Genomic DNA, 63,515 nt, shown 5'->3' on the forward strand with positions numbered 1-63,515 from the left:
GTTTTTGTAGGAGAATTATTCCTACGATATGAGACAAGAGAAAAAGAAAAGGAAAAATTAACTAGTTATTCAAAGAATTGTGTGGACCATTTCAAATTAATGAAAAATTCAACGAATAGATTCCATGCTGCCGTGCGTCTGTTCAGTAACAGATCACACAAGACGTCAAGCGGGAAGTTGACGTCAAAATGTCAGTGGTAAGAACAAAAAAGAGACACACGAGCCTTTAGGCTGAGTGTGTCAATTAGCTACTATTGTTACTGATGCGATCTATTAAGGGACAGACGAACGGTAACTTGGAATCTATTTGTTTTATATATAAAACAAAAAAAATCTTAATGACTTCATTTATAATTCTGTCTTGCAATAGATCATAAGTAAGAACCAGTCAAAGTTCGCGAAAAACTTGGTTTATGAAATGTTCATTCAGATTAAAGTTTTAAAACTGTAACCAAATCTTTGTAAGTCCTTTTTCTTAGCAGTCAGTGTGAATCTTAGATGTAATCCTTCTATTCATCGAGTCTAGCTGTCTGGAGTCTTCTAGGTTAACGATTATGTGACAGAACCAACTCTGCTTATACTTACCGCAATACCTGAGGGGTCCCAATCAAGAGGTAGCTATAGCTTTTACGGCTACCAGTTAATAATTTGGCTTCTTTAATTCACGGCTAACGGTTCATTTATTTATCTTATGGTTAACAGAAATCTTGGAAATTAATTAATCATTGTTTCAAAAAATTAAAATTTATTTTGATTACTGTAAAAATAATATTCAAGGCCTTAGGACCATTCCGGCATGGGAAAAGGTATTAAAAGTATTATTAAAATTCTTAAGTACTACTTTTTCTTATTTTCTAGTATTTTTAATTTTTTAATTTGCTATATTTGTCTTAGTGTTATTCATTTGTCATTTAGATTGAGGGCAACTGGTTTATCAGTTTTTACTGTCATGTGCTACCCTCGAAAACTAAAGTTGTTACTTACTTACTCAGCTTGCTATTATAAGAATTTTAGACTAATATAGTAAGCTACAACACCAAACCACAGGATGAGACAAAAAATTCTTGACAAGATCTAGAGATGTGGAGAAAGTTTTTCGGCTAATTTTTTTTTTTTTTTTTACGGTTAACATTTGTTACAGTTAACCGATAAAATTTCCCATGTTTTACGTCTAACGGCTAAATTTTTTATCCGTTTTACATGTAACGGTTAATCCCATTGAGATTTGAGATCCTCATACCTTAATCTTGTTTCCAGACTCCCACGCGTTTTTGGTCAGCAGTGACCGAACGAGCGACGGAGGTGCGTCTCGATCAGGTCTCGATTTTTGACCATAAGAATGGAGAGCTCTAAGATCAAGATTGCCAATTAATAACTGTGAAGCTCTTTACGTTACCTGCTTACGGCTTCAGGTAGTAAAATAATGAGACAAGACAGGCTTTCTCGGCTTTCGTTTCTTTCCTATCATCAACAAAGCTCCTCCCTCTTACATATTTTGGCCTAGAACATTTTAAAAAGTTTGGACTGATCACCGATGAAAAAAATTTATTCCGCACTAACAACAATTAATCTCAATAATTTTCAAGTTGGCATTCACCAATTCCCGTTTTCATTTTAGTAACATCTTTCGAGCTTGTTCATTGAATCGTAATATGAATTTTAGTCGCTTGGCCGGTGCGCTGATGCGATTTAAAGACGACCCGTTCATTTCATTGTCGGTAGTACAGCCCTCGATGTCAGCTCCATTGGCTCACCTGTTTTACTATGAATCCTAATGCAGGTGAAATGAAATGTAAATGAAACTATGGTGAAATGTAGATGACAAATTAATTGTCTCACAAGGCTTAAAGCATAGTACAGCCAAGGGGAAACGTACTGTAAGGTGAGGCGATGAAATCTCGCATAGTTTACTTGATAAGACTGTTAGGTGTTAGACAAGAATCGTTGATACTTTTATTTCTTAATCTTTTTCAATTCCGCGTCTATTAAATTGGTCAGAATCCCAAAATGAAGTAAGTAAGTAAGTTACACATTCTATGCAATGATATTAATGCAAGAACTCGAGACTAAAATCGTTTACCTTCTTATTGGAGCTAAGCAACAGAATACATGGACACTGAAGTAAACTGGGCAGATATTCCGGATCTAAAATTCTTCCAACCTTCCAGAACGACAGATCTCCACCGCGAATTATGGCAAATGAACGAGTTCGTTTGCCAAAAGTGATCGGCAAGTGTCATTAGGAAAGTTATCATTTTATCGGGTTGCTGATGTTTCCTTAACTGCAATTGTTACTAGTACTACTTTTCCAACGCAACCGTCGACTTCTTGGGTTAATATTGCAAATGAATATATGAAATATCATATATTGACTGCAGTGAAAGATGTGAAGACACTAATGATCATCTCAGTGTTGTACAAAACGTTAACGTAAGCACCTGTGGAAATAAAGCCTGACAGCCGCCTGAAAAAATTCTGGCTTGAACGGAACGGAATGTTCAAGCCCGCTTGATTGATTGATTGATTGATTGATTGATTGATTGATTGATTGACTGATTGATTTGTTTTTTCAAGCTTTGTTTTCACAGCTCCTTAAGTTGTGTACAACACTGTAAAGATTACTCATGTCGAGGATGCTCGTCGTTTCATTTAGGGGTGTTCTAGACGAACCGCCTCTACTTTTATCCATCAAGGTGTCTTTTAGGGTTGCACTAGAAGAAATAATAAATAGTGCTGACAGTCCGCGGTACTTTTAAAGAAACAACACCCTGGTTGGTATTTAAGGGATTTAATTAGGTGCTTGATTCACATTTTCCGACTTGTATCTCCGACTTTTCTCTCGGGAGAAACTTTCTGCTTCCCGCCCCCGCCCCCCGCGGGATATTTCAACATTACGGCTACCGCACCAAAGACACCAAACTAAGCTGCGCTCTTCAAGCTAGTTCAACTGGTCGGTAGCCCTAACTCAACCTCCAATTATATTTCCTCATATTTTTCTTCTTAACTCATTTAGTCATTTTGAGTTTCTATTGTTCTGTGACTGAAGGGTGGTTATTTTTGCTTGGTAATCGGTATTAAGGTGAGGTGGCTCAGAACACTTTCCATCACTTTCCATTACGGACTTTTAGAACTTCGAAAATCTCCTGGAAATCAACTTTGCATAAGGCTCTTCAGTGTTTTTGGTTTTGGTAAACGCAGCCAATGGTACAATGCTTATCTTAACAAACTCTCTCCTTCTTTTCAGGAATGAATTTTCTACAACTTTCTTTGCTTATAAGCTTTCTTCTTTTTTTCAATGTTACATACAGTCAGGTAAGAGTTAATTTAAATAATTAGTATAATAGAAATTGTGGAGGCGCGGTGGCCTCATGGTTAGTGCGATCGTTTCCAGATCGAGCGGTCCGGGTTCGAGCCTTCAGTGGCCGAGGACATTGTGTTGTGTTCTTGGGCAAGACACTTTACTCTCACAATCCCTCTCTCCACCTGGATGTATATGTGGGTACCGGGCGAATTTAATGCTGGGGGTAACCCTGCGATGGACTAGGATCCCATCAAGGGAGGAGTATAAATATTCCTAGTGGCTCCATGCTACAGAAACCGGATATATCCGCCGGCCTGATGAGCCACTGGCTCATATGCAGACTTCACCATCATAGATGTTAACTGCGACTGATATTTAATTGCGTCATAGTTAGTAGAGGGGACTATGATTGTATACACAAAGAGATAATGGTAGCAGTTCTTCACATAAACATTTCTTAGTTGAAATCTTCTTTGGAGATATCTTTTGCAACGAGCAAAAGAAGCCTTAAGCCTAGTGGTGAAGTTTTTGCCATCATTTGGTACCATGCTGAGATGGAAGATCCTTTATTGCCTTCAGTTATTTTATTCTTGGTCATTTTATCTTCAGTTGCTTTAAACCATTCACTAGCTGCAGTTGTTTCTTTATTAGGCAGAAACAAGCATGGAGAATGTAAAAGCGATATGGAATCGATATTCCCAAGTGACGAAAGGAGATGTAAGAACTCTTTGGTTGAATTAGGGAGAAATGTGATTATTAACTAGAGATACAATAAAGGGAAAAAAAGTCATGAGGAGAATCATGGGGGGGGGGGGGGGTAGGGGGTGAGGGGAGCAGGGATGGTGCAGTGGTGAGAGTGCTCGCTTCCCATGAATGTAGCCCGGGTTCGATTCCGGCCCGGGGCCATGTGTGGGCTGAGTTTGTTGTGGTTCTCGCCTTGCTCCGAGGGTCTTTCTCTGAGTGCTCTGGTTTTTCTCCTTCCACTTAAACCAACATCTCCAAATTCCAATTTGACCAGGATGGAGGACCAGCATGAAAACCAGCTAAGGCTGATGTGGCTTCCTCTCTAAATATTGTAATTTATTTGACAAAAAAAAAAATCCCCAGGCAGCCACATTGTTGAAGAACTTCGAATTACGATAGTTAGTAAATGGGGAACTCTTCCTCGTCCTTGGCAATTAATATTCTCTTTCTACATATTTTATACTGCACACATAAGGTAAAGTTTCTTTTCCTAAAACTCTGAACATCAAAAAAAAAAAAAAAAGATGAAAATAAGATCTCTGTTGATGTGCCATGTAACGTCTTAAGGATCTAACTTGAATTTCCCTGCAATTGAAGATATAAATAAATGAAAAATCATTCCCTCTTTCAATTAGAGCACCTACTACGGAGATTATCCAGGAGGTGGAGCATGCGCATTAGATCCACCGTCACCACTGAACAAACAGCCTGATTGGATCATGGTTGCAGCTGGAAAGGATGACTACCAGAAGTCACTTGGGTGTGGCATGTGCATTGAAATCACGGCAAATGGAGAACAAACGAGCCCCTCTACTGGGGGGCCCACCCCCATGAAAGGCACCTACAAGGCCTATGTTGGTGACTTGTGTGGAGGATGTAAACAGGGTGGGTTGACTGTGGTAATGGTTGCAAACTAGTGAAAGGCATACCAGTTTATTACCACCATATGCACGACTTTACAGCAGTTGATAAGACATTGCTGGTCTCTATAACTTTAAATGCAAATGGGCAATAACATTAGCATATCTATAAGAGTACATGCCAAACTTGAATTTATGATGGCCTTTGTTGAAAAATACTGCACTAGTATAGAGCACAATTATTTTCTCGTGAGTACAAAATTTAACTGAGTGCATGGTATCTTTTTAAATAGGAGGTTATAATCTTAAGTTGAAAACGTCGATATTACTAACGTTTTTCAAATAATGACCTTTTGTCAGTTGAGAAATAACAACCAAGAAACGTATTGCAGTTATTCCATTATAACAATACACTTACTATTCACATCATCTTATGTAACAATTGGCGTGCTTGACTTTTTATATTTGTTGTCATCTTGTATCAATCCTCGCAGCCGGTTTTGATCTTTACATCGAAGGCTATGGTAAGTACAAGACCTCATTCAAAGCAGTCGAGTGTCCTACCGTACCTGGCAAAGATGGGAAAATCCAGTTCCGTTTTACAGGAAGTAACCCCTGGTCAATGAAATTACAAGCTAGGAACTCCAAGTGAGTACCACATTCCTTTCTATTAAAAACACTGGCACACACTTTCGGGAACAGTGTACAAAAGGCGTGCTAAATATGACGAGAGTTAAGTTTTACACTAGATATTTTTTAAAAGCAGAATCGAACAAGGAATTCAAAATGGACATTTCTTAGATCTGTTGGCCTCATACTTTGATTTCGCAATGAATGACTTTCTTTTCATAACCTAATAGGAAGTGCAAAAACTTTAGCTAACTTTTTCTATATTTTCTTACGTGAAACGAAGATAGCCAATTTCGATATATTAAAATTCTAACTTGACTCCGAGGCTTAGGGAAATAATACAAAAGAGATTGCATCAAGAATTAGGAATGAATAATTAACTTCTTTTGTTTTATTCCCGTAAGCCTTGGAGGTTAGAATGCTAATATATTGAAATTGCCCTGCTATCGAGGTTTAAATTTTCAAATAAAAATGCATAAAATTCAAGAGTAGAAGATGACGATGAAGTTGTTTCTGTTGCTTGTTTAACAGCGTGGTAACAGTGGGTATGGAGATCGAACACAATAACAAGTGGGTTTGTATGAAAAGAACAGATGACAACTATTTTAACATCGATGGATTGGGAGAGATAAAATTCCCAAAGAAATTCAGGATCACAAGCATAAGCGGCGAGCAACTGCAGGCCACCCTACCGGGGATAAAGAATGATGAGAACATTCCCACTGATATACAGTACTCCGGATTTAAACCAGGTAGATCTTTGGGGGAAGAGAATTATCCCATGGGAAGAAGAAACTTTCAATCTTTGTTACAATACAGGCTCCGGTAAGATGAAGGGCAGCTCCTGGCTTTGTCGAGAAGTGGCAGTAATGGGGTTGTGGAATTAAGAACGCATTAGATGCTTCAAGAAAACAATAAATGCATGTTTTCATTTTTCAAAGATTAAGTTTTAAGTGAAATGCCTTGACTTAAAGAGGCGCATAAGCATTGGTTTGTGAAGCTGAATAGTAGGGTTGTACTTATTAAGCGGCCTCTTCCGTTGGGTTGGTGAAATCCTAAATTTGTAATTTGTGATACGTGTAATTTGTTTAAGATGTGTCACTTTCAATAAATAAATAAATAAATAAATAAACAAATAAATAAACAAATAAATAAATAAATAAAAAATGTATAACTTTAATTTCATACAGTTCGTCGTTAGTAATTCGCGTCAATCTTTTAACTTCGTTAATTTTTGCGCTATTCTTTGCTCATTTGCCATCATTTTGAGATCTATTTGGTGTTTTGGTACCTTAATAAACTTTCAGAATCAGTTCCCTTCTATTTGAAGGTAATTTCGGGCAGAAACTACAAAAATGCCCGCCGCGGGCGAAATTGCCCCTTATACTGATTTTGCATTATATTGTCATACAAATGAGAACAGTTTAACTGTGCAAAGTACTTTTCGATCTAGGTACACCTTCAGGAGGTGCACCTTTAAACATTCTAGTGAACTCTTGTGGGTTCTTGCGTATAACGCGCATGGGTACGTAAAATTGCTCACTGATGAGAGAGGTAATAAGCATTTAATGAAACTGTTGTTTTGCGTGAGAGGGCAAGTGGAGCCTCTAGCTCCTGAGCTAGTTGACTGATAAAGGTTAATTGGCAGCCGTATCTACGTCGGTTAATTTTAACACCTTTACCTGCCTCAAGTATCATTACTTTTTAACGCTTAGTATTTTTATCGTTTTCTCTGTTGCAGACAGTAATCCAGAGAGCCTCAAATGCTATGGACAAGCAGGAAAATCCGAGCAACGTGAGTGACAGAGGCAATGCCGTTAATATAAGCTGTCAGTCAATAAGGGTCAAGTCTGCGTCGCGCCTTCCTCCTCCCCTCCTCCTCCCCTCCTCCTTCCTTCCTACTCCCCCCTTCAGCAATAAATTCGCTGGTACTCATTTATGTACCTGGGCCGAGAGAGGCACAGTGAGGTAAAGTGTCTTGCACAAGAGTACAACATCATGACTTAGGCCAGGACTCAAGCAACGGACCACTCGATACGGAGTCCGGCGCATCAACCATTACACCATCGCAACTCCACACGTTAAACAAATGTCATAGCAACACAAGGTCTGACACTGATGGAAAGGGTTTTGAGGACTAGCTGGGTGGACATTCCAAAAAACCCGATCCATTTCAATCCTTTCTAACTCCGGGAGAAACAACCAGCAAGGCGTAACAGTGTTTATTTGCGACTCTAGAACTGCAGTTTGCACGCTTTTACATCATGCTCTTGGTATCAGAAAAAGAGAAAAAGAAATCTGAAAAGTAAAAGACCGTACAAGAGGTCTTAGACGTCCCTCAGATTTTGAAAGCTTTTGTTTTCATCCGTGAGGAAACTTAGACTTAATTAAGGTGGTATGATACCTTAGGCTTACCTTTAAGGGCCCATTAACCGATCTTTTCGAGCCGTTGCTAAGGAAAATTTAGTCTCATCTGACCTCCTCATTTTTAGTTAGTTCAGAGTTATTTCATGTGTTTCAACTTTTTCATGACCAGTAACACTAGTGATGACGTCATCAGGCCACGCCCATGGTCATGTGACTAATACAGAAAAAATGCAAAGGCTCTCAGGCAAATTGCTTTCTCGGTATTTTTTTCATTGATTTAATATTTTAGTTTAAATCTTCATTACGCTATGCATCGATTTTGTTTCATTTCTAAAAGGTCAGATTTTGAGAGCGTTTCAAAATATTGAAAAATTCGTAATTTTCTGAAAAAAGTATGATTTCGAAAAAGGAATGCATAGCTATGTTGCCAACGTTGGCTTTAATCGAAATTCGTCAAAAAAGGCTGGATTTAATGAAAAACCGCGTTTCCTTTAGCATTTAAAGAAACCGTAAGTGCGCCCGATATCTATTGGAAGTTACCCTATCAGCGCGTGCGCAATTTACACTACCAGCGCACTTCGGTAAGATCAAACAAAGCCACACGGAGTTAGTTTTTCTCTTTCTATTGCTCTTGTTTTTCCGTCTTTCTCTTATTTTGTCTTTGCTTATACTTTTTTTACTTTGCAATTTGCGAAACACAACGAAAAACATCTAAAATGTATGCGAATTTGCAAGTTTTTGAGTTGTTTTTATTTTCCGTGCTCAGGCTGACGTAAGTGACCGGAAGTTAAATTTCACCTCCTTAGCAACGTGAGCGAGCGCGCGCATGAATCGGTTAATGGGCCCTTAAAACTGGAAAGTTTAAACATTATTTGAAACATTTTCATTAGTCCCTCCAGTAATAATTAACACTCACTGAGAGAAATTGTTTGGCACTGTTGTTGACACCATCTGTTACCATAGCAACAGGAGCACGCCCACTAGACCCTCATTTTACAGGCATCACGCCAACAGCAATAACTTTATAACGAAAACTCCTGTGGTCCTGAAATTTTCAGGATATCTTATGCATAGATAGATCTGGGCAATGAACCTAAAACATTCTATATAGCATGATTTTAACCATGCCAAATAAATAAAAAAACTTTCACGTAAACAAATAATGGGCCCTTTCTAGAAAAAAATATGCCTGCCATGGAATGGTCAATTTACCTTTGTACTTTGTTTTAGGTTTATTGCACAGAAGCACCATTCAAGATTTTCTACAGAAAATTGCATGAAATTATCTTGAATAGTTTTTGAACTACACATGTTGAGCTTCTTGGAATTCTATCAAAATGCAGTTTGACGGGAAAATGCATCTAAAAGTTGCACTTGGGTTTCAAAAGCCTCTGTTCAATCTCTGAGCAAAGCAGGTGTCTTAAAATGCTCCAGCAGCATAGGTAACACCCTCTGCTTGCTGGTTCTTGTCTTCTTTCTTCTTTCTTTGTCCCGTTAGGACCTTTCTCCTCTTCTTCCTTTCGTTGCTCTCTTTTTACTCAGCCCCGCGAATACGATCTAGGTTAAGGCGCCTACACCCCTCTTCTGTGTATTTTCCTGAGGAAAGTTTGAGTGCCTTTAGAAGCAGCAGAACAGTCCTAGCCCCAATATTGAGGAAACTAGATACGATGGGATTCACCACTAGCTTGTTGTGAAGAGGTGCTTCATTTCTTTCTCTCTTTCTTTTTATATATTTTATTTTCACTTGTTTCAATTTTCAAACGATAAATTTATAGCTGTTGGTCCAACTAGTGCGCCAGCTCCAAGCTCAACAGGGGCTTCCCAGACAACACCAACTCCAAGCTCAACGGGAAGTGCCCAGACAACATCACCTACAGACAGCAGCACTCCATCAGGGAGCACAGTCCCACCAACAACCCAGCCTACCTCAGGAGGCAGCACATCCACAGGTGGCAGTACGCCCCCAACAAGCCCTGTACCCTCTACAACACTGAGCAGCACAAGTCCCGCTTCTTCTTCGACAGCTCCCTCTTCCAAGCCTCCTGGAGGTAAGCCCAGTAATAAGACCGGTTGTAAAGGAATAAAAAAGCTTGCATAAACTCCGTGTGCCACTTCTAAATTAGTACAACATGTTCATGTTCATTCAAAATTTTGCATTTATTGTTTAACATCTTGTTTTTCAAACATAATTGATTCAGTTTCGAAACGGGCAAACAATGTTTGACCTAATATCGATTAAACGTAATGTCTCTATTACGTGCAACCACAAGAAAAACAAAACAATCATGATAAGTTGTTACACGAAATCCGATCCGTTTTGTTTTGCTAGCAAATTCTTAACTCTTAAGTCCTTCCTCTTTGTGATGGAAGTTCAAAACCGGCTCTATGTCTGTCATGAATCCGTTTTTGTGATTGGCTTTTTTTTTTTGGAGAGTACACGTACTAGTAAATTGATGATAATGTGCAAGAGTTGGGGGAAAACGAAAAGAAGATTTTAAATTCGCATAAATCCTTCCAGCAGTAAGTTCAAAGGATACAAAACCACATAAGGTAATCAGCTTTAGTCAGTTATGAAAACTAGCATGTGTTCTGAAGTTTATAGAAACATTACACATGTCAAAATACGTTTTGCTTTCAGAAGGGGACATGACATTCTGCAATGAAAAACCATCTGGATATTACTCTGATCCAAAAGATTGTAACAGCTTCTACCACTGCGCTAATGGTATAACGTACTGGAAACATTGTCCCGAGGGACTCTATTTCAGCCCTGTTAATAAGGTTTGTGACTGGCCCAGAAACGTGGAATGTACAGCCGAGGGTCAGCAAGATAAGCAGATGAGATGCCCGCAGGGTATTCGTAAGATCAGTCAGATTTTAAAGAAGAGCAAGTGTCTGGGACACAAGTCAGAGGAAGGAATTATGAACTAAGATACATTTTACAGCTTTGACTTGATATAATCCTCTGGGTCGTCCACAAAGACAACAAAAACAGCGATAACAGCAACAACAACAACAACAACAACAACGACAACAACAACAGCAACAACAAGCGTTCAACTGTCATGGGGATAAAACCATATTGCAAACTTTATGAAAAAAATCTAGAGGGGCAGGCAAATATTAGCCACCCTTTTCCCGGCCACTAACCTTGTACGTCCGAAGGTTAAATCAAACACCTAATACGAGCAACGGTGTTAAAATAAACAGCCAACAAAAACAGCGGTTAATCAGAGTGATGGTACTTGATAGAACGGCTTCCCACGAAATAAAAGAAAAAAATTATCTTGAAAAGATCACGTGATTTGAAATGGGGAAACAAACTTATATATTTTATGACTAAGGAACTCATTAACTACCAACTCAAACATTCATTGGCAATCATCTTCTCTTGCCCTAAACTTAAATGCAGTCTTCTATTGGACCAGAACGAATCACGTGACGCGCGTCAAAACTGTATAATCCCAATCAATCAATCAATCAATCAATCAATCTTTATTTGTACTCACTCTTGCTAAAAAAAATTACAATGTTGAATGAAAATATCAAAACGAAATTAGAGTACTAGCTGCCTAGAATAATCATAGGGGCTAGCGGAGCCAGCCAGCCAGTTAACATCAGCATTAAATAGAAATAAAATACAGGTCAGCAAGAAAATGTAAATAAAATTAAATTCACACGCAAGAAGAAAAGAAGAAAAGGAAAAACGCTATTTCTATGCTATGAAGGAAGTTTAAAATAGTTAAATTTATATATGAATACAAAACATTAATATAAGAAGAGCACACAATAGCTATGGCAACTAATAACAGCCATATATTAAACTATAAAAGAAAGACTTGGAAAGGTGACAGAAATTAACAAAAGACTAATTGAAAGCGAAGAGCGATCATCTCAGTAAATTTTCCAATTTAAACAATTGGAAAGAAGAAGCCTGAAAAAATCAGGGCTTCAACGGGATTCGAACCCGTGACCTTCGCGATACCGGTGCGATGCTCTACCAACTGAGGTCACGCAGAGGTCACGGGTTCGAATCCCGTTGAAGCCCTGATTTTTTCAGGCTTCTTCTTTCCAATTGCTTAAATTGGAAAATTTACTGCGATGATCATTCTTCATTCTCATCTACAACCGCAGTTCAAATATGAATTATTTCATGTATACTTCAGATCAAAAGACTAATTTACAGGTAAATTCCAAAACAACACAACTGCTGTGAAGAACATAAGTAACTAATAATCTTTGACTAGATCGCTTTTTACTGATTCTTTGAAGTTTGAAATAGAGAGGGTTTTCAAATTTTCACTAATTGAGTTCCATGCTTTGGGGCCCTTAAATCTTACGTTGAATACTCCATAATTTGTTCTTACTTTAGGTAAAGTATAGAACATATTCGAAGCACCTCTTGTATTATGGTTATGCCTTTTACTAACTTGAGTGAAAAAAGCATCAAATACAGATGGTAGACGTCAATTGTGAAATTTATACATAAAGACTGCAATATAAAGAAAGACAAGGTCAGGCAGTTTAACAATATTCAAGTGTTTGAAAATTGGACTAGAATGCTCATGTAATTTAGGGAAAGTCATCACTCTAATTGCACTCTTTTGTAAAACAAACAAAGGATGGGTAGTTGAAGAATAGGTGTTACCCCAAGAAATTAAATCATAGGTTAAGAAGGGATATATTGAGGCATAATATAGTTTAACCAGAATATCTGAATTCACATAATAACGAAGTTTAGAACGAATCCCAATATTTCGCTTTATAGCAACATAGCTTACTTGACTTTTCCATGATAAATTGGAATCTATTATCCCCTTGGGCAAACAAAACTCACTGACTTCCTTGGGGCGACAACAGCTTGAATCTTGGACTTGCACGTGATCAGGACATGTGGCTTACAATGGCGCCATGAATTCCTCGAGCGATGTGCATTTCCATTTCCTTTTCGTCGTTTGTTGTGCTACGTTGGAACCTTCGCAGTTTTCCCCCCCCAGGATTAGTGAAGCTGTGTTGATTTATTCGAGCTATTACAGACGAGCATTCCAACTTTATTCCTACGGAGAAGTTGAATCGCCGAGACAAGCAGCCGACTTGGCAGATCACAAATCGGTAAATTGAGCGTTTGTTTCGGAGAAACACTGGTGGCCGTTATGGAATGCTAAAAACGTGAATGTTTAAGCCACTACCCGCCATCTTAAATGACCGGCGCGTTTTTTTAAATCTTCAGTAAATAAGCAAGAGATTTGTTCCTCAGTTCTGCTGGATGCATACCTAGACAAATACACTGACCACGATAAACCGACTTATGGCTCGTCATGTTAAAGTTGTTGCACATACATAAAGCTGCAATTTTTGTATATATATTGAATTTCAATTTGTTATTTCGCTGAACTAGTACTGAGGAAGCCTTCGCTATAAGCCTGGTGGTCTTTCAAGGTCTCCTCGCCCCCTCTTTGTTTTTTATTGCTATTTTTTTATTTACTGGCAAATAAATAGAGACGACGACGACGACAACGATGATGATCATGATGATGATGATGATGATGATGACGATGATGATGAACTGCAAGAAGGTGGTGAATGTCCAGGACCTTTAATTTTAAAGTTGTCTTGACAATCTTGTTATGTTTGGTAGTCAGGATCTCAAAAGGGACGGGGGTGCTGGTCTGCAATTTTGGAAAAAAAAAAAACCTCAGAGGCACCAAGATCCTGTTTTGTGGGCGTGGCTTGAATTTCTTTTTATACCCCCAAGAGGTACCAATTCTAAAACAACACATTATCTCCTGTCTGTTTTTTTTTTCCGGCTCCATGCCTTGAAAGGTACCGCGAAAGCTCCTGCTGTGGACCTTAAGAGATACCAAAACCGCTTTCTATCCCCTAAAAGGTACGACGAACACCCCCGTCCTTTTTGGGAGCTCGTGGGTTGATACCGTATGCTTAAAACCCTTCAGGGGTTTAGTTCGTCTATTGATCAGGCACGAGGGGCATCGACCAAAGACGTTAACAGAACGGACAGCAGAAGAAAAGAAACCGTGGACTGATGTTTTCCTAATACAATCCCGAACGAGCTTGGTTAATGATGGATTTATCACACGACTTCGTAATTGAAATAAAGCTGTAGGAACCTAACCTGGTCCAATATATACTAAGCAATTAAAAATATTGCACCGACAAATAAAACGATCGGATCGATTGATTCTAATTATCATCTCTGAACTAACTTGGTAATGTGTTTGTCGTAATCTGAACTGTTTGCTTAAAAAAAGTTAATTGCAATTGTAATTAAAAAATACAATTACAATTACTATATTCAATATAAGTTTACATCTTAAGACTAAGAGAAGAACAAACTTTTAACAAAACTTTTCCGGTCAAGATCACCGTACCATTGCCCTCTTGGCAAAATTTGACTAATTTGGACGAATTCGTCTTTTGGACAATTAATTTCTGACCGCTTTCGTTTCAATCAAGTAATTCAGATTTTAAAAACCGTGGGAAGCAGAGATGTCAATTGTCAGAATCTGAGTGTGGGGCTTCACCTGGTGAAAGGAACATAAAGGATTTTCAGTGTTTTATTTAACAGTGGATCTCATTCAACAACCATGCCATCGGCTTCGTTTATTACAAGTTATGGTTTCTTAGAACCTGCAATATCTAATTTCAATTTACACATTGCTTATTCGATATAACTCCTAGGAAAACCGGAACTGACATAAATAATTACTAAACACACACTTGTTATTGCCAGAAGCTGATCATCTTTTTCCAGCTTTAGTATTAATTTAAAAACTGAAAATGTTGACATAAGGTATTGTTACATAGTTAAATTACAAACGGTTAGTTGTGTTGTTCCTAACAAATAGAACTAAATATTAAATAATGTTTTGAGAAACATGCTACTTCCTGTCAAAACTGGTTCCATTTCAGAAAATTGATTGGATTTCTGCCTTTTTTTTGCCTGCATTCAAAGTTCCTCATTAAGGTGTCTCAAAAGCTAACAGAGCAAAGCGTCTTAAGCCGATTACATATTTAGGTGTTTAGTGAAATGATTTTTTTTCTTGCGCTTAAAGAGGTGTTTCTACAGAACTCCGTCCTTTTTCGGGTGGGATGAAAGGCTCCACAAGAGATTGCTTGCAGCAGTAGCTACAGCAAAGAATCTTTCGATATTCCTTTTTAAAGTTCTTATTGAGTACACCGTATATTATAGGATTTAATGCACTGCTTATGGTGGCCAAAAAGCTATATGCCACGTAAACCTCCCTTGGAAAGGTCCAAGTCCCTCGGATTGTGTCCACAATATCTATCACCAATACGGGCGTCCAACACAGATTAAAAGAGACAACAATGACAAACAAAGTGCGTGTTATCTTAATCTCTTCAACGTTTACCGTATGGCTTGCAACACCAGAGGTCTGAAAATTAGTGTTGTGGCTGCTGACGGTTTGGAATATTCTAAGGTAGCAGTAAAAGATAACACAAGTTGGTAACCCAATGTAAACGGTCACCATAAAGGCCGTGAATGGACCGCTGTCGATCTGAAGATAACAGAAAAACTTGGAAGGGTGAAATACCATCTTGTGTCCACTGAGGAGGTAAGGCAAGGGAGCCCAAATACAATAGAACCACAGGACGAGAATCATGATCGTAGTTCTTTTCCTGGTGAAGTAGCGTCGGTACTTCGCCGGACTTACGATTCGAAAATAGCGGTTCACCGCCATCAAGGCTAAAAGTTGAGTGGATGTAAGTGCCAGAGTTACAGCCATATATCCTTGGTATTGGCAGGCTGTGTCGTTGAAAGGCCACTGGGATGCGGCCAACGTGCTGATGCCAACAGGAGAAGCCGAGATAAATCCCAGCAAGAGGTCTGTAAGAGCAAGTGGGGCAACGAACATGTTCGGGACTGTTCGCATTTGACGATTGAACGATATGATAAAGAGAGTTAGAGAGTTGCCCACAAGCAATAACAGCAGAACCAGTGTGTGGAGCCCTGTTTCGAGGACAACTTTCACTTTGCTTCTCGATTCGAACTCTTTTGACATCTCTGCCAGCTGTTTGTCTACGGAATCCATGTTTCTTTTTTCTTCGTCGAGTTTTCACTTCGCGAATTCCGAAGTTACGTAGTGTTGAAAGAAAACTTATGATAACTGCACAATTAAGGCAACAGTGGAATATCCGCGTCAATGCTTGATAGGCTTGATGGTTTTATTTGTCCAATCAGAACAGCCTGACTTATCGAAAACCTCTTTTAACACGGCAGCTTCCAGTGTAAATTCGAGCAACAGATTAAATCGCACGTCATTTTAAGTTATTTAAACAGCATATTTACTGAGAAGCAGCTCAACATTTTAGTTCCTTTTAAATTTAAAGCGAAAAGGGGGCATCTTTAAACTTAGCACTACGAACTGGGAAAGAATAAAACACCAACCCTTCTATTTTACGAAAACCGCACCGTTCCGTTCAGTGTAACCTTAGCTGGTAGAACGCCAACCTTTTTTATATTAATTGTTGATATTTATTTTTTTAAGGAGATGAAGTTGCGTTATGGAAAGGATTTGGCTACCTCAACATTGTACACCATCTAATTTGCATTTTACTCTTATTAAAGCTATCATGTTGCACAAGGAGCAAAATTTCCTTTCCGTTTGAGAACAAGATGCAATCGCATGCGCATTTTTCTCGCAATTCCTAATTCCGAACTATTGCTCGTTGCTTTTCTACTATGTAAGGAACCCAGTGGATGAGAAGTTTGCATTCCAGTTTTCAGGGTTTTTTTTGGCAGTTTCTATGGCTACGTTACTGACTTTTCCGTTTCAAAGAATGAACTTAGGATCAGGCGAGGCCGCACATGTACAGCCTCCACAGCAGGTCTATCCTAAACTGCAGGTCTTGCCAAAACCACTGAAAATCTACACAGCTCTCTATCTTTCCAGTTCTTATCATCAAATTGCAGAAATTATTTTGTTTTTACATTCATTTTGGCTTGTTGCGTTCTAGAGAACGCAGTTCTAATCGGGTAATGCGGAAAAATTCGACTTTTTGTGTATGTTTCTTTCTATGGACACCAATTTGTCCCCTTGTCCCCCCAAAAAATTCCTCAGAGGCGAATAACGTCATCTCCATGCTTTCTTTCGAGTGTTGTGCAATATTGCGGACTTTCGAGGGTCGAGGCAGCTTATTAGAGACTTTTAGATTCACGTTTCCCGCGAACGGCTAACCGCTAGGGATCACGTGACCAGAGCCAGACGTCATGTTTGAGGTTTTCGACTCGCGTTTTGTACGTCAAGAAGTAGGTTTTCACGTAAGTCATTTACCACATGCTTTATTGCCTTGAATTGTATTTTATGCCACGTACAAATGCTGAAATCGAATAAAGTGACCCTTTTTCTACAAATCGGATGAATGTTTCAGGCAAATAAGCAATTACCTAGCCTTTTGTTGTTATTTGAAGAAAGGCACTTATCCTGAGTGGAAATCCAATATGGCGGCGGCTTAAGTCGAATGTGTGTTTTATGATGCTTTAGTTCTTTAGAAAACTACACACGCTAGAAAACTTTTTTTTTTCAAATTCGACGTTATTTTGACAATTTCTACTGTATTGACAGGATGATTTCTATTTGCTCCAATTGACTTCAATCTAAATCTGTTTCCGTCCGAATGGCGAACGGCAAATGTCTAACCTCAAAACCCAGTTTGACGTTTGCGGTAAACGTGGATCTAAAGGTCTCTATTGTGGACAGTAGCGGATACGTTTTTTATTTATTGTTCGAAGTCAGTGTTAATGGCATTTAAAAATCTTGTAGACATGTCTTCACGAAATGTGTACGACGTTTTGTACGAACAGAAAGCTGTAGTTTGGCTGCGTGCTGCATATACCCTCTTTTCTTCGATCAAAACCGACGCTGCTTTCTGCTGAATAAATCAAAGGAGGAAATTAAATGTGTAGTTTCACTTCGCTGGCCTAGAATTCTGTGCGAAAAATATGTAACATAAACCCAACGTAAGTGTTTACATAAGAAAAGAGTTCAACTCCCATAGAATTTCTTTGGTGCACCAACATGTCCTCCGTTTCATTGTTTCGGAAGTGAAAATGCCCTTTAGCTGTTCCCCCAAAGCCAAGGCGATTCAAAGTCGTGTTCGTAAACAGAATAATTGTCCTAGTTTTGGTAATAAAAGCATATCGTTTCGGATACCGACGGAACGCACTCTTTAATCTACGATTACTACCAGTATTAATTTCCGTTATCTTTTGATTTTTTTAACTTAACAACGTGAAGCCTCGTCAGTCGCACGCAATATGGCGTGATAAATGCCTCTATTTGTTTGTTGTTTTCTTACCTTTTGCTCTGGTTGCGAATCACGCCTGGGGCATGCAGCTGTTTCTCGAAAGACCCGGTAAATTATCGGGCCCGGTAAATCACCCGGTAAGTCCCCGTAAACTTTTCGGGTGTTTCTCGAAGCTCCCGTTATTTTCGATCCCGTTAATTTTTCCGGTAACTTGCCCGGTAATTTACGGGAGGGGTCACGACCTCCCGTAAAGTTACCGGGAAGTCGCAAATGTTGCAAAACCAAACAAAATGGCGGCCGCGGGCGGACCTTTTTGTTTCACGGTCTTATCAAAGACGTTCCCTTTCTAGCCGATATGGCTGACTACGAAGTCAATGAACGATTTCGGCTCTCACGAGCAAGAATAGAGTGGCTCGTTGAGGAGCTTAAGGAAGAATTGGAGAGAAACACGGCGAGAAGCTGCCCGCTGGCTCCGGAAACTTAGGTAAATGTAATTGTTGTTGTTTTATTTTTTAGAGTTTGAAGGCGTTTGCATGGAAGCGCTATATAACTGTGAAGTTCTATTTTATTGTTTTTCAAAACCAAAAAACGGCGGGAAAAAAAATTAATGAATAGATAAACACTGTCATGTAAACGCCGATCACTCGCCGCGCGTTTTCGAAATGGCTTCTTTGAATGAACATCAAAATGGGTTCCTTTCACGCAAACCTGATCTTACTGCAAGCCAAACCTGTTTCCTGTGTTTTAATTGCAGATTTTCTTTTTACTTTTTTTGGAGGAGGAAATTAGAAAACAGACATTCTACAAAAAGTAAACATAATAGAGCGATCGCGAAGAGTCGCATTAGGCGCGGTGCACAAATGCTGACAAATGTTGGTTATAGCATTTCTAACTAGATGAAACACAAAGAAGCGTACTGTACCCACCATAGATAAACGAGAATAATGAACTTTAAAATTATTCTCCCCAATCACATAACTGTTTCAGTCGCATTTCTATTGATCTTAGCTTGCTTTATGCTAGAACAGTCGACTTGGGATCAGTGAAAATTACGGTTGATGTTTGCCGGAGAAAACGATTAAATCACGTCTAAAAATTTTAGTAAGATCTTTCCTTATTCCCAATATTCTGTACACTTACTTAAGCGAAATTCGTATCAGTATAAATTACTGAAATAAGCGCTTGTAGCTAAATTTCAAGTTCTCAAGTTCGCACTGTTTCCTCGGCGGTCCGCAGATCTCTTTTGATTGCTCTGTGAACATTCTGAATGAGAATGAATCACGGAAAATGACAAGACTCCTAGAAAAGAGCAAGATTGTCGATCGAAGTCTTCGAATCGAGCTACAAAAGGCAACTGATCATCACTTTCAAATAATATGACCATGCAAAATGACGATCACTCTCAGTCGCTGTCCTTTGACACAACGATAACTTCGAAGTTAAACTTCGCAATGTTCCTCAAAAAGCATCACCGTCGCAACGACAACAGAATCGATCAGAATCGAATGTGTCGAATACGTATAGTCCCAAGTCTTTATCCTACTCTCGCGAACGAGCGTGAAGTGCGCGCTAGAGATTGGTAACAACCCGCTATTTTATCGGGCCCGGTAAGTACGGGGAAAATTTACGGGTGCTTCGAGAAGCGCTATTTCGGGCCCGGTAAAGTTTCCCGTTAACCGGCCCGGTATTTACGGGAGCTTTCGAGAAACAGGTCCCTGCTCCGTCAAATATTGAGAGAAAATCGACAAGATTTTCGTCTATTTCTTTCCAATACCACCGAGGAAATAACGGGAAAAGTGACCAGAGAAAGGTTTTGGTTCGAACCATCTTCACCACAATCCGAGAGGTTGGCAATGATTGGCTGGTTAATGTTAGAGATACGCTAACTTAGTTAAGGGCAAAGCTCAGCTTCATCATTTTCGCAGAAACTCGTGAAATGCAGCAGCAAGCGGAATATTTAAAGGCTGTTTTTCAGTTTCAAACAACACAATATAGTCCTCGATATGTATAAAAATATAATAAATCACATCTAGCTAACTTCCATGTCTCCAGGTTTTCCTAAGTGTCACCAAATCTCCCGGTTTCGAAGGAAAGCGCTCTGCATTTTTTACACTTATGTTGGCCAATTTGTATCATTTTCGGAGACTTTCGGAGTATTTGACGCTTTTTTGTGGTTTAATCGGAAGAATTCTACTCTTCACCAAATTTTTAGGTTCGAGACGGATGGTAAAAGAGGCGATCTTCCGGAATTTAAGGCTTTTTTAGGTTTTTTATGCCGTGTTTAGACTTGAACGGTTTACCGAGGTACCAGAGTTTACTTACCTAGGTAAACATTTTCCGTGTGTAAACGCCAACTGATACTTTGGTAAATGCCACAGAAGACAAAAGAAATTTAACCGAGGTAAAAGTTGTAATTACCCTGTGATCAGGCATGGTTACAGTTGGTAACCAAGGTCAAGATGACAGATATATCCGCTTGTGGCGGCGTAATATTTCACTTCCCGCGGTGAGCAGATTGCGCGATTGTCGACAAAGCGTTTCTATTCCAGTTTTCACCAGGCGATCATGGCAGATAACGTGGAAAGATTGGATCGATCTTCTTACAGCGAACAATCCGTCACGCAAAAGAGAGCACTATTTTTCATTCTCAGTATTATTAACAACCTTCTCTAGACAAACTTCGATCCTATGTTGTGTAATTATTGTCGATATATTTTGCCACCAGGGAGGATGCTGCATATACAACGTATCCATGTATACTCTGGGTATGATCAAGCGGCTGAATTTTCGCCGTAATATTATGGAATGAGGTCCTCGCCTATGAAAATGATTATGGAGTTCCATCCCCGCCAAAAATCTGAGTTGATCACAACATTCAACTTGACAGTCTAACAATTAACTTGGCAAACATCAACATCATATTTCATTCCTCAACTTTGTACTTTATCACAGTCATTGAAACTTTAAACATCAACTTTCAAAGTGACAGTTCAACGTTCAACTTTATCCATCAACATTCATGTTAACATGTCAACAATGATCTTTGACACTTGGGCTGTCAGCAAAAGATGAAGTTTGAATCTCCAAGTCGAATGTTGAGTCACCAAAGGCGCACCAATCCCGCCAAAATTCAACTTGGGAATTCGACTTTCAAGTTGATAATTCAACATGAATTGTTACGTGTCAATATCCGTGTTTAGCAATGAACATTGCTATTGCTGATGACGCAAATATGTTCACCATGACGTAATGCTCTCTCTCTTCCTCCCTCGAGAAAGTACCCTGGTCGTGGCTGGTCACGTGTCTGCTAGATTTTTCCAGATTCCAGAAAAATGATTGGAGGGAGGGGCAGGACAGTTAAAATTTGTCTCCACTGAGCTCACCTCCTGAGCCCAGTATGGAGTGGAATTTGTAACCTCGGCCGAACTCACAGCGAAGGCATTGACACATTCGATATTGGAGTTCAATGCATCAAAGTTCGGCTTAAAGGTTAGCCCTGCATTTGGCTGAATTTTCCCATCGATAGTTGGACGGTCTTTGGAATTTGTGGTGGTGAAAATAATTGACAAAGAACTTGGAAATGACGACCACAACAATAAATGAACCGCGCGGTGAATTTAATTTCATTTTTCATTCGGCAAAATCACAACGTAGGTATTTACTCATTCGCTTAGAGTTAAATACGTTGTTTGTTCGCCCACAAAGGTAGTTTTGAATTTCATTGAATTACTCCCATCGACAGTTTGGCGGTCATTCCATTCTCTTGCAGCGAAAACAAATTACGAAGAACTTGACATCAACAGCATTAACGACTGAGTGCTGAACACCAATAACTTGATTAAGCAGCTTATATTTTTCGATCGAAAAAATCACAACGGAGACGTTGATGCCTTCGTGTAGAGTTTGATATTTCCAGTGTATGGCCAAGAGACTAGCTTTGAATTTGATTGAATTTATCCAATCGACAGTTTGACGGTCATTCGGTTCTCTTGTTGTGAGAAATTTTATGAAGAACTTGACAACAGCGACATCGATCGCGCGTTTGCAAAATCCAGTGGCTTTCGTTTTAAAACTGTTTTAGCGGTAAGTCCAATTTTCGGCCAAGAAACTAGCTTCTCGTTTAGCTGAATGCATCCCGTCGATAATTTGACGGTTACTTAATTCTTTTGCTGTGAAAAACTGATTAAACTGATCCGAAGCAGGTTGTTGACGGTTTTTAAAAAAGCACTGGAAAGTAAGCAAAGTTCCCTCTCAATTAGCATCTCATACTCATAGAAGTTCAGATCATAGCGACGAAGCATTGGTCAGGGAGGATCTCTGACAAACAACTTGCTTCACTTTCAAAATAAATAACGTCTGTATAGCGGCGCAAACATTTACCTCCCTAGACAGTGTTGACTAAATTTAAGTTGAGGACCCACCCTCTGTGCGGCTTTGATTGGCATACTTAGACACGTGACCAACCGCAACCAGGGTACTTTCTCGAGGGAGGAAGAGAGAGAGCATTACGTCATGGTGAACATATTTGCGTCATCAGCAATAGCAATGTTCATTGCTAAACACGGATATTGACACGTAACAATTCATGTTGAATTATCAACTTGAAAGTCGAATTCCCAAGTTGAATTTTGGCGGGATTGGTGCGCCTTTGGTGACTCAACATTCGACTTGGAGATTCAAACTTCATCTTTTGCTGACAGCCCAAGTGTCAAAGATCATTGTTGACATGTTAACATGAATGTTGATGGATAAAGTTGAACGTTGAACTGTCACTTTGAAAGTTGATGTTTAAAGTTTCAATGATTGTGATACAAAGTACAAAGTTAAGGAGTGAAATATGATGTTGATGTTTGCCAAGTTAATTGATAGACTGTCAAGTTGAATGTTGTGATCAACTTTGATTTTTGGCGGGGATGGAACTCCATAAATGATGGCACCTCAATTTGCTCCTGTTCCACTGCGGTGGGATCCTCGTCCAAGTTCGATTTCATGACGTTGATAATGCAGCGCGCGCGAATGTTGAAAGATCAACTTGAGTTATTTGAGCCGGTACAAACACTGGACGAATGTACCAAGGTTAAGTAACTTGACCTTAGTAACTGTTTACCATGGTAAAAGCTCAAATGTAAACACAGCATAAGACTCAGCGAACGGAAGTGGAACTGAGTGGGAGTGGAACTTGAGTGGAAGTGTAAGTAGTAACGGAAGAGCACGAACGTGACTATTTCGTATGAGCGATATTTTGTTATGGAAGAACAAAAGTGCTATTTCAAATGAATGAAATCAACTTTTCGTGAATAAGATAGACTGCCCTTGTTGCCGTGCCGTATTTTGTGTTGTTTGCCCGTTTCTCAGGTGGTTTTGAAGCGATCTTCACGATCCAGAAGTACGTGTTCAGCTTTCACAGTGAGGTCGGAAGGCCAGTGGACGTTGAAATTAATTGAAGGGTCGCGGGCCGCGGGCCGGAAGAAACGCGAGAAGAGCTGAAAGTGATTCCGGTTGCACTCATTCGTGCGTGACTTAAGGCGGTTTATTTATTCATTTTTTTTTAAAGTTTAGTACTCGTTAGTGTTAATTAAGTTAGTTTTGTCTCTAACTGTACCTAATTCGTGGTTTAAATTTTTAAGCCTTAGTGTTATTCAATTGTGTATGCACAACTAAACAATAAAACACCACAGAAATTGTCATCACAAAATACCTGTACATAGCTCGGAGTAAATATACCTCGTGGTGAGAAGTCGAGAATTGATACTGACCTGATGGTGTAACCTGCACGGTGTCTCAAAAGAATCTTAAGCTCTGTTTACATAGTTACCCACGTCGGCGAAGAAATTTTACCATATGCATATTGTCGACAGTTTTAATAACGTTAATTTGGAAACGTCCGAAGTCATGCCCTGTGTACAGGTTCTACTTTAAAGAGATTTAATATTTGATATTGATATACTTCTCTTTTGTTTGGCCAGAAATTGCTATTACAACCTCCTCAAGCACAGTAGTTTGGGAATTGTTATTGTCGCTTTATTCCTCGATCAATTTACCTCAAGCAAAGCAGACGTTAGGATTTTTAAGTTTCTCTCGACTTGACATTAAACGCCGAGATCCTTCCTCACATATTTCGCTTTTGGTCACGGTAGAGGGCACATCTTGCAGCAACACGTTGGACTTTCAGTCCAATCGGTTAAACAAAGCGCTCGGCCGACGATAAAATTAAGATCTTTAAAGCCTGTCAACGTCCTCTGCGAGTGACGGTGAGAGTTGGCCTTTGATATTTATTCTCAGGAGGAAAAGTTAAATGTAACCTTATTATTTCCATAAATTATCCTGTATGTCGGACAGCAAATTAAAATTACTGTAAATTTAAATACTTCCAATCCAAAAAGAAACTTGACAAATATTAAACCATAGTTTATAGAGGGATATGGTTATGAAACTTAACAAAGGTCTTTGTTGTATGTTTTTGTTGGCTATTTTGGGGGTTGACCATGCACAAAACCTGGCAAAATACAAAAGGTGGTTATGTGTGCTCATACAACGAACCAATAGAAGCATTGCGATTATGTAATTCGTGCAAAGTCTATGAGCATAAACTCAAAATATGTTATCTTTTGCACGGTGCGGGGTCAAGGTCCTTCCAACGTAAATCGTCGCCTGTTTGTTTACTTCTTTGATATTTACCTGCTTTCTTAACCATTCCCTCTGTTAGCTACGATTAAACTCATTTACTGTGTGTGATTTATTCAGTTTCATGCAACTCGATTGAGTAGTCTAGACCTGTAAGTAAACTGTGCTTGGATTCCCACTTGGTTTCAGTATATTTTTGCTCAGTGAAAATTGTTGTTTGTTTTTAAATCTGAGAAAGCCAGCGTATCTATTTCACTGAAAATAAATTATTGCATGACGCGAGTGCTTCGCGAGCTTCCCGATGTCCCGGAAGTTCAGCTCGGTCATAAAATTGGATTAAAAGTTTTCTTAATATTATAAACCAAGGTTAAAAGGAAAAGTTGGCAAGACGAAAGAATTCATGCTGGGCAACTGGGACAAAATCCACCCATTTTACGTGGATATGTTGTTTTGACTACGCATCTTAGTGAACTATGTATGAAAAAGCCCAAACTGAATCAAATCCTCAGATTCTATTGAGAGAATCACTAAAATAAAAAAAAAATTACTTTTAAATCTGAGCGATTATTGCATGTGTAGCAATAGTTTTCCATAATGTCCTCTTTGATTCCCACCCACGTATGTCTCCGAGTTTTTCTTTATTTCGTCCGGTGGAGTCACACCATACATGTTTTCTTGGTTCCCCAGCGTCACGGCGCAAGATCCATAGTCTCTCAGGAGTAAACAAAAGATATTTGGACGGCTTTTCCTTCAAAAAAAAAAAAAATCCTGGCTAAAAGCTTTAATTCTCAATAATTGCCTCGTCCGATTGCGTGCATGATCCCCGGAAGAGGTTAGTGGAAGGTCGTATAGTGTTCACGTAAATGTAACAAAACCCAGCCAAACACGAGAATTTTGATGACAAAATTAGGGCGCTTACTTTGCTTACATGAGGACGTGCAAACATTTCAGCCTGGTGTGAGTGTCACTTCCACTGCATCTTATGCTGTCTGGGAATTAATTACAACAGCGTTTGAGTCCCCTATAAAGGCAACTCTAGAGGCATTGCCATCAGTCCAGTGAACAAGTCAAGTAGGTCTCCTATCGCCTAGAATTGGTAAGTTCTCTGTCATTACAGTTTACTTTCACTGACCGTACCGCGTCTGGGTGTTCTATTCCTGAAAGTGGCTTGTGGTTTCTTCCATCCGTGCTCATTCGTAATGTTAGAGCTGGATTAGCTTAGGATAAAAACACGCACATTCAACACCGTTCTTTTTAGGTAACATTTAAATTGCACTTTCTTTCTCGTATTCAGGGTAATGCTTGTTTACTGAACATCCGTTACTTACTGTTCATGGTGTATTAATTTATTTGTTTAAAATTTATTACTCGCTACTTTTTTGGCTCACAATGTTGAACTATATGCTTATTGTGTTTTTCATATGCAAATGTCTTTGACTATACAATTCTGGGAGAAATCGTATCCCCAAATCTTTAAGGTACACTAAGAGGAGACGTGATCGATCGTTCTACAGCTGATAGTGTCGTGTACTGTTGGTCACAAATTCAAAACCCTTTCAGAAAATTGTATCCATATTCGTTTCCATTGCGGCGCCCAAACAAGAGATCCGCCGGATTTGGCACATGAGACCTTATAGCAGTAAGATTTATTCAGGAACGCCAGAGCAATATCCACTGCCGAGGCTAAGAGAGAATTAGAAAAACGTAGGTACGAATATGGCGTTCGACTGATGAGGCTAGTGTTTTACCGAAATATATTTTGTGGTTCCGATCTTACAGTTTTTACATAGTTTTAAAAACCTTTTACAGTGTGTCGCCGGAAGGAACATCGAGGACGGGATGTCTTTCAATAAATATAAATAAAGATTTTATTTAAGGAGGGTTAAGCGTCTTAATAGCCAAAGGCTAATAAACTTGTGGCCCTCGGAAAATAAAATTACAAACCTAATGAAAAATGAACAATACTATGAATACAAACATACAATATAATAAGAGTTAAAAACCTAAAATTATGAGAGACGCGAATAGTTGAATTACAATAATATTAAAAACTTCCATTCAATATAGATATAAATAGATATAAAAGCTAAATCCTAAAACGTTCTAAATGGTCTTCCTATCTACGACTTATTTAGGAACGAAGGACCGGGAGCGGTCTTAAATTGACTAAATACCCAACAGTCTGAAATTTTCAAATAGTTTGGTCGTCCGGAAAGCCTTATTCAAACCTCTTCGGAATATCGCATGTTTCATCTTGTTTTTCTAGTAGACGAATTTCCCGACTTTGAGCATACTACAACGACGCTATGTTCTCGATACAAGTTCACAACCCTGAAAATGTTACCGAATTGCTATCGAAAGTCTCATCCAAACCTCCAAAGAGGAACATATGTATAGTTAGGAATGCTAAGAGATTCCAAAGACTGTTTTGGCCTTGCTGTGGAAGACTGGCCACATACACTAGAAAATCGCGTATCTGCCTCAGAAATTGTTGTAGAATCTCAACCCCCCCCCCCCCCTCCCAAAAATTAATATTTAAACCTCTTGAGAATATTTTAAGGCAGTGAAAAGATAGATGGCTCGGCTTTAAGGTCTGACCTTTCTTTCATAATTTTCTGAGCCAGCGTTGGCCGGATTTAGTGCATTAACCTTTAGAGTCGAAACTGATGCAATTTTACATTTTGCTCAAGCTCGGGAAATTCGCCAACAAGAAAACCTACATGATTTTTAGAGCCGCTAATTGGCAATGATTGCTAGAGAAACATGGAATACAGTCAAGATGTTTGAATAATACTTTCCACTCAAAATCTGCGAAAACTTCAGACTACCGGCATTACGGTACTTTTAGTTTAAGTCGCGTTAATTTATGTTAATGTTAATTTTTGCGTTGTTAATTAAGTTGCGGGTTAATTTCCGCGACGTTAAATTACCATCATTTCCCCCCCAAATCTGTGACACACTCCAGACATTCTTGACACAGCCAAACAATAAATTTTATTTCCGCCCTATATATTTCACATCAATCTTTGACATTTGTAAATCGTTTACTGAACTTCAACTGAATTTTCTTCATGTTCGCTGTCAGCTTTATAGTGTTAAAATTCGTTCATGTCCTCAACAAATTCTGTTTTTTTTTTTTTTGGTCTAGGAGACGCGTTAATTCCCTCATTTTGAAATCTTACCCTCTCTGTCGCCCTAACCTCCTTTATTGGGAAGCAAATTTACCTTCAATTTGCGTTAATTTAAGTCTCGGTAAATATGCGATAATTAACACTAGCGTTTATTTCCTGTAATAAAGTATGTTGTTGTCTTGTTATGAGGTTTTCTTTGCACACGAAATTAGGTACGTTGTGCTCTTTTTTCCGTGATCGGATGGCCTGTGAATCCAGGATTGTGATTTTTTTCTTAAAAAAAAAGAATGACTGTAAAAACTCCTGCTGAAAATGTACGATCGAAGAGTAATGATGTTTGCTGACTTTTGCGCTATTCTTGTCTATGCTTGCAATTTCAAGGCAATCGTCTCCCTCTTCCTAAAGGACCTAAAGTTAATTAGATAACTGGAATTAGGGGATGTTTGCCTTTTTTCATTAATATATATTGTTCGATTCTAAACATGTCGGGACGGAGGCTTAAATGTGGAGGAATTCAACAATATTTGTCATTTCGTTCTGTTCTTTAAACACATTTAACTCTTGACTATCTTAAATATAATAAAACCCGTATTTACGACTTTTGGATAACAAGGCTTCGACATCGAATTGCAAACCTTTAAAAATTGTTGCATGACAAGGTTTAAAATTTCGTTCCTGAAAGAAAGTGGGAAACCTTGGAAGCGTTAACTCGCTAAAATGGCCTCGTTTCGGAAACGTAAGCGGTCAGACAACAAGCGATACACTGTGGAAATAAGATGAGGTATTTTAATTGAGAAGTCGGCAATATTAAATTTTTACTTCCTAATAGGGGTCGTAAATATTCCCGCACGAACTCATATATTTTCGCCATGACTGCAAGGTGTTCATCTTTGGACTAGTATACGAGTTGAATTCTACTAATGTTAAGTGAATTAATGTTAGAATTAGTTCTCTTGTAACGTACGTTGACAACACCAAACATTGGTAGCAAAAAGCAATGGATTACACGAATTACCTATACGAGTTATTCCATCGCCCTTAGCTCAGTATTAGGTCAAATCTAACTTCCTTTTTCTTTTGTAGGTTCTAAAATCCAGTCATTAAATCGCATATAAACAAGAAAATTTAAGGTCCGTGATGTTGAAGAATATGTCTGAGCAGACGGGCAGTGTAGACACAGAAAAGGACGGTTCTAAGACTACAGCCGAAAACGAAAAGGTATGATATTTATCAGGAGCCATGGCCATGGGCTCCTGTCACCTGTACTTAGTTGATATCGATTCCGTAATTATAAAGCGTCACCAGAGAGCTGAAGGGGCCTTAAGCAATGACGACGGCGACGCCGAGGACGACGCCGAGAAAAAAAAAATAAAATGAGTTTATATTTTACCTTCGGAGTCGCAATTGCCTAGATCAGATCTGCTTAGCGGATTTTTTTTGCCTGCATTTCTGCTTCATTCTTTCGATTTTGTTGTACATTTACAGTTGAACCCCGCTATTTCGAACCCTCAGGAGAAACGGAAATTAGTTCGAAATAGTGGGAGTTCGAAATAACCGATAGTAAATGACTCAATGGCAAATACAAAGGAAATTGTTTTGAGTTCTGGATATGTAAAGCTGCAAGTTCTCAGTTTCTTCTTTCGCAACTGAACAAATCTTGACTATGATTTTTATGCTCCAACAAATTGGTAGTACATTGAAGTCATATACATTCTCTATTTTTCTTCTTTTACCAGAATGCAGTGTACGAGGCAGTCAACTCTCTTGGGCAGCTTCCTTGGGAATTTCTGAATGGCTCGTCACTACCCGTGAAAGAGTTCGCTCGGAGAATCTTCGCCCACCCGATTATCAGCGACTTTCTCATCCGCTTATCTCGCTTAGATGTGTTCTCCAAAGAGCTGGCAAGCTCTTTCAGCAGTGATCTGGAGTCGCTCCTGCTCATCAGGAAACTTAAGTATTTCTACAATCAGCCAACCGTCGCGGTACTCCAGCAACTTGCTAGTCTGGTGCCAAGGTAAGTAACACAAATCCTACAAATCACCATGGTAACTTCAGCGACACTTATCTGCACTAATCTCTTGCAGTTCCAAAACTTGTAATTTACGTCATATTACTATTTTCTATGACGCGCTAACATGGGTAAATTCATTGATTTGTGAACGTCCCAAGTACAGTTGATATGTATGAATATAATTTTCACTTTCTTTTAACAATCATGTATGAATACTCCTAAGAAAGTTGGAACGCTTTTTGAACCCGGGCATTTCATCTGTGAACCAGACCAATTACTTTTTTCACTTCTGTTTAATTTTTCTAAGCATGATTATGTACTTTGCATTGATTAACAACCTAGCTTATACGCACACTCCATAAGGCGATTTGATCCTGTTGTTTGTTTCAGAACTGATGCCGATGCTGAAGCAATTTCAAAATGGAACGAAATCGTCGAGTTGTTTGCCGCCGATTCCACAACTGGTACAACGCCAGTGCGACGTTTACTCCAAGAAAGAGGCTGCCCGGAATGCTACTTGGAGAATGAAGAACATCTGTTGATGGTCGATCCGCACGCCGTATACCCTACATCTATTTATCGCAGGTGTGAGGGAGACATTGTGGCCAAACCCGACGCATCTCTGGTGGAGTGCACCATGAGATATACTCTGACGACGACTGCTAAGATTGTTTACGAAGTGTTGAACCCAACCAACCCAGAGTTAAAAAATGTGTATCGGCCACTTGGAAGGTAGGTAAAGTTCGTATACGAGCCAAGTGGCCCATCACAGCTCAGCCCTTAGCTTAGCTCAGCATAAAATAGCTTGGCATAACATTACACAGTACAGCATAGCATAGCATAGGTTAGCATAGCATAACGTAGCATAGCTAGCATAGCCTAGCTGGTTAGCGTAGCTTAGCTCAGCCGTAGTACTCATGACACGGCACGACTTGGCATGGCCATGGTATGGCATGGCATGGCCCCGACGACATGATTCGCTCGACGAACTCTACGAGTGAAAAAGGAAAAACTCAATCCTTTGAGCATAATACGGGAGAGCACGCTCTTCCCGTGGCAAGACTGCGAAGATCCTGCCCGCAAAGACACCGCTCGCAAACGACGTGATCAGTAGAGTATTTTCTGCGGGTTTTAGGATAAAGCTCCCCAAATAGTGGATGTCTCGATGAGCTAGTTCTCCCAATTTTAGAGTCTACTTGTACCCTTCATATAAACTTTTTAAGAGTCTTTTAAAATTTTCTTTTCACCACCAGGTGTGTAGCAGTTATTGACAACAAAGTCGAAAACACCTATGGCGAGGCAATACAGACTTATTTTGACGCGAATTCCGTGAAGCTGCAAAAGGTTGTCATCCCTGCCAGCGAAGTTGACAAAGATATAACCACAGTGCAGAATGTCTTAGTTCAGCTGAGGAAGTTGCGACTCAAGAGAAATGAACCTGTTCTTGTTGTCGGTGGAGGCGTCATACATGACGTTATTGGCTGTGCCACCTCTCTCTACCATCGTAATACACCTTACATCATGCTATCAACAAGCGTTGTGGCTGGCATCGACGCTGGACTGTCCCCTCGCACAGGGTGCGACGGATTCGGTTTCAAAAACCTGTTTGGGTCGTATCATCCCCCTGTTCTGACGTTGACGGACAGAAGCTTCTTTCACACGCTACATCGCGGCTGCCTGCGTCATGGTATCGCTGAAATCGTCAAGATAGCGGTGGTTAAGGACGAGGATCTTTTCTGCCTGTTAGAGCAAAAAGCGACCAATCTTTTGAGTACTAAGTTTGGCATAGAGATGCAAGACTTCCAAGGGGATAAGAAGGCATTTGAAAATGTCTGCGATCTCATTATTGGCAAAGCTCTTGAATAGTATGTAAAATATTTTGACTGGTTTGTTAGGGAGTACAATTTTTTAGGCCACGAATCAACTGTATGGCGCTATAACGTCTATTGCTCATGTCACTATATTCTTTGAAACTGAGCTTCAAGTAGATTATCTTCCACATAAAACACTGTTTCAGTGTTGCAGCGGTTTTTAATTGAGCGTCGCAAAACCAAAACCAAACGTCAGAACCAATCTCTTACCTTTGACTATTCAGCCAATCTCATACCGTAGTAAGACCAAAACCAAAAACAAAGAAACTGCCTGATTACTTTAGACAATAGACTCTTGCTTTCGAGACTCAATTGAAAACCGCTCTATGCAACAGGTTTATCTGTGTAGTTGTTTTTCTTGCAGTTACATGAGATCCGAGTACAGCAATATATGGGAAACCCACCAGTGCCGACCACACGCATATGGTCACACATGGAGTGCTGGTTACGAGCTCGCTTCAGGGATGCTCCACGGTCATGCTGTAGCGACCGGCATGGGCTTTGGTGCGTATCTCTCTTTTTGTAACAGCTGGATCACACAACATGAGCTGAATCGTATTTTGAAGCTGCTAAGCGACCTGGAATTGTCTCTATGGCACCCAATCATGAAGGAGACAGAAACGCTGTACAGGGTCCAGGAAAGCGTGATCGAGAAGAGAGCTGGCAACTTGGTCGCACCTGTTCCTAAAGGCCTGGGAAAGTGTGGCTACATTAACGACATGCCCTACAAGCTCCTTGACAAGAGGCTGGGAGAATATCGGGAGATCTGCCAGCGGTACCCCAGGCAGGGAGTGGGCATTGAAGTCCACTGCAAAGACATTGGTCTTGATGATCCAGCCACTGTGGGAAACGTCAATAAAGACCTTCCCAAGGACGACGTCCAGGATGGTGCTTTGAAAAATTGCTTGCAATATAATGAGAAAATGGAAGAATAAAGAAAGGTATCACTGATCACGGGGTTCCATGGTAAATATAGAATCATTCCCGTCTCTATGTGTACGAACCTCGCAATTGTCGAGCAGCATGTCACATATAATCATTCCGCGGTTTCGTTAGGATAGAAAGACTGTCGCGAAACATGCAATATAGAATCATTCCTGGCCCTAGTACACGATCGAAACTCGCTGTTTCTTACAGGAAAAAAGGTTGCCTAGCAACACGTTGCAAACATATGGCGATAAGCAGATGCGGATGTCTACGTTAAAACCATGGCATTACTTGTGATTTATCTTTAAAGCTCTAAACAGTGGAAGACACTGATGTTATTCAATATCACGTAAGGAAAACACGCGGAAAGGTGCACACGCAATAATTTCACCTACAAGTTACCCTGTTTTAGTTTTGTCTCAAAGATTTTCTATCACTTAGTATTTACTATGAATATCTAAAAACCGCAGTTGTCAACACGTCAGCAAAAATGGTTGAAGTCGACGTAGGAGCATTTAAGTCCATGGAGTAAAGTATATGTTCAACTTTATTTTATCTTGCCCTTCAATGCCGTCTGTAATTATTACAGTGCTATTTTCTTGATACATTACAGGGACTGAGGACACCGTTCAAAGATACAGACATTTAGAAAGAATCCATTTCAGTCTTATACTACAGTATTCAGTGAATATAGTACTTTTTGCATGCTCTGATCATAGTCAGGATCATTATGGAGCCTTTGTCATGAAAATGATTTCGAATGTCAAAACCTAAAAGACATATGCTAATTGCTAGAAACCTAAAAATTATGAACAAGTTTTTTTACAAGTCACTAAATAAGTGCACTGAAGTCGTAAAAATGGCCGCTTTAATGGGTTACGCATGCGCCAGGTTGTGGCAGACTTAGGGTCACGGTGTTCTAGGAGTATTTTGTCTACGATTTAAGGTGCTTTGTGATCATTTCAGCACTGTTACCTTTTGGCAAAACTGAATGCAGCAAAGGATCCAAGAGAGTCAATTTACTGCTAATAAATGACTATGTCGGAGTGGTTATTTTTTTAATTTTCTTAGTTTATAACTGCAGTCTTGTTTTGTTTTCTTGTCCTTGAACGAATTCTTATGAAAAATTTGATTGCCATTCTTGTGAATCCAAAACATAACAAGTAGTAGGAGACTTCGTGTTGATGATATATTTTCTGCTTTATAGATTGTTTTCACATGACATCACAGCCATATTGGCCATATTGGTGTTCCCAAAACAATAAAAAGGCGGCCATTTTGGTGTACAAACCAATCCCGTGGGAGTTGAACTCTTTTCTTTTGTAAAAACTTTTTTTTGTTCTAATAAATTTGCATGGCTGCTGGCGCGTGACACGAGTGAAAACTTTCTGTAGCTTCCATTTGTACAATGCTTTGCTAGAACAATGATTCCACTATCTCTATGTAACAACACAAATAAGGAAGATCGTTCTACACTCAAAAGGATTTTAATGTTAATCAGTCTGCGGACTGACACATATTAATAGCTAACTTCATTTAACAGCAATAAATAAAGTTACTCAGAGCTGATTTGATTGGGTGTTTAACTGCGTTTTTCCGCAGGGAATGTTTTGTAATGTAGAGGGCTAAAATGCAATTCAAATCAACTGAATAACAATGTCAGCAACTTGTTAGCTACTTGTTCCAGAAAAGCATTTTACTCGCCTTAAATCTGAGATCATTCTTCCACGTCAGGTGAGGCCAAACGGCCTTCAATTCTCAAGGCAATTAATATCGGTCTTTTTTACGCCGGCCCACCACTTTCGTACCCAGCTTTTGCACCCCTTGACCAGCAGCTGGGAAGCGGCGATCCTTGAAGAGTGCTTTGATTGAAAGTCTGAAAATATGGGATCGACTTCCGGCTGAAATATATATGTTGATGCCTACCTGTCAAGCCCGTGGCTTCCCTTAACCCTAAGGTACAGGGACCAGATGGGGTGCTGCACTCTCGGTTATCAGCTGGAACTTAAAGATGAGCCTCAGAGACTTTTGCAGGTTATAGTTTGGAAATTTTAATAAATTTGTCAACGATTGCGTGAAAACTCAGAATTATTTCGAAGTGATTGGCGGTGCTTGAACCTTCTCCTCTAGTAACCGCTTGTACCAGCGATCCCTTTACCCCTGTTCTTATGGATAATCATTCTTTGTTTTTCTTTTCTTTTCTTTCTTTTTGTTTGTTTGTTTTTTTTTTTTGACGCTGTTTTCGTTGCCGATTGCATTGAATATGTAAGCGTAAAAAAGAAAAAATAAATAAACACGTGCAATTTGACGGTTCAAATTTGCTCTCGCAGAATAAGCATTATTCATAGCAAGGACCGAGATATATTTATTACAGAGGTTGACTCCTTTTGACTGCAGTATTACTGACCTACTTGTCACGCGATGTAAATAAAATCTCGCAAAATCAGCAAAAATCAAAAGTGTGTTTTTGTTTGCAAAAGCAAATGTAGCGCTCATTTAAACAACTTTTTGTCTTCAAAGTCTTGGTATCAGTCATGTCCAATATACACAAACTGACACAGTTCGAAAATAAAACTTTACAGCTTTACAGATCGTAAAAGACAGTGTACGTTCGGAAAATTGCATCTCATTAAGGGCACTTCGAATATAAATCCCCTCTCACTTGAGCAAGGGGATTCTTGATTCTTGAAAGTTCTACAAATCCTCGACTACGTCTAGCGTTTGCATAACTTTCGAGAATTCTCCAACCCCCTGAGGGTTTAGATGAGGTACGTAAACACGGAAAAAGTGCTGTATTGCTTTTATAAAATTATTCTCAAAAATACGCACGAATCTAGAACGTCACAACCGTGTTTACATACTCTCGCCTAAACACACCTATCGTCCAATGAGAGCGCGCGAAGTAGCTCAGTTATTTCACAATCGCAAAAACATTACAACGATATGTTTTTTTTAAAACTGAACATGTTTAACGAAACCGTATAAAATTCTTCCTTTCTTTAAACAGAAAAACTAGCCAAAAATAACAGCAAAAACAGCTCTAGCCGTATGTTCGACACTATTAGAGAGGTTAAGCATGACGTTTAGGGCACACTGCAAACGGCAAAAATGAAACTTTTGCCGTCTCTCGTCAGCTGTGTGTACAGTAGAGTGAAATTATTTGTATTTGTAATGAATAGTAGGAGACGTTATTTCATTTTTGTGAGCTTTATTTACGGATTAGAAGAAAAGAACTCAAAATCAGAAGTTGTCTTTGCCGTTCGCAAGAAGTTGTGTGTGTCATATCAGGCGTTAGTGCCTGCAGGCTGGCTCCAAAATTACTTCAACGCCACCAAAGTCAATAAAAGGGAAATGTCATACGCTATAATCTAAGAGTATTCATAAAAACATTTTCAACCTAAAATCGGCAGGAAAATTAAGAATATTCAGCCTGGGCCGGAAAAACCAATATTCTTATATGGAAAATAGTGTCATTATAAAAATAGTGTAATTCTATTCCCGGCGTGGGAAATAGGGCGGTTCTTTTGTTTGTAGTCACTTACTCGCATCGGAGTCACGCTCATGTTCTCTGTTTATTAAAGTTAGCCGGCCCCCTCTTTCCTTTTTAAAAAGTGAAAATATCTAGATCTGCGGTGATGTAAATAGGATCGAATGGGGGAAATAGGTAGCAGACCGTGCGGATCGACACGCTGTTTCACCCTTTCGCTCAGGTAACAAGTGTAAATGATCAAAGTCCCCTTAATGAGATGCAATTTGCGGACCGTAAACGGACCGAAAACAGGTCTTTTCCTGCCCGTCAAATTCTACAGATCGTATAGTTGCTTTTTCAAACAGTATCAGATTGCTTATATTGGACAACTGGCTGATAGCAGTCTAGTCTAATAAATGTGTCATCAGTACAGGGCACATTATATGTTTATCGTAGTTTGCAAAATCAAAGTTCCGGTCCATGGAACAAAAGAACTCTTTGTTTCAGCAGTTAATAGAATCGCATATCGCGTATCCGTCAAACAACCAATTCAAAAATGAAAATCAAGCCGAAATTTCACGCTTGATCAAAACGACCCACGATCATAGGTTGTCAGAGCATGGTCAGAGTAATAATACAGGTGGCGCCATTGATATCTTCACTATTATCGCACAGTGAACTATTCATTCATTCATTCATTCAATAGGAGCCCACGACGAGCATTTATTGTCTTCGCCTTTACGGTCCTTTAGCGATGCTTTGTGTTTTATCTATCTGATCTATCAATTGTATTTGCGCCGACACAAAAGGACAGCTAAATTAAACTTGTCTTGTTTAAAATACTACAAGGCTCGAACTGAATGTTTTGTACTGTTCTTCTTTGTCTCTGAATCATAAATGTAGCAATATTAGCACCAAAAACCGTGATATATATTTGTTTCGGACATTCTATTCCGGCACACTGCTCTTGTTTATGCCCTAATGGAGACCAGCTTTCATTCGACAGCACTCCTCCAATCAGATAAACGCATGTGGCGGTTTCGTTTTACTCCCGGAGTCAAATTTCAATCAACTCAACAATTTAGGATACGGTCCGTGTACTGAAACGCAGACTGCAGAACAGTAGTAAAATGCGCATGTTCACTGCGGGTAGACTGCAGAATGCAGATTTTTTAACTGTGTTAAGTTGGCATTTCCATTATCGAGAGGTAACCAACCGTAAACAGGCTAACCAGAGCGTTATTTTGGCTAACCTAAGTGATATTCAGGCTGGCCGCAGCGCTATTCAGGCTACACGAAGTGCAGCCTTTCCCTCCGATTAGCCCAAATAGGTCCCCAATAGGTTTGGCGGGATGCGGGATTTGGCTTATTTCCGCCATGATATTCGGGATTTGAGCTAAACAGGGGCGGGAAGCGGGAATTACAATTACGAGCGGGACCGGGATTTCGTGTTTTTATGGGGTTGGGATGCGGGATTCGCAAGTGGAACAGCGCAGGATACAGGATTTTAATTCTTACTTGACCTCATAATATTGACCAGCGCAAAAACCGCAAGCTGGCAGAAATGAACCTTTTGTGCGTATAGCTGTGTCAGGTTTCAAGTAATGTATAGCAACGGCTCTGTAACCTGTCAGGTTCTGTCAAACGTATCAATTATCGCTTGACTAAGTTAGTATCATGAGGCTGTATGAAGTCTTTGAGTCCGGCTATCTTTAAAACGGGGAACGGGGAATCGGAGAATGGGAATGGGGAATAGGGAACGGGGAACGGGGAATCTTTAAAATGGGGAATCTTTAAAAGCGGGAATCTTTAAAACGGGGAATCTTTAAAAGCGGGAATCTTTAAAATGGGGAATCTTTAAAAGCGGGAATCTTTAAAATGGGGAATCTTTAAAAGCGGGAATCTTTAAAATGGGGAATCTTTAAAAGCGGGAATCTTTAAAAGCGGGAATCTTTAAAATGGGGAATCTTTAAAAGCGGGAATCTTTAAAATGGGGAATCTTTAAAAGCGGGAATCTTTAAAGTGAGGAATCTTTAAAAGCGGGAATCTTTAAAATGGGGAATCTTTAAAAGCGGGAATCTTTAAAATGGGGAATCTTTAAAATGGGGAATCTTTAAAATGGGGAATCTTTAAAATGGGGAATCTTTAAAATGGGGAATCTTTAAAATGGGGAATCTTTAAAATGGGGAATCTTTAAAATGGGGAATCTTTAAAATGGGGAATCTTTAAAATGGGGAATCTTTAAAAGCGGGAAGCTCTAAAATGGGGAATCTTTAAAAGCGAGAATCTCTGGGAATTATTATTCATTGTAATTATATCGCACGCTAAAGCATATATGTTTAGCGGGCTACTTAAGCGGTTCAAATCTCGATTCTTACTCTTTGAGATCCGCTACACCGACCGAAGAATTGATCCGCCTGAAGAAGTGAACTCCGGACTGTGACGTTTTTAAATCGAGTTTCGCAGCGATAGATATTTGTCCTAGCGTTATCAAGAACTACTGGAAAGACATGCTACTTAACGACAAAAATATGGCACGCACAATGGGTTCTTGGTTGTGTGATAGACTACGCTTGAATTGGCGGCCGAGAGAGCTGTAATGTTTGTTAAAAAGGTGATGTACTTCATGGAAATTGGCTATCTGAACAGTATTAGAAAAAGTACTATTGCAATGTTTATGATTTTCTCACGCTTTTGTGGCAAACTCAGTGACAGATGTTTCTGTTGGTTTCCGGCCAGCAGGGCGTCTCCGTACAAATCTCTTTAAATGTGGTAAAAAGTTTGTCCGTATATCTTGCATAAGAAAAATGGCTGTGACCTGAATCCAGGCGGGAGTCTTAGCATATTTACTTTCTTTCTTTTCCCAGATTCTGTACTGCACCTCGTTACTGGGAAGTTTCACGCGTCCCCAGAAACACATAAATAACATATTCTTCATTAAAACAAGTCCGCATTGAATTGTCCTCAAGAAGAAAACTCGTGTTTTCAGCTTTTCCTGTACATAACTGAAATTTACAAATTATTATAATTAACGAACAAGAACGTTGCTGATAACCGAACAGAACACGAAATGTAATTCAACTAAATAACTAGCACCATGCAAACTAAGCGTCTATGTTGTGAGTGCGTGACCAAATGACATCTATGCAATGTGATTGCCTACGCAGGAACGTATTATAGATGGCCATGATAGTGTTATCTTTTTTCTTTGCACGCGGTCTTAAAAAAATCTGGGAAAAGAAAGAAAGTAAATATGCTAAGACTCCCGCCTGGATTCAGGTCACAGCCATTTTTCTTATGCAAGATATACGGACAAACTTTTTACCACATTTATAGAGATTTGTATGGAGACGCCCTGCTGGCCGGAAACCAACAGAAACATCTGTCACTGAGTTTGCCACAAAAGCGTGAGAAAATCATAAACATTGCAATAGTACTTTTTCTAATACTGTTCAGATAGCCAATTTCCATGAAGTACATCACCTTTTTAACAAACATTACAGCTCTCTCGGCCGCCAATTCAAGCGTAGTCTATCACACAACCAAGAACCCATTGTGCGTGCCATATTTTTGTCGTTAAGTAGCATGTCTTTCCAGTAGTTCTTGATAACGCTAGGACAAATATCTATCGCTGCGAAACTCGATTTAAAAACGTCACAGTCCGGAGTTCACTTCTTCAGGCGGATCAATTCTTCGGTCGGTGTAGCGGATCTCAAAGAGTAAGAATCGAGATTTGGACCGCTTAAGTAGCCCGCTAAACATATATGCTTTAGCGTGCGATATAATTACAATGAATAATAATTCCCAGAGATTCTCGCTTTTAAAGATTCCCCATTTTAGAGCTTCCCGCTTTTAAAGATTCCCCATTTTAAAGATTCCCGCTTTTAAAGATTCCTCGTTTTAAAGATTCCCGCTTTTAAAGATTCCCCATTTAAAGATTCCCGCTTTTAAAGATTCCCCGTTTTAAAGATTCCCGCTTTTAAAGATTCCCCATTTTAAAGATTCCCGCTTTTAAAGATTCCCCATTTTAAAGATTCCCGCTTTTAAAGATTCCCCATTTTAAAGATTCCCGCCTTTAAAGATTCCCCCTTTTTAAAGATTCCCGCTTTTAAAGATTCCCCGTTTTAAAGATTCCCGCTTTTAAAGATTCCCCATTTTAAAGATTCCCGCTTTTAAAGATTCCCCATTTTAAAGATTCCCGCTTTTAAAGATTCCCCGTTTTAAAGATTCCCGCTTTTAAAGATTCCCCATTTTAAAGATTCCCGCTTTTAAAGATTCCCCATTTTAAAGATTCCCGCTTTTAAAGATTCCCCATTTTAAAGATTCCCGCCTTTAAAGATTCCCCCTTTTTAAAGATTCCCGCTTTTAAAGATTCCCCGTTTTAAAGATTCCCGCTTTTAAAGATTCCCCATTTTAAAGATTCCCGCTTTTAAAGATTCCCCATTTTAAAGATTCCCGCTTTTAAAGATTCCCCGTTTTAAAGATTCCCGCTTTTAAAGATTCCCCGTTTTAAAGATTCCCGCTTTTAAAGATTCCCCATTTTAAAGATTCCCGCTTTTAAAGATTCCCCATTTTAAAGATTCCCGCCTTTAAAGATTCCCCATTTTAAAGATTCCCGCTTTTAAAGATTCCCCGTTTTAAAGATTCCCGCTTTTAAAGATTCCCCATTTTAAAGATTCCCGCTTTTAAAGATTCCTCGTTTTAAAGATTCCCGCTTTTAAAGATTCCCCATTTTAAAGATTCCCGCTTTTAAAGATTCCCCGTTTTAAAGATTCCCGCTTTTAAAGATTCCCCATTTTAAAGATTCCCGCTTTTAAAGATTCCCCATTTTAAAGATTCCCGCTTTTAAAGATTCCCCATTTTAAAGATTCCCGCCTTTAAAGATTCCCCCTTTTTAAAGATTCCCGCTTTTAAAGATTCCCCATTTTAAAGATTCCCGCTTTTAAAGATTCCCCATTTTAAAGATTCCCGCTTTTAAAGATTCCCCATTTTAAAGATTCCCGCTTTTAAAGATTCCTCGTTTTAAAGATTCCCGCTTTTAAAGATTCCCCGTTTTAAAGATTCCCGCTTTTAAAGATTCCCCATTTTAAAGATTCCCGCTTTTAAAGATTCCCCATTTTAAAGATTCCCGCCTTTAAAGATTCCCCATTTTAAAGATTCCCGCTTTTAAAGATTCCCCGTTTTAAAGATTCCCGCTTTTAAAGATTCTCCATTTTAAAGATTCCCGCTTTTAAAGATTCCCCATTTTAAAGATTCCCGCTTTTAAAGATTCCCCATTTTAAAGATTCCCGCTTTTAAAGATTCCCGCTTTTAAAGATTCCCCGTTTTAAAGATTCCCGCTTTTAAAGATTCCCCATTTTAAAGATTCCCGCTTTTAAAGATTCCCCATTTTAAAGATTCCCGCTTTTAAAGATTCCCCATTTTAAAGATTCCCGCCTTTAAAGATTCCCCCTTTTTAAAGATTCCCGCTTTTAAAGATTCCCCGTTTTAAAGATTCCCGCTTTTAAAGATTCCCCATTTTAAAGATTCCCGCTTTTAAAGATTCCCCATTTTAAAGATTCCCGCTTTTAAAGATTCCCCGTTTTAAAGATTCCCGCTTTTAAAGATTCCCCGTTTTAAAGATTCCCGCTTTTAAAGATTCCCCATTTTAAAGATTCCCGCTTTTAAAGATTCCCCATTTTAAAGATTCCCGCTTTTAAAGATTCCCCATTTTAAAGATTCCCGCTTTTAAAGATTCCCGCTTTTAAAGATTCCCCGTTTTAAAGATTCCCGCTTTTAAAGATTCCCCATTTTAAAGATTCCCGCTTTTAAAGATTCCCCATTTTAAAGATTCCCGCTTTTAAAGATTCCCCATTTTAAAGATTCCCGCCTTTAAAGATTCCCCCTTTTTAAAGATTCCCGCTTTTAAAGATTCCCCGTTTTAAAGATTCCCGCTTTTAAAGATTCCCCATTTTAAAGATTCCCGCCTTTAAAGATTCCCCATTTTAAAGATTCCCGCTTTTAAAGATACCCCATTTTAAAGATTCCCCGTTCCCCGTTCCCCATTCCCCATTCCCCATTCCCATTCTCCGATTCCCCGTTCCCCGTTTTAAAGATAGCCTCGACGCTTGCGTATGCAATCTTGAACCCCCGATCCTTTCTAGTTTTTCTAGTCTTTCGACCTTTTCTAGAGCGCTTGTCCTGTTTTGGCCAGGATGGCCACATTGGATGGCGGTGATAGTGATTCACCAAACGAAGTATGAGGCGTTATAAATTGCGTCGCCATATATTACGAAATGGATGTGCGAGCGGCAATGCCTTCATTCGGAAAGAAAAGCTCTAAGCCCAGATTTCAAGGAAAGTGAATACGCTGACAGCTTTTAAAGAAACTGGCAAGTGTGTTAACGGGCCATATCTTGAATATGGGAAAGAAAAATATTTTTCTTTCATTGATACGCGGACAAAAGAAAACAAAACAGTAAACAGTTTACAGAAAGAAACGCTATAATCATTTGTGCTTACTTATCTTCTACCCATTGAATCCTTTTGTGATCTTTTATGTGATATCTATTTTTAAAAAGTTTCTGTGTTAATTATTAAATTAATTATTAATTCAGCAAACTAATAATTTAACGCAGAAACGTGAAAAGTAGGCGGGATCGGCATTTCCAGGCAACTGAAGGGCGGGATGGCGGGATTAACAGGGAAAAATGGTCGGGAAAGCGTGATCTGAGAACCCTATTGTGGACCCTCTACTACCTAGTGAGTAATCTTTTTAAGGTTATCACTCAGTTGACAATGGAAATAGTGAATATTTGAAACTTGAATGGAATTTTTGATAAATTACAGCGGTTATGACTGTATTATTCAAATGCTGAATTTTGTAATTACGAAACGGACTATGTCCCACAGCCCGTTATAAAGTTGAAATGTCTGTAAATGTTGAAACAGTCTGAACAGTCTGTGAAATAAATTGTTAAATGTGGAGGCTGGATTTTACTCCGATATTTTGTTTCTTTGTTTTTTCGCACGTAAGAAAATCAAGAGTTTTTCTTGCTTCCAACGCGTATAACGACAGATCTATTATTTTCTTGAATAAACCTGAATTGTTTTGTCTAAATATCATCCAATATATGGGCGACATAGGTATGTGGTATGTTTTTTAAGATTCTCGATCCTTATAAATAGGGTATCATTTCGGCCCTTGTTGGCATTGTGCTCCCGGTGCGGTCCTTCCTTGTATCAGCGAAAATTGCAGTGCATAAATGCGCAGCTAAACGAAAAACAAATTTTTCGCTTGATGGTTAATTTCCAATGTTACAGAAACGAAATAAAGCTTACCCGTTCACGTCATTTTTAGTTTATGTTTTACCCTTCAACAGGGTGTCATTTTCGGGTTTGAGCCTTAAATATGGTATCAATTTAGTTTGCTTTCTCCTTGATAGAGTCAGCGTTTAAGACCCTTTGCAGCACACACCTATTCTAAATTGACGGGAGTACCTTCCCCGGCTGTGCGCTGCTCATTAGTATTTACAGTTTTTGTCTGTGAATAACTGTAAATGTTTATTTTGATAAATTTACATATAATATCTGATCTTCGATGATTAAGATATACAGTTTGAAAACTGTTACCGAACCTTCTGACTTCAACTGGGGTATTCACGAGGCGGGCAGTAACCGATATAACTCCCGATAATAATTACAGGATTGCACGATATATTCTTGTATAACCAGTCGTTATGACGTGACACGTTCACTAACAACCCGCTATTGTGTTCCTCGGCAGAGCCGTCAAATGATAGATTTATTGTTTTGTAAAAGAACGACCCGTTTTCGGACCTCTCATCTCGCCATTTATCTTTTGATTTCCACTCTTTCTTCATCTTCTTCTTCAGACCCTGGCTTATCAAATTCATTCAAGAGAGTTAAAGTTACTCAGCTGTAACTCCTTTATCAGCATGCTAGCTAGGCTGATAGACTCCCGGGTAGACCGTTGTTAGGTTCGTTACAGGCGTTCTTCGCTTGGACAAGGAGTTATTTACCAATTAAAACTTCTTGTTGATGCGACTTGTTTCAAGCCTCGTCCTTTGCCGAATCCATGACCATCTACCGCTAGCGTGAGTATATAAGATCTTCAATGAGTTCTAGACCCGTCAGAAGCGATCCGAAGCGCGCATCTTGTGTAATAAATGGCTTTATTTAAATTAAAACGAAGCAAGTACTTAATAGAAGAGTATTTGCCTTAGACCGTGAAAAGACCATTTCGGGTTGTCCTAATATCAAAAAAGAGTCTTGGTGTGAGACCATTCAGATATATACTTTCATGCAAATCAAGCTCTTCTTCATGTGAAGAGTTTTGCAAGAGCACTTATCTCTGAAAATGCAAATGACTATCGTTATGCAATCGATGGCACGCTGTCGGTTAGAAACTCACGTTTTTGAGCCAGTTTACTAGAAAAAACAAGTTTGTACCTTTCAATCCTTTATTCAGCGATCTAAAACTGGATAGCATGGACAGAATCTTGTTTTACATTCTACATGGCTGAACTAAACGACTGCAATGACGAGACCTGACAGCATAAATGTTAGCCTTTTTTTTCGGGAGCAGGCCGCCAGAGAAGAGGACTGAAGTTTCACGTGGACGTTAGCCGGCCGGAACCGGTTAAACAAGTTTGACAAGTGGTCTCTCTGTTCCTCTGTTGCCCCGGTGTAAAGCTCTTCTTATGAAAATGAGTTTGATTTGCATGAGAATCAAATGTTCATTAAAATGCGTCAGTTGCTTCAATGATCCGATGAGAATTAAATTACATATAGCCGTTTCGAGAAATATCGCTTCATTTGCACTCAGCTCGCTGCAGTGAAACACGACCTTCGCAAGTCTTCAGACCTCTGCACAAGCCTAGGTCCTACACGTACACGTCTGTAGGCACCGATCGGAAGAGCAGCTATTTAAGAACGATAATCACCTGGAAGAAGGTAATTACAAACTTTACTTTATGAATTATTTTCCCTTTTTTTATCAGGACAATCAGCGGCAAAAAATATTCAGTATCATTGCATAACACTGCAGTAACATCTCGAAAGCTTTAGACAACACCCAACTAGGACGGCGTAGTTTTCATTAAAATAAAAAATAATAATAATAATAAAACCGACGACTAACGTTTGGTCTATGGGCCATTAGCGTGTAACCATTCAGCTGAATATAATTTTTCAATCTTCTGTCCGCCGTACGATATTGGAACCTAGTTTATGTAACCCTTTCCCTTTCTTACATGGTTTGGGTTGGTTCTTGCGAGGCCCTCCCTAAATAACCATCTATTTCTGTGAGTTTTGGCGTACATTTGTTGTACAGTTGTACAAGAACAATGTTTTCACACCTTTCTCGCGCGATAGCATTGAGTTAGAACCAAAGTTATGCAACTCCTTTCCCTTTTCAAGGCGATTTGGATTAGCTCTTTGCCAGGCCCTCCCTAAATAAGCTTTTTGGTCGTTTTGGCGCTTACTTGTCGTGAAAATCATGTGGCAAAGAAATAATATTTTTCACATCTTTGTCGATCGATAGCTTTGTGTTGGAACGTAGATTATGCAACCCTTTCCGATTTCCGTCAGTATATAAAATTGTGCAGTCATATTGCCGATAGAATAATTTACATATTGCCACGAACAAGTTGTCACTTGACAGCCTTCACGGCGTCTCCGACTTTTTTTTTTTTTTACTTTATTTGTGCAAATTTTCTGGTTCCCAGTTTTCGTTGAGGTGGTTGACTGATTTCGTCGCGTGGTAAAGTGCTAGACCAGGCGTTGCTAGGCGAGAATACTCCCTTCGGGGAACAGGCGTATAGTGACATCGAAAATGGAGCCTTAATCATTGTTTGTACCTATGACTTTGTAGAGAATGGCCTTTCAAATCTCGCACGTAACTCCTTCTCTTCTTACAAATTCGATAAAGTCACTACAAGAGAAGGTGTCTCGCTCAAATTGATTTTTCCGGCTGTTTGATGAATTCACTCCAACGGTGGCATCAAGCCAAGTTGCCTTGCAGCGTAATCGATGTACCATTACGTGAGACGGTTGACTGCTCAACCTGAATTAGCTGTTTTACCATTGTATTAATAAAAGCATAATTTGAATTTAACGTATGACTAGCGTCCTTTGTCTGATCCGGCCTCCTTCCCTTCACAAGCTTTTCCAGGCGACTAAAAGAGAGCCGAACCTGGAGCGCGATCGGCGATAGAAGTGAGCCGAGCCTGGAGCGCGAGCGGTTTTATTAACCGGTTTTATTTTTTCCCGCGGTTTTCTTTTCGCGGTTTAGTGTTTAGTTCGTTCCCTATGGCGCGGACTACTGGGCACGAGGCAGTCTGCTTGTGCGTTTCTATGACAAGATCCGGATTGGGTCCATCAGGGATCACTCGGATCATGGTACCTCAGAGGAACTCATGAATCCTTGCCCTGAGTGGATTTATACTGACTCCTTTGACGCACCATGATCCCACTGATCTTGGATCAAAAATCCTAACCACGGCCGGATCTTTCCAAATATAATGCTCACCTCCCTTAAGTTAGAAATCATTTTGAGGTTATTCGCGGGTCAGATTACACAACAATATCTTTTGAGCAGTTCTTTCAAGTGATGATGTTAATAAGCTGGAACCTCCAAGCATCGCCCTGCATCAGAAGGCCTGCGAAATAATCTTTCATCCAGCCACTGTTGCAGAGAACGACACGAATTATCTCTTGGAGCTAAGATATCTCTGTATTAGAGCTTTATTTTCTGAAAATCTTGCAGAGAAGAGATTTAATTTTGGCTGAAGTTCAGCGATGGCTGGCTCGCGCGCTCTTTTCCTTCGGTTCGTGGCTGGCTCGCGCGCTCTACCCACTGACTGAACCACCAGCTACCCAGGCCACTTCGTGTTCATCTGCAATTAGATGAGTCCGAATTTCAAGGAAAAATTCCTCCGTTTACTGAGGTGTCGTTACTCGTGCAGAATTAGATGCTTCCCATATCAAGATGAACGTCTCAAAGTAACTTCTGTCAGGTTTATGTCCGTAAAAAGTGCTTTATTAGTTTAATCAGTGCTTTAAAAGCAAGTAAAAAAGATGGAATTGACTTTCAAATGTAGTAGTAGATTAGAAGCTCCAACTCGATGAAATCGCTTCAAATCAGGCAGAGATGCGATCAGACAACAAATGACAAACAGAAAGCAACAGTCAAAACATGCCAATTTATACTTTTAGACATGAAACAGTTCGGTCCCATACGAATCGTCTGAATTAGGGGTGCTAAACGTTCTGTTCAAACCAACAATGCGCATAGACAATAATGCCAGTAGAGCATTCCTGATTCGTGTTCGATTTGTACAATTATGCGGTTTACATGTAGAACTCCAGTGGATTTTTCAGTGTCGATTATTGATCACGTAGGGCTGCCCATTCAATTCTTTCCGAGAGTTTTTATTTTGCTCTTATTGAAATAAATAGTTTTCTTAATTATCAGCAAAGATAGCACTTCTTACTAACATGAACCTGACAGACGTTACCTCGAGAAGTTCGACTCGATATTGGAAGCATCTACTTGTATCTACTTAGACTACTTAATTCTGCATGAGCAATGAGAACGAAAATCGATGATTAAATCGAAACAATGTCCTCGGCAACCGAGGGTACTTTTGAAATTCGGTTTCATCTAATCGTAGGTAGCTACAGAGGAATCTGTTTTGCCTTTGTTTCATCTTACAAAATGCGTTTTCGAAATGTACACAGCAACGTGGCTGAGGTCTTAACGGCATAAAACTGTTTGGCCTTTGTTTCGTCTCAAAGAATACATTTTAGAAATGTACACAACAATGCGGCGGATTATCTCTATGTCGAAATATCGCTAAGCTTCAGTTAAAAAAATATCTTTTCTGTTCAAGATTTTTCGAAAATATATCCCTAAATGGATATTTTAACTACAGGTTGGCTTGCAGGACAAATGATTTCTGAGGCTTTCTGGCACAGTTCGAAACGTGTACGGTTTCCCAGTGATGCCAAACAAAAACCCCAGCCTAATAGGTGCGCAAAGCAAACTGGCAGACAGAGGGTTTTTAAGTTTCTTCAAACTTTGAGAGGGTCTAAAATTGGAAAAATTTGTTGAAAATTAAATTTTCAAGTATGAGAGAGACAACACAGAAAATGCAATTGAAGTTTTTAACAAAAAGCCTTTGTACACTATTACAGCGATTGATTAATCCAAGGAGTTAACTGATACAAACTTTACAGTGGATAGAAGAAGTTCCGAGACGTGTAAACTGAAAACGAATGTAATGTAGTACATAGACGCGGTACGGCATGTTTGTGTAGCAATAAGGGTTGTGGTTGACTCGACGCGGTAGCATTTGCATACGGGATTTTGTGATCAAAAGAGTTAGGTCAATTTATGCTAAGTCTTTCTCTGCACTTAACAATCAGCACTTGAAAGGCCAATTGACATCACCAAATGAAAGTATTGCTCAATAGATATTGCTGCGTTATCTTTAACCAGTGAAATGACCTCACTCACTCGGGTCACTCAGACATTGGTGCATGCATGGGTGCATCAAAGGAGTTGATAATTCCACCCTGGGCAAGGATTCATCAATTTCTGTGATGTGCCATGATCCGAGGGATCTTGGATCATAAATTCTGATCTGGATCCAGCTTCCCGGAACGCACAAGCCATATAGCATCTCGTTGATTGATCTGACAACCATGGGCGTTAAGCATACCTTAAATTCAAATTGTGTTTTAATTTACTATTACAATGGTTATACATGAAGCGAATTAAGGTTGAGCAATCAACGATGTCGCCATCATTGCAATGGTTGATTGACTGCGCTGCAATCATGAAAAAGGCAACTAGTCTCGTTGTCACTCGAGAAGCGAATTCACCAAACCGCTGGAATAATCAATTTAAGCGAGTTACCGTCTCTTTCAATAATGGTTTTATCGAATCAATAAGAAGATAGAGTTTCCGGGGAGATAAGAGTGGCCCCTACTGCCAAAGTCATGTTTAGGTAAAAACAAAGACTAAGACCCCATTTTCAATGTCACAATACACTTTTTCCTCAGAGAGAACATTCCCGCCTAATATTGTTTGGCATTTTACCTACAACGAGTCCATGTAGTCAAAGTAAGCAAACAGTCTATGAAACAGCAAAGGGATTACTTGGTTGTTGTGCTGAAATCAATTTTTTAAAATCGATCGCATATATCATAATATTCAACGCAGGTTGGTAATCATCAAGCTAACTGTTGGAGCCAACCAAGACATTTGTGTGAAGTTGAGGAATATGTCTCTAAAGATGGGCAACAAAGACATAGAGATGAATGGTACTGAGACTGCAACTGAAAATGAAAAGGTAGGATACTAATAAATAGTCGTACAACCCAACTGAATTAATATATTGCAGCCAGAGAACCATCATCCCGCGTGTTCCAATACGCACTACCTGAAAAGTACCATGAAAACAAAAGTTGTCCAGCAAAGACATTGTCAAACAAAAGCATACAACGCGCGAAACGAATTAAAGGTATTAGAGCGGTTTTCAATTGAGTGTCGAAAGCAATTAGACAATTCCTTTGGTTTCGGTTTTGGTTTTACCATGTACGGTTCGAGATTGGCTGAGTAGTTTAACTGGTGAATAATTTTTTTTTTCGGTTTTAAGATACTCAATTCAGTGAAAACCACTCTATATGAGTACTCGCATCTTTCGGTTGATCTGCACAACTATAAACCCTCAATCTTGATCCCCTCTTGTTGATCTGCACTTTTGTTCTTCTTATAGTAGGGGCTTTGTTCAAGTTCTTTATCTATTGTTTCGTGTGGGCAATATCAAGAACCTTGCAAAAGGTGCAGGTCGCGCCCGATTTTTCAGTCCTTGCTTGATCAAAGTCCATGTTCTGTCAGTGTGTAAGAAACATGTGGCCATGCTTTGTCAATTTTTCTGCCCTGAAACACCGTAAATCATCAAGGAAATGCCTTTTAGCATTGTAGCATGCATACGCTTTCGTTGGCTCGTCTAAATGCCAAGTTTTCGACTAGCTGAACTTTTCTTCAAAAGGGAAAAGGCCGGTCATAGAGTGATGAATACTAAGTTGAGTGTAAAACGCTGACAATTTGGCCGCCCTCAACTAGCTAAATTCCCACGTTTCTCAGTCTTAAGTTAACTTGACTTATCTACTTCAGATAAGAACAAAGATTTCTTTCCTCCTATATGTGCGTCGAGACATTTAAGAAAAAACCGTGGCAAATTAACTTCTTCACATTTCTCCGTTTTCAGAATGCAGTATACGAGGCGGTCAACTCTCTTGGGCAACTTCCCTGGGAGTTTCCGGATGACTCTACAGTAACTGTGGATGAACTCGCCCGGAGAATCTTCGCTCATCCTATTATCAGCGACTTTCTCATCCGCTTATCTCGCTTAGATGTGTTCTCCAAAGAGCTGGCAAGCTCTTTCAGCAGTGATCTAGAGTTGCTCCTGCTAATCAGGAAATTGAAGTATTTTTACAATCAACCAACGTCCGCTGTAATACAGCAACTTGCTAGTTTGGTACCAAGGTAAACAAATATATAAATTTTCCTTTATTAATGCCCTAAATGAGAATGCCCACATGTTGCCATTGATAGATTCACTCGTTTCTTTGACTGTAGAGTAACGTTGCAAACGTTCGCCGTTGATCCCGAAATTTCTGGAATTCGTCACTTAATTTTATAGCGTTCTGCATAGTTAACTTTCCAAAGCAGGACTAAAATCCCTGCACAAAAGAAAAAACCATTGTGGCTATGAAATCAAACCGATGTTACGTTTCAAGATATATTTTGTAAATAGACTGTCAAAAAGTTAAAAAGGTCAATACAGTAATGACTAGACGATCGACCTTCTATGTTAAAAGTTAAGCGCTTTTCGATGTTGTTGTTGTTTTGCATATTACCTAAGTATACAATTAAAAAAATGTCTCTGAACGACATGTATATACTCAACACAAGTCTTGTGTTAATGCGCCTGTCAATTCACGAATTGGTCTATTGAACATTTGACTTTTCTTGTTACTTTTTGCAGAACTGATACCAATGCCGAGGCAATTTCCAAATGGAATCAAATCGTCAAGAAGTTCACCGCCTCTGCAACCGGCAAAATGCCAGTGCGCCGTTTACTCCAAGATATAGGATGCCCAGAATGCTACTTGGAGAATGCAGAACATCTGTTGAAGGTGGATCCACACGCTGTTTACCCTACATCCATTTACCGCAGATGTGACGGAGAAGTCCTGGCAAAACCAGACGCATCTCTGGTAGAGTGCACTATGAGATATACTCGGACGACGACAGCCAAGATTGTTAACGATGTGTTGAACCCAACCAACCCAGAGCTGAGAATCGTGTATCAGTCTCTTGGAAGGTAAGGGAACGTTGCAAATTCAGCAGTAGAACCCCGTTAATACGGTCACCAACGGGCCATGAAAATTTGGCCATGTTAACGGGGTAGGGTCAAACTTCATGACTGGTATAAATTGAGTGACGTCTTCAACAGATTTATCACAATAGCACCCCTAAAGAACTGTTCTTTAACAAGCATCCGGAATGCAGACGAAGCTAAAAAAATGACAACTTGAATCATTGGGTAAAATATTAACAATGAAAAGATGAACATAATTGGTTCGAGTGCCGTATAAACTGGGTGAAATTATAAAGGATTATACAGGTTGAGATTTCAGAATGTGGCCGTTTGCCGCATTAACGGTTTTTTTTTTAATAAGAAAATGTATGGCTTTTCCGCCGGGACAAAAAGAGGTGATCGCATTAACGAGGTGACCGTATTAGCGGGATGACCGTAAGGCGTGGTTCCATTGTCGATGTAGGGCTCCTATGCCTCCAAAATAAAGTATGCTTCTACTCAGTAGTTAGGAAAGAGGAAAGGGTTTTAGAACCCTCTCACTGAAGGCCCTCTCGTAAACCTTTCAAGAGCCTTATTAACTTTTCTTTTCATCACAGATGTGTAGCACTTGTGGACAATGTTGTCGATGAACTCTACGGCGAAGCAATTCAGACCTATTTCGACGAGAACTGCATCAAGCTGCAGAAGTTGGTCGTCCCTTCGGGTGAAGTCGACAAAGACATAAAAACAGTGCAGCAGATCTTGGTCGAACTAATGAAGCTGAAGGTGACGAGAAATGAACCTGTTCTTGTTGTCGGTGGAGGCGTCATACACGACGTCATTGGCTGTGCCACCTCGTTGTACCATCGTGACACACCTTACATCATGCTGTCCACAAGCATCATGGCTGGCATCGATGCTGGACTGTCGCCTCGCACTGGTTGTGACGGATTCGGTTTCAAAAACCTGTTCGGGTCGTACCATCCCCCGATTCTGACGATAACTGACAGAAGCTTTTTTCGCACCCAAAATCGCGGCTGCGTTCGGCATGGCATTGCTGAGATCGTCAAGATAGCAGTGGTTAAGGACGAGGAACTCTTCTACCTACTGGAGAAAGAAGCTAGCAATGTTTTGTGTACCAAGTTTGGCCTAGAGATGCAAGATTTCCAGGGGGACAAGAAGGCTTTTCAAAGTGTCTGCGATCTCATCATCGGCAAAGCTCTTGAAAGGTATGTGAAGTAATTGCGATTGGCTTGTTAGTCAACGAAAATGTAATACTCTATAAACCAAATGCCCTTTAGCTAAAGAACAACTTGACCCAGTTTATAGAACTCATTTGTTACTCATGAAGCTTTTTGTTTTAGTTTCAGTTTATTTAACGTGGCCGGCATAAAGGAAAAATAAGATGAAACCCTAATATATAACAAAGAAATAAGGTTGAATAAAGAGACACAGAAAGTAGTGAGAGGGTTTACGAAGGAACTATAAGGCTCGGAATATTAGGCCCTCTTTTTGTAAATCTTCTTAATCTTAATCTTCTCGTCTGAAGCGAACTGGACGATTATAGTTTTGATTTTAAAACGAGCAGATCCTTATAGCTTGTCCTTGTTATTTTAATAAGGTCCTTGTTAAAACAAGGACCTTGTTACATAACTACCCATAGTAATTTATTTATTTGTTTCCATTGCAGTTACATGAGATCCGAGTATGGCAATACATGGGAAGCACACCAGTGCCGACCACACGCGTACGGCCACACTTGGAGTCCTGGTTACGAGCTGCCTGCGGGAATGCTCCACGGTCATGCCGTAGCGACCGGAATGGGGTTTGGTGCTTACCTTTCTTTCTGCAACAACTGGATCACAGAGCATGAGATGAATCGCATTTTGAACCTAATAAGCGTCCTGGAACTATCTCTATGGCATCCAATCATGAAAAACTCGGAGATAGTGTACAAAGCCCAGAAGAGCGTGATCGAGAAGAGAGCTGGCAACCTGGTCGCACCTGTTCCTAAAGGCCTAGGAAAATGTGGCTACATTAACGAAATGCCGTACGAGCTCCTTGACAAGAGGCTGGGAGAATATCGGGAGATCTGCCAGCGGTACCCAAGGCAGGGATTAGGAATTGAGGTCCACTGCAGGGATATTGGGCTCGAGGACCCCGCCACTGTGGGAGACATTAACAAGGCCCTTCCCGATGATCCTAACCAGAAAAATGGATTCCTGTGTAATGGGGACAGTCAGGAACTCAACAACAATGGTCTTACTGTCTGCGAGGCGTAGACATATTTACTTAGGTAAGAGTGAGAACATTTGAACGCCTTGTTACACGAAATGCACAGCTCCATTCAGAGAGAAGTCGGAGGACATCATGACCCAACATGATACAAAAACGTGTTGGAAAGCCGGTGCGGTAACCATTGCAGCGCTTGTTAGTGCTTCCACAATTATGACTTTAAAGTCTACAAAATCTATAGCCGCTCTTAGCAATCAGTCTCCAATGTTTTGACCACAGATGAATAGATGCACACATTGGGGAAAGGGTTTAACATAATAATCTTGCAAATAAGTCACCCTGTTTCCTTTTTCTCTTTCTTATCCCAGGGCCTTTAGTAAATTTATGCATAGTAAAACACCACAATCTCGAAAGAAATTGAAACAAAAAAACAATCAATAAACGAGATTAACAGGTCCAAGTGAAAAAATATGAGCCCATATAACAAAGAAACACTAGGAACTGTCTAGCACTTCAAGACGCTAATCATGGTCTTATTTTATACACTGCAGGGGCTGAAGACACTACAATGACCGAACGAAGATGACACGTGCATCTTGATGAGATGTTAAGAACGCATCTGTTTCAGTCATGTATTACCACGCCTACTATATATATATATACCAAACCAGCTAGTGGATAGTGCTTTTAGCATGCTTTTAATATATCAACCGTTATCTCTGTGTATTAGCCAGTTTCTATATATCAGCAGGAAAATCACGCAGACTAGTCCATCAGGAATTCATAGTTTTTGAGATTTCCACTGTGTTTATGTCAAAATTGTATTCATCACTGAAGTATCCGTCATCTTTGGACTGGTTCTTACGATGAGTAATTGCACTCGGTGATTACTTGATACTTTTGTCAAGATTGTCAAAACCTAATAGGTCTAGCAAAGAATATTTATACAATGATGTATTGTCTATTGTATAGATTGGGATTAAAGTGCTGGGTAACTTTAAAGTCATTTGTATGGTCGGAAATGACTGATTGGCAGACTGACTGAATCACTGAAATGACCGACTAATGTTCTGATTAACTGAATGTCAGACTGTTGGAGTTTCGGACTGTCGGACGGTCGGATGGTCTGACGGTATGATTGTCTGACTGTCTGACTGTCTGACTGTCTGACTGTCTGACAGTCTGACTGACTGACTGACTGACAGATCGATGGTCTGACCGACTGTTTGACATACGGTCTGAAAGGCTGTCTATCTGACTTTGACTGAATGACGGGCTAACCTACTAAATGGCCCACCACTTTATTGACCGTACTGGACCATCGCTGCAAAAAGAACACAAGCCTGCTTGTCAAACAAGCAGCTTTTCGCTCTACTTTCTTCTTGAAAATATTATCGTCCTTTCCGCATCAGTGTCGCGTCGCCATGTGGAATATATTTTTATGTCTAAAGATGACTGGTTTTTCCAAAAGTGCTCTCTGTCAACTGCATGGCGACGAAGGCGACAGCATATTTGGAGTACTTTAATTATTTTTAGAAGATACACGATTTATTTTTTTGTATCCTACATATTCGTAATTTGTTACCAAAAGAACTTACATTGACAAGTTTGTATCGACAATCTTTTTTTTCCAACATTGACATTAATCTTCGTGTATTTGGTAATGTTTACATTTCGGTCATCTAACTTTTATCGAAAGAGGAAAAACGGCTATCCAGTTTGAAAAGAAATTTTTGACTCTTAACGAGAGAGTTAACGAGAATATTATTTAGGTCTGTTAGGCTTTTTTTTCTTGACGTGAGGTTTTCGTTGGCTTGGGATGGGTCATTTGTGAACAGAACATAGAAAAACGCAAACTTGCGCGAAAAACGGCTGATGACAACTGAGAAACAATGAAATTAATTTTAAACTGCCAAACTTATTTCCTTCTTTTGCAAACCATCGCACTGCCAACAGATGAACTCGGCAATATGGTGATGACATTAAACTGGCATTTGGCTATTCCCCGCTCATTACAGGTTCGTAAAACTGCCAGGGAACCGTAATTAAAATATACCGAGCTTTCGCCTTGTTTGGAGAAACTTAGTCGCCAACAACTGTTGGTAACTTTCAAAGTGGAATAACAGATAAAACGCTCTTTTTTCACTAATCGTGCACAGAAATTGACCCCATTGCAGATTTAAAAGAGACCCTGGAATGAATTATCTTCGTGATATTTTCCCATGTTATAGTAACTTGTCTCCTTCAATAATTGAAGTATCTGTCTTTTATCCTGGTTGGAGCCAAGTAGGTGTAGTTATATTATTTATGTCACATACACCTCATTTCTTCACCCGCGAACAAAACATCTGCTAAAGTTTGGATTCTTTCATCGTTCAATTCAATGAAAGTCAGTTCCCTTTGTTTCTAATCTTTATGTCTTTATCTCTTAATCCGTCACTCGTACGTCTGCGAGTTAGGAGAGTTCTGGTTCAAGTAACGTATCAGACGGTAGGTTTTCCGCACAAGCGTGCATGTTGAATTGCTCAAACTCTAGCAGCAACTTGAATCTCGTTCCAATAAGCCACTTTCGATATATTAAAATTCAGCTTTATAGTGAGGCCTAGAGGACACAAAGAAAAAAAATGAATAAACATGGTCATTCAATGTCCTTTGTTTGTGTCCTCTAAGCCTCACTGCGAAGCTGAATTTTAATATATCGAAAGTCGTCTATTATGTTGATGGTATTAACATGCAACCTGTCATATCGCTTGATCATATTCAGCCTGATTTCAGTAAACCACATTTCGTTAGGCGCTTTTTGCAAAAAAAAAAGTTTCTTCTAGTGGATATGACACTTGGGTCTGAGATGGGGATTTTCATAGTGACGCTTGCAGTGTTTTGGATTCTTTTCATCGAACGGTGCGATCATGCACGAGGTGAAGACGTTTGTGTTGCTAAGCGGTTTTTCTTAAAGAAAGCTCCAGGTAAGTCACTTCAAGTGCAATGTTTCTTGTGAATGAAGTACGACTTGTATTTCTGTTAGAGGCTAAACCCGGTTTTAGTTGTTCCAGACGGTTGCAGTTTACGCAGATGAATCAAGCAGCCCTAAAAATCATTGGCCATAGATACAGGCCTGTTCTGTCGCACTTTGTAATAATCGTCACACTTTGTAATACCCATCCCACCTTGTAATAAAATTGTTGCACTTTGTAATACATGTCACACATTGTAATAAAAAGCTGTCTTATTTTGTGATAAGAGACTGTCGCACTTTGTAATAAATTAATTAAGCTGTCACACTTTGTAATAACTGTTGTGGCGCTTTGTAATAAAGTTCCCTGAGATTACGAACTTCGGGGAAATAGAAAGCATATCGTAAGTGTATTCCTGTCTGCAATGCCTCAAGTAATTCTGAAAAAGTCACATATAAAAAAATTTCTTTTATTTCAGTGAATCGACATGACAGTTTCATATCTCGGAATAGTTTCATCTCCGTTTTTGTTGGTTTTATAGTTACACTGACACAATTTACGTGCTAACGAAAATTACTTATTACCCTCAAGTGAACTTTCAATCAATGTATGTGACATCCAAGTAATTTGATGAATTTTACAATATCTTGAATGCGTATCAAGCAGCGAAACATCTCTCAATCTGCAAAGTTATCGCAAAATATTAAACGTTAACTTGAAAAATATAGTATTTGAAGAACGTTATGTGCTATGGACGCTTCTTCCATCTGACAGCTACAAATCAATGTCACTCATGAGATACGAAATTGAAATGGGGAGTTGCCACTACCACGCTACTTTGTTCTCTAGAAAACCTTTTTTTATAAGAAATTTGAGCTTGAGATTTCCCTCAAAATTTAAAAAGACGTATTATCTGAAATGAGAAGTTCAGCACTTCCTCCAGACCTGTAATCTCATTGGCTCTGGTAACCTGTAGCTTCATTGTTTCTTCTGTTGGATCATTTATGTATTGTTTCGTGAGCCAATAACAAACGGTGCTTGGACAACTACAGGCCTGCCCCATGAAATAAGAAAATCCTATAAAGCCAAATTCTACATGTTCTTATAAAAAAAAAGGGAGTGTAGCCTGCGAATACAATGGCCGTCCATTGATCGCAGAACTTCGTTCAAGCCATTCTCCCCATGTAAGCTTCAGCGGGATGTATTCCCTGTCTCCGAGTGCCCACATCGTTTAGGATTACCCACAAACTCTCTAAATTAAAAAGAATTATTTAAACGAACTTTATTACAAAGTGTGACGGTAATTATTACAAAGTGCGAAAGCTTGATTTATTACATAGTTCGGCAGTCTCTTATTACAAAATACGACAGCTTTTTTATTACAAAGTGCGACTAGTGTTATTACAAAGTGTGACAGATGTTAAAAAGTGCGACAATTTTATCTCAAAGTGCGACAGGTATTACAAAGTGTGTCGATTATTACAAAGTGCGACAGAACAGGGCCAATAAAATGAGGGAGGATGAAAGTTGAAAAACAACAGTTTTTCAGTTTCACAAGAACAGAAAACGAAAAAAAGCCTGCCTTGCTTTCCTTTTAGACTCGAAATTGTTCTAATTTTTGCATGTCATCGTTTTTTCAAGAATTTAACTACCTGCATGATAAAGATACCGTATACCATCTCACAAACGGCTTGCAGTCTTTTTTAGATTCTCTATATCAGCATTTTAATTTGCGGTCAGTTTAAACACATTACCAAGCGACCTTCGTAAAGTCCCGTTAAAGCAATACCTTATGGCACCTGCCCTGGTAGGCCTAATTCCTCCCTTCAGCAATGAAATAGTAGAGGGAAGAGTTCTAAGTAAATATTCAAAGTAGGCGAGATGTCCAAAGGATCGCTTTCTCTGTCGTTGTTCATTGCAACCTCCTTTCGTTCAACAAACCGTTGTACTGCTGTTTCGTTAGTAGCGAGCTGATTCGATGAATTTAAGAGCAAACGTCACCAAAAATCGAGCAAAATTTAAATTTGGCGGCAGAAGTCGAAAAGTCGATTTAACTCTCTTTTCGCCCACAAATAGTCCTTCTAAGGCAGATATGAACCGTGATACAGTTTTTTTGAGCTCGAAGTGCTTTCAATTCGAGAAAACGATTTTCGCCTCGACGGTCCCCAAAATGGAAACACTCAAAGGCTGAAAAGTAAAAATCTGAACTTAATTTGCGTTTGCGTGTAAAGGAGAACCACAACTTATCGATACTTTTTCCCGAAAGACAAAGTATTCAGCTATCCAAAACAGGTTAGAACTTGACTTGAGCGCCATTCGAGAATAAATAAACGAATTTTTAAAAAATCCTTTTGAGTTACTAGGTCAAATTTCTGATTTACGAATAAAATTCAGAGATATCTTTCGACATGTGCTATAACTTCAAATTACTTGAAACTTCGCCTTTGGATTACTTTTATGTTGTTGTAAAACATGTATTAAGATCAGTTTGGATTATTCTTAAAGTAGTCTTTGAGGTCCGTCTGAAAAACTCCGATTTTACCTAAAACGTCACGCGTGTTGTTCTGAGTGCAAGCGGGTGTAGGCGTTTACAGTTCTTCTATTATTAGCTCTTTGTATTGATAAGCAAATTGTTTGCCTGTACTTGTAATATAAGGGTAAAACAACTCAATCTCAACGTCAAAGAAACTGTATTTTTAAATACGTTTTCTCGCTTCGCATACAAGACGTTTGTGACGAGATGTCGATTGGATTTCACACACAAGCTCTTGTAGTGTGGTTCTTAAGATTTCAACTGAATTTCAACAAGAGTCGTCTACTTAATACAACTTTGGCTGAGCCTACTTCGTACTATGTACGACTTCCAAAAACTATTATATTTGTCCTCTAATTAGTTAAATGAGATGTACGTCTTCGCTTTCCAACAGGTGCCGCCAAATCGTTTGTGAACGTGACTCAAACTTTAGACATTTTCCCAGGGTGGATTGTTTACAAAAGAGCGGCAGTTTATTTCCGAAGTAAAACATGTTTCCAATACAGTAACCGAAGGCGATCAAAGTACAAAAAAATAATGGTTTTGTGTCATCTCTTTTTTTTCTTTCTCTTTTGTCTTACCTGGAGACGCTGTGCTGATAAAACACGTGATTACTAAGTACCAGGTCACCTCGGTGATCGATTGTGCTCACCGGTGCATGCGAGAGTCCAGGTGCGTTTCCTTCAACTACGAGGATCACGCTACATCGCTAAGACACGTGTGCCAGATCAATGACGAGAAAAAGCAAAAGAACTTTGCAAACTTCATTGGCCTGGATGGGTTCAGTTACTATGAGTTCGAGGTAAGTATTCGAGGCGTCAAAATATGCACACTAAGATACGTTACTCTAGGACAATGATGCTATGATATGCATTGCAGTGTATGCGAAAACAGCCTACGTGAAGATGTCTCCCGTTTTCTTTGCTTTACCACATGGGTATTACGCCGCCCGGGTCCAGATTATGACCTGAGCACACTGGTAGGAGGCTGGCGCAAGCTCTCGCCACTGTGTCGCTCCTTGGTACGCGACATACTTTGAACAAGTTTGCTGTTTTAATTCATAATAACATTAGTCGGCCACGATCAGAACGGTCTATCTAAGAGAGTCCTTCATTCCTCCTACCTCCGGAACGATCTAAGTGGCATGTCTTACATGGTTGCCACAGACTTCACTTTTCAAAATTTCCTGACTTTTCCCTGATTAAAATAAAATTTCCCTGACCAAATAAATTACAAAATGACGGATCTAGTAGAGGCTTCAAGCTTGAACTTACAATCGCCCTTTGCACTCCTTCATTAAGACTGGTCATTTTTAACTGAAAAATTTTCCTTCTTTATAAATTGAAAATATCGTTGAGCAAGAGATTCTATTCTCTTGCTTCGCGATATGAGTGACCCCAAATGTTTCTTCCAGACTTCAATGGTATTAAACCAGCCGTGATGAACAAAGACAATTGACCAGTAACTGAATCTCTTTTCTATCTTCATTCTCAGCAGCCTTTCGCATGCGGTGTTGGTTCATGTCAAAATGGCGGCACTTGTTTGGAGCAATGTGACGGAAACCGCAAATGCATCTGTACAGATGGGTACACCGGAGCACATTGTGAAAACAGTCTTACAAAAGAAACATTACGTATACGTAAGAAACACAACAAAACCCTCTCAATGTACATTATAATTTACAGGCAATATTTAAATTAATTGGTGCAGCGGCTGCCTGGAACAACCATGCGTGGGGGCTGGTGGAGCCGAGCAGCCAATTACCTCTCCCCATCCATGCCCAATGCATCCAATGTACCGTAAACTGCGGCTTATACGCCCTGGGCATATAGCCGAGGGAGCTTATATACCTGGAATAAAAAACCGTTTCGAAACAAGCTATGGCTGTGTTGATCGAAATAGGTTTTTCACAAACTAGTTTTCAATTAAGCTTCAAAACAAGGTAAGGTGGAGGACTTACATCGCGCAGAATTCTATTGTCTTTCGCGACATATACTTGCAGTGCTCATTTTTTCAATGCGCGGAATAATAATTACAAATATTAGCTGTCGGAATTCCGACTGCTCTCGTCAATGAATCGGCGGCTGTCAATCAAACGGTCTGATGTGTGAAGTAAATCCCAAGGTGTAATAAGCTAACAAAAGCGCTCTAATTTAAAGGCGGCCTGCGCTCTTCACAAAGACTTTTGTCAACAAAGTCGTGTGCAGCGACATTCTCACCTTTTTTGTTGACATGTCACACTCGAAATGGTTTGAGCGCGGGAGCCAAAATTTCTCCCACAAAAAATTCTTCTTCCAAAGCGTTGCCAAATTGAAAGAACGGTGCGCATAAAACTTTCTTCTACTTTATCGTTGTCCTCTTTTACTCGACCAGTCAAAGCAGTTCACCAGACGTAGTCTTTTACTCGATCGGTTTACGTAGTCTGTCGTTGATCGAGGACTTAAAAGACAACACAGGTCTTTATCTATTCGAAAGATGAAGGGGAAAATAAATGACATTTCTGTTTGAAATCCAGAGCCGAACAAAAAAGCAAAGGCACGCAGCGCGTCTTACGCCTGAGTGAGCATTGTTGTCCACTGCATGTGTGAGATAATTATTCAAAATTGGAACCGTTTTAATTGATCAAAGCATTTAAAAGGCCCAGGTTCGAGTATTCAGTTATTAGAATCCTCTTTGGAGTAACATGTCAAAGCGTACGAGACAGCTCGGCTTTTACGCATCACTATTTGATGACGTTTATGATCATGGCCTCAGTTATAAGTACCGACCCAAGCAAAAGCCCGTTGTTATGGGTATTTATGAAGTTGAGCCCATAGTCTCTCAACGAAATCAAGGGGGCAAGGCAGAGTATTTTACTCAATGGAAGAATTATCCTTTAACTGAAAACACATGGGAGCCGTCCGAACACTTCTTATGTTGATGAAATTACATGTAAAGTGAACATTTGTTTTTGTCTCTTGACAACGCGCCACTGCCAGAGAGCCTCGCCGTTTATTTGAAGATAAAACATTGGGTCGTAGCCTTTCAGTGGAGTGGACATGTGCAAGAAAGTGGGATTGACTGGGGATTCAATGAGCTCTAAAAAGAGCTCTCGATCAACGCGCTGCATTTCTTGCACAGATGACATGCTGAAAATTCGTTTATTGCAACTCGCGCAAAGCGTTACTTTAAACACGATGGTTAAGTCATACATTTTATCACCTCTCAATTTCAATGCCTTATAGCGTCGGCGTGTGTCCTATTGTTTGTGGAGGCGGAGCTTGGCATATATTAATATTCTGCCGGGAAATTCAAAAGAGTTTCGCTCTATTGTTCTTCTAGTCTCCGAGGCGAACGAAGGCTGAAGGATCGTTACGAGTGTTCGAAAGTTGGCAGAACGACCACTTCGAAACATTATTTTCCGTTAAAACTTGGCATAAAGCTTCCTTTAACAACATACATTCAAAGCCATATGATAACCGTTAAGAAGGGCACTTTGAAGGAGTAAAATTCTTCCTCCAAATATTTCCTCATATAATATTTTCCCTCAAATGGACCAAATTCAGGAAAAGAAAACGACTAAATCCACTTTTCGTAACATTTCAAAAAATGTCTCCTTTATTCCATCAATGTCTCATCTACAAAAGCCATATGATAACCACTACGAAACACAAGTATGAAGCACGTAAACTCTAAACAAGTATGCGTATCGGCCATTTTCTGGTCATTTTCTTTGTTGTTTAGCCATCGGCAGCCTAATTAATAATTAAATTTCGCGCGCTCTCTACATTTAAGTCCCGGATATGTCGCGGCATTCTGCGCGATGCATCCATGGTGGGGAAGGGGGGGGGGGGTATATATAACCGGATGTATTTTTTAGTTTACAAGAAGATGGTCTATAACCGGGAGGCACATAAGCCGGGGGAGGGGAGGGGGTCTTCTAAGCGCATGTAGTATTCGTCTAAAATAGTCGACGAATCGAGTCGATCGAACCTTCGTCGTTCTTAAAGCGTGAAAGCGTGGTAGTAAATGTTGATTGATTGACAGAGTTCGCACGAGTCGACTCAATTCGTGGTTGCTAAGTTAAAAAGTTGATCGGTCTCGCTGGAAGTCGAGTGAGGCGAGATATTGAAAACAACTTTTCTCTCCTTAAAAATTAAACCCTGTACACGCAATGAAGATATCAGGCATGTAAAGCTGCAATCGTGGAAATGAAAG

At 39.5% G+C, this 63,515-nt stretch overlaps 4 protein-coding genes across 5 annotated transcripts; 3 read left to right on the top strand and 1 right to left on the bottom strand.

The window, feature by feature from the left end:
* Window positions 1-796: 796 nt before the first annotated feature.
* On the top strand, window positions 797-11,346 carry LOC145484492 (uncharacterized). The gene is made up of 10 exons (XM_081463104.1): window positions 797-806; window positions 1,258-1,302; window positions 3,245-3,312; window positions 3,953-4,018; window positions 4,681-4,930; window positions 5,400-5,553; window positions 6,067-6,287; window positions 7,277-7,330; window positions 9,678-9,950; window positions 10,541-11,346. The coding sequence occupies exons 1-10, from the start codon at window positions 797-799 to the stop codon at window positions 10,831-10,833; spliced, it is 1,434 nt and encodes a 477-aa protein (XP_081319230.1). The 3' UTR covers window positions 10,834-11,346.
* Window positions 11,347-14,969: 3,623 nt separating this feature from the next.
* On the bottom strand, window positions 14,970-15,974 carry LOC145484493 (melatonin receptor type 1B-B-like). Its single transcript, XM_081463105.1, has one exon. The coding sequence runs from the start codon at window positions 15,972-15,974 to the stop codon at window positions 14,970-14,972; it is 1,005 nt and encodes a 334-aa protein (XP_081319231.1).
* A 9,555-nt stretch (window positions 15,975-25,529) lies between these two features.
* On the top strand, window positions 25,530-34,953 carry LOC145484725 (demethyl-4-deoxygadusol synthase-like). Of its 2 annotated transcripts, XM_081463356.1 has the most exons (7): window positions 25,530-25,909; window positions 29,028-29,162; window positions 29,681-29,958; window positions 30,346-30,687; window positions 31,209-31,820; window positions 32,191-32,792; window positions 33,367-34,953. In XM_081463356.1, exons 2-6 carry the CDS (start codon window positions 29,082-29,084, stop codon window positions 32,759-32,761), a joined length of 1,884 nt encoding a protein of 627 aa, XP_081319482.1. In that variant the 5' UTR covers window positions 25,530-25,909; window positions 29,028-29,081; the 3' UTR covers window positions 32,762-32,792; window positions 33,367-34,953. The 2 variants fall into 2 exon arrangements, with proteins under 2 accessions (XP_081319482.1, XP_081319481.1); XM_081463355.1 differs by lacking the exon at window positions 33,367-34,953 and having other exon boundaries at window positions 32,191-33,358.
* A 9,733-nt stretch (window positions 34,954-44,686) lies between these two features.
* LOC145484724 (demethyl-4-deoxygadusol synthase-like) lies at window positions 44,687-54,843 on the top strand. The gene is made up of 7 exons (XM_081463353.1): window positions 44,687-45,177; window positions 49,451-49,580; window positions 50,502-50,779; window positions 51,282-51,620; window positions 52,214-52,825; window positions 53,287-53,892; window positions 54,383-54,843. Exons 2-6 carry the CDS (start codon window positions 49,512-49,514, stop codon window positions 53,876-53,878), a joined length of 1,890 nt encoding a protein of 629 aa, XP_081319479.1. The 5' UTR covers window positions 44,687-45,177; window positions 49,451-49,511; the 3' UTR covers window positions 53,879-53,892; window positions 54,383-54,843.
* Window positions 54,844-63,515: the final 8,672 nt, after the last annotated feature.

The sequence above is a fragment of the Orbicella franksi genome, chromosome 4 (assembly GCF_964199315.1).
Source record: "Orbicella franksi chromosome 4, jaOrbFran1.1, whole genome shotgun sequence".
Lineage (NCBI taxonomy): Eukaryota > Metazoa > Cnidaria > Anthozoa > Scleractinia > Merulinidae > Orbicella > Orbicella franksi.

Excerpts from the sequence above, each read along its gene's own strand:
- LOC145484725 (XM_081463356.1), top strand. The coding sequence starts at position 29,082 with ATGTTGAAGAATATGTCTGAGCAGACGGGCAGTGTAGACACAGAAAAG. Across the intron at positions 29,163-29,680 it reads CTACAGCCGAAAACGAAAAG|AATGCAGTGTACGAGGCAGT; the intron begins GTATGATATTTA and ends TTCTTTTACCAG. Across the intron at positions 30,688-31,208 it reads GTGTATCGGCCACTTGGAAG|GTGTGTAGCAGTTATTGACA; the intron begins GTAGGTAAAGTT and ends TTTCACCACCAG.
- LOC145484724 (XM_081463353.1), top strand. The coding sequence starts at position 49,512 with ATGTCTCTAAAGATGGGCAACAAAGACATAGAGATGAATGGTACTGAG. Across the intron at positions 50,780-51,281 it reads CTTGCTAGTTTGGTACCAAG|AACTGATACCAATGCCGAGG; the intron begins GTAAACAAATAT and ends TACTTTTTGCAG. Across the intron at positions 51,621-52,213 it reads GTGTATCAGTCTCTTGGAAG|ATGTGTAGCACTTGTGGACA; the intron begins GTAAGGGAACGT and ends TTTTCATCACAG.
- LOC145484493 (XM_081463105.1), bottom strand. The coding sequence starts at position 15,974 with ATGGATTCCGTAGACAAACAGCTGGCAGAGATGTCAAAAGAGTTCGAA.
- LOC145484492 (XM_081463104.1), top strand. Across the intron at positions 1,303-3,244 it reads TGACCGAACGAGCGACGGAG|GAATGAATTTTCTACAACTT; the intron begins GTGCGTCTCGAT and ends CCTTCTTTTCAG. Across the intron at positions 7,331-9,677 it reads AGCAGGAAAATCCGAGCAAC|CTGTTGGTCCAACTAGTGCG; the intron begins GTGAGTGACAGA and ends ATAAATTTATAG.